Below are 72089 nucleotides of genomic sequence, written 5' to 3'. Positions count from 1 at the left end.
TGGTTGGAGGGTTTTGGGCGACATCGGCTGCAAGGTTTGGAGTAGGTTGGCGACTGAAACTTGAGCTAGTTGACCTCGACGTTCGTTTGCATGGGCATGTAGGCTTACAGAATAAAATAGTGAAAATGACTTGTTTGTGTTATGTACAAAGTCAAGGGTTGGCAGGCTTTAGGATTCGGACGAGTGATGTCAGTGGAAAACGACATGATGTTTTGTCATTTAGTGGGGAGGTGGTAAGCAGTTTTTATTGCACCGATTATGGGGAAAGGGTGGTATTTAGCCTTGGGCCAGTGATTCCATAGAGCGGTTGACGCATGGCAAGGGAACTGTACATGAAATCGCTTTGTGATTGCTCGCTAACGTGAGGTCACAAAGGGCCATGCGATATACATAATAGCCGTCGGATCTCGGGGGCTTTATCGGATGACTGTTGGGAGATACGAAGTGATGGAGGTTTAGTGGAGGCAGGCCCTGATATAATTAAAGATTATATAATCATATCGGGAGTAGAGGGATTAGCTGACGAGGTTATTAATTAACCATGAGGGTTAATTAATCATGTTTAATGTATCAGAGGGTCAAGGTTCTTAATGGGTTACTAATTAACTTATTAATCCCATTTTAAAGCAGATTATGATTATATTTTAACAAGGGGCAGGATATATAATATTTCAGGATTATTACATAATTACAATAATATGGGAGAGGGTAAACTTTATAAGGGATTTATAAATTAATACAAGTTAATAGTTAATATGTCATAATGGACGAAAAAGTGCTAAATATAAAAACATTTGATGCGTGTATTTAACTTAGGCTTAAAGTGAAAAAGGATTTTTATGGGAAATATTGTAATTTTCCTAAGTAAAATAGAATTTTACTTAGGAAAAACTCATTAGGAAATGAATGATTTTTATGAAGGGGTATGATGATTTAATGAATGGTTTTAAGTACTTAGGCTTTATAAATTATTGGGCCGAGGGTCCGGTCCCTCCAGAAGTCAGAGAAATTCTCTGAGCCCCTTTAATTTAATAAATACCTTGGTACTTAGGGGAAATTAGTGAAAATTTAGGGAAAATGAGTAGGGGAGTTAATTATTCTGACTTTGCTTACTTGATATGTCTTTCATGTACTGCATGCCTTTGCCTTATGATGAAAATCAAGATTTACACATTTACACATCATCATTCACCACATGTTATTCTGCTACCATCATCTACCTACCCTACCTACTTTAACCTAGCATTTTTACTTCTTTATTAGGGTGCACTTAGATTGGCAAACCCTTATCAAACTTTTTCTTTTCTTTTACATGGCAATGCCTATCTAAGTCTACACTTATTACATCCAAGGGCTCAGATTAAACTGTTGAGCTCCTTTTATTTACTCTACCTATCTACTTATCTGCCAAGATTACATTGTTTGGTCAGAGATTTATTCTCTATTTCTACAACATGAAATTGAAATATGAACTAGTCAAGTTTAAACTATTTGGCTATTCGTGAATTTTGGCATAAGTGACAAGCTGCGCACAATAGTTTATTACATAAAAGTGAAAAAGTAGTGGCATTTAGACTTGCACACTGTCTTGGTCTTTCTTTTTGTTGGGGTTCATTTTTATTCATTTTTTTTACCATCTTTTTATTCTTTTTACCCTTTGATTTTTATTTTAGGGTATACCCTCTTTACATTTTTTAAATTTTTTTGATTTTTGGAAAATATGGAAAACCTTTGCAACAATAAAAGGTATGAACATATTACATTGCTTATCAATTCTATCATGATATACGACACTTATTGGTATAGGGGCATAACAGAATGTGACAAACGAGAAAACATGAAGAAAGAATAAAATTTCTTTTTTGCAACAGTTATTACTACGTATGACTCCTCCAATGCATGAGCGATAGAATTGTGTGATTTCGGTGGAGGATGTGAAAATTGTACACTAGATTTATTTTCAATGTGAACAAGAGAGTGATGAGGAGCCCATGCAGATTGAACAGATTTTTTATTAGAAGAAGAACTTAACTCAAGGCCATGAGAACCATACATAACCATCAAATCAGGCTGAAGTGCCTCGACAGCTTGAGGGGTTTCCACTTCATCAGAAGATATATCATCAAAGGTCGATGGATTGGAAAGATCAACAACAGGTGAATTCGAAACGTGATCACATGAATGAGTGAAAAGATCATGAAAACCAAGATCAAAAACTTCAAGATGGACATCGACATCCTCATGATCTGATGAATCATACAGAGGGGTTGATGAAAAAGAAAAAAAATTGCCCTCATAATTTCTGGAAATGAAAGATAATAGATTGGGTAGATTCAATAAGAAATATTTGTCCTCTCCACAATCAAATGACGAACTGAAATACCACGTGTTTTGTGAATGATCGGAAGTAGAATCATCCGAGGATAAATTTTCACAAGAAAAAACAGAAATGGGAGAATCATGGAAGATGTCAAGATAAAGCAGACGAGGTGTGTACAAAAGGAGGTCATCCTTCACTGCAACTTCTTGTTTAGATTCCCACACATACTCATAAAAAATGATAGTGCAAGTTGGCTACCCAACACCATCTCCTTCCATAACTTGATCCTCGTGAACATCACATATGGAATCTAAAATGGATAAACCCAAGCCATAAAAATCCATAGGACCAAAGGAACCAGTGGACAAAGGTTGAGGGGATGAGACCACGTCACAACCATCAGGCTTGCAGTCCAATTCTGCACAGAAATCCAAAGAAGGTTGGGTGGGAGGAGGTGACAGTTCAATAGGTGGGTTCGCAACTCTCCCACCTTGCCCTATGGATCTAGAGTTATTTGATGAGAATGGGACAGAGGGTCACTTGGGACAACAACCTTTTCCATCTCAGATTTAGAAGATATAACACCGAGGTATGATGGGAGGGGTTCAAAAGATTCTAACTTATGTGGGTTTTCGATTTGTGAACAAGATACTGAAATCTTTCAGTCAGAAATTTCCAATCAACTTCATCTTCCGGAAATTCAAAACATTAATGACAGAAATTATCATAAAAGTGTGCAATCAATTTGTCAGGTGCTTTTCGTAATTTAAAAATTTTGCTATTAAGTTCTTTACGATCATAAAAGAAAAAATTTTGGCCTAACTTTTTGAACATGTGGTTCAAAGCGTGTATAGAGGTTGCAGGCAATGTGAGGCACCATTGCTTAACGCGCCATTTGAATGTGTAAGTGAACAACCCACATTCAATGTTATTCGAGGGGACTTCATTTGTGTCATAGAAAACCAGAAAGGAAATTATGTGAGTTAATAGGGATGTTTCATTTTCACCATCATATTTAAATCGTGACAAGTCATCTATAACATCCACCGACAAATCGAAATCATGAGCATGAGAAAAACATGCAGGGGTTGATATTGTGATGTAAGTAATGAATAATGTGCATAGATTCAAAACATACTTTGAGGGCTCAACTTCATATATCCCTCCTTCTAGCGCCAGAAATGTTGATGGTGTTGGACCCTCTAACATTCAACAGGATCTCCCCAGTAAGGAGTCCCAACTAGACCTCAAATTGTTTGGAGTAGGAATCCCAACAGTGGGAGGTAATGGAGTTCCTTGACCATGATAGCGTGCAAAGATAAGTATGATGACTTTTTTCGGAAGCAAGTGTGTGACCTTGCAGCGAGTCAAGTGATATGCATGGGGGGTTCTAACACACGGAGGGGAAAATGATGTGTGTCCCTTAGAATCATATAACAGTACGTAGCTTGAAAGGAACACACGAGTGGAACGACATCACAAGATGAAATGTGGAATAGTCCACAAAACAAAGTGACGGGTTAATCCAACAACATTCCTTCAACCATATTCATGCAATTGCATACAAAATAGTTCATAATAAAATGCATAAGTTAAGAAACATACATTGCTAAAGAAACCAGAATAGTCCAACTACAATAACAACATATGCATGAAAATGTGTTGGCTCAGTTATTATTATTATAAATGAAAATTCTAGCCATACAAACACCATTGACAACCACTAGCCCCAATAGTGGAACATTAGAGTCAAGAACACCTGATCCTCCAAAGAAGTATATTCTTCTCTATGAGAAGCCAAGGCTCATCACAATACTCCTAGGCCCTCTCCAAGCTTAAGCCTAGCCAAACGATTTGCTCCCAAAATCCCTATTCTATGAGATATGATGTTCTATTTATAAAAAAGGGTTGGGTGACCCTTGACATTCCCCTTTGTGACTCTTTGAATACCCTCATGACTCTTCAACTTCCTTTACAAATAACTCATTACATTACATAGTGACTGTTCACATTCCACTAATGACACTTAGAATTTCACATACAACATATGTACAAATAATATACATTTTCCACATGTACCCATGTGAGACAAAATAGGCTAGAGACAACCTAACAAGAAAAAACATTATGACTCAGAAGTTTGCGGAAAGACCAACTTGGCAACCTCCACTTGATGACTCTCGATGACATATGGATACCAAGATTGGTACTGTGCTATGGTGTCTCCATACTACTTGATAATTTCTTTCTGATAGAAGACTCTTGCCTCCATATCTTCTGGGTATATGGTCTTGGAACCCTTGTCTAACTAATCCTAAAGCATGCGCACCGTGGTCTTGACTATTGTAGGACCACCATTATACTTTTGCATGTTCTCTGCGCTTAGCTCCAAGTCATCGTTGGTGGTCTCTTGACTTAGCTTCTCCATGTACCTGTCAATCTCTAGCCAGAATTGATTCTTCTCCTTTGCTTTGGTGAGGGAACCGATTGATGGAATCATGTGCACTCTCACCTTGACATCCAAACTCTTATACAATCATGCATATGAAGCCTGTATGCTACTAACCAACGGGGTGAGTTGCTCATAGTTTTGGATCAATATCTGATTATTTTCTTTGTCTAGCTCTTCCTATAGCTTCACCATCTAGGGCAAGTGAAGTGGGGATCCCTTGTACCTCATTGTTTAATCTTGCACATGGGTGATAGCAGCATGTATGTCCCTAAGAGTTTGGACAATATTTTGGCTCCACCACTAGAAACCATATAGATGGGAAACCGCCTTATGCATGGTGAAAAATTCCTCATAGATTTTTTGCATGGTGGCCTCAAGGGTTGATACTTTAGCAAGTATCACTTTCCTCATCTGTTTCATTACAGCTCTTATGGATTATTCTGCCTTCTGTCTGGCCGCTTGTAAGTTATTTTCCATCTATTCATTCTATTGCTAACAAGAACTTGACATTTGAGCTCATGACTCTTGCATAATCCATAGTGGCATCGACCATGGTGATTGGATCCTTTCTGATATTTGACACTATCACCCTTTCCTTCATAAATGTAGGTGACACATGATCATCTGGTTATTTATCCATTCCTATACAATCTACTGCAACAACTCATCAAATGATAGATTTTACACATCCATCACTGGATCATCATCAAGGAGAACAACCTCTCCTTTCTTGCTCGGGACTGGTTCCGATACTGGAGGTGGTGGAGACTAAGGGGTGACCTCGGATACTCTCAGCATGAGGTTGGCATCTTAGTCCTGTGGATCTTGTCCCAATTCCATGTTTGTTTCTTCAACCATTTTCTCAATCTACTAATCAAGCTCCCGATCCTACATCTGCTCACCCTCTTCTTCATTTGCTGGATGTTCTGACTCCTCAACCTGTATGGGCACAAGTTTGTCTATAATCACACCTTTCCATTCTTCTTCTTCCTATTTTTTATTCTCTTCCCTCTCTCTTCTTCTAATCTCTTATTCTTCCATCAACTCCTCTCTTTCTTGCAACTTCCTCTCTTCTTCCTCCAACCTTTTCTTTTCCCTCTTCCTTTGCTCTGCTCTCTTTATATTACGTTGTATCTTTGCCTTCACTTCCAAAGCTTCTTTCTTAATGAGAGGATCTTCTTTGAACTTCTGATTTTCTCAACCTATGGGTTCTCAGAAATATTCCTCTTACCATTGTCCTACCCAGGTTTTCTGCTCATTACTGATGTTGTTTTTTCTTCCTTTGGTCATGTATCTTGCAAAGAAACTTTCCATGTTGTGGCTATACTTACCAGTTCATTGAGCTTGGAGTAAGTGTAACAATACCTCCAAGGGTCCTCCTCTGCCCAATGACATGTCTCGTGGATCCATGGATGGTACACCTTCATAGATTTGTTCTTGCAGATAACATGGGGATCATACAAATTGAAGTCTTTGGTGCCAAACTCAAAATTCACTATCTCCTTAGCTTTGGCATCTACATATTTCAAGCTCTTAATCTCGTACAATCTGATTTTCAAAGGAAGAGCAAGCCATGGTAACTTCTTCCTCTTATGCATCCCTGCTAATAACCCTATGGAGATGTGATATGAGACCTCTTGCATGACCAACTTGTCTGTGGCATACCTTGGTAGAACATGAAGAGGCTTCTCTTCACCAAAAATCCTGATGAAGGTGCCACCATGTGAAGTATACCAATCTTCAATGTTAAGTATTGCCTCCATTGCTTCTTGGGACATGCAAGGTGGATCCTGCTCAAAGATCAACTTGTACACCGGGATTATGAAATGGTCAGCTAGCCTCGCAATAAATCCTCTGTAGCTGCACTTGAAAAGAAATTTTTAATAAATGTTGACAAAATTCTCTTGGGGTATCCATGTCCATCCCATGCTAGGAATCTGATGTTGGGCATAGATTGCATCAAGTAAATACATGGAGATGTATAATCTCACGTTCTCATCCTTCAGTGGATTTTGGGCATTAGTCACATGGAATTTCAACTGAAGAGCCAACATATCTGACCAATTGAATGAACTTCTGTCATTCACCAATTGGTCCAACACAACCACCCAATTCTCCAGAAGGGTATACGTGTTCTCTTGACCATACAATCGACATGGAAAGATGATCAAGAGCTGGTAGGCCTTTCTGAGTGACTTGAACTTCAATGACTCTTTCACCTAATGCTTTATGATATCTCTAGTTTTTACAAAGTTTTCGGTGGCATAGAAAATTGTATCCATGTAGTTCACCGGCTGAGGTAAGTGGTACATTTGATGATAGTTCTTCATCCTAAAGGTGGCAAGATGTGTCCCATTGGAACTGATCAATTTCATAGTCTCTGTATTTATGTGAGAGACAATCTAGTGGATGATGTACGCATAAGAGATGGCAGGGTACCTGCATGCAACCTTATGTAAGCTTGACCGGTGGATAGTGACATACACCTGCCAATCCTTTAGATCTTCCTTGAAGTCCCCTGCAAAGATATCCTTGATTTCCTGCCATGTTATATTCATGCCCTTCTTAGTGAACAACAAAGTTTCTGCATAAACTCGAAAATTCACTGACACTTGCTCAACTGCTTCCCAAGTGCTACTTTTAACAGTATCCATTGATGCATCTCTCTTGGAAGACATGTTACCTATAACTATTGGATAGTTTCTCAACAACTGTTGTACCTGGAGACATAGAGGACACTCATGTCATGCAAAAGTTAGTTTGAAACCAAAATCACTTCAAGAACAGACCAAACAAAAAATTGGGCAATTGCTAGGAAGAATTCTGCAATCCTGACTCACAGAGGTGACAGAATGCTAGATGGTTCTGCGCATTTCACAGTCCTAGCTGCCAGTGGAGAGGGATTGTTGACTAGAACTGCACAATGCATAGTTCAGTCAGGCTTAGGCCAGGTGAGACTGTGCATTACGCAATTCCAGTGGCCAAGGCTTAGGAGTGGCTCCTGGAACTATGTAGTGCGCAATTGGATCCAAGCCTTGGTAGCCTCTATGCAATTCCTGGAGCCAAGGCATAGCCTTGAGATCCAGAAATATGCAGTGCATGCCAGGGAGGAGAAAGATTCAAGCCGAGGAAACCCAGATCTGCCCAATGGGGCTATGAAAATGAGCATATCTAAAGGTGGAAGTGATGGTGGGTGAAGATATGAGTGAATGGTGATGCATGAAAATAAAATGAGTGCAAGAATCATTCAAAGTGAAGAACAATGAAGCATGTGGAGATAGTCACCACAACGAGATGTTATTGCAAAAAATGGGCAATGCATGCGACATTTGGGAAAGACAATGAAAAACTTAAAATAACACTTCCACAAGCTAAAACAAATCAAAATTCCAGTGGTCATTCAATAAAATGGGTAAAAAAACACTCTCACAATCCAAACAAACAAAAGCAATAGAAGAATCAGAAAAAGACTAAAAAAGAAAGATTTACTCGGAAAAGTTGTGATGACTGTGCTGAAGGTTCCTAAATCTCCTCGAGAATGCTAGAGCTCCAAGATCAAAATATGAAAATGAGCTCTGGTGGCACCCATTAAATAGGTTTTGTTGATTTAGGATTTATGATGCAAAGGCCAAAAATATAGGAAAAAGCAACACTTGGCGGAAGTTTCTAAAAATAACTCAAGTGCCACTCTAGGCTGCTAAAAATAGATCCCTATTTTTTATGGATGCCTTTTCCCTTTTGTATTTTTGGGGAAAATATGCAATGTATTTCCCGAACAAATTATAGAGTTCTAGGGAGAACTAGGTAACTCACTAGTTGATGCACTGAGCAGCTGCTAAGGGAAAGCTTCTGCGCAATTTCTGGGTTGAGTGACCCTGGATGCCTCTCATGCTCTTTGCAATTTCCTAGCTGAAGGTAGGCTATCAGCTGGATCTGTGCAATTTTGGAACTGAAGGCTCACCGTTGGATTGGACTCTATAATTCTCAAGAGTAAGGTTGGTTGCCCTCAAGGATTGCACAGTTCATTAAGGCAAACCTGGAACCGGGTTGAAACCAAGTAAAGAGATCGACTTGTGGGTTAGAAAGTAAACCAAGTAAGAAAACAAAATCCTAAAATGCAAGATATAAAACTCAATCAAAGTACATGTACATGGGTCAGCGTGAAATAAGTTGTTGTGATTTAGGAGGGAGGCTCCAAAAAGAAGCATAGGAAAAATTTTGGAGGGCTTTTGTAGCCACTACAATAGATGCCTACATCTGATATCTTGGCTCTGCAATGCCATGATTCCATGGAAGAATCTGTTTGGAGTGAGCATAAACACTTCTTTCCTGATCCTTATCCTCCAATATTCAATCATGCCTTGATTTTTAGCTGTAAACTTCGACAATAAACGTGTTATACTTTTTCTATTGATTGCAGGTAAACCAATAGTGTTCTCCCGAGAATGAAAAGGCTTGAAATTATCAAGAAGCTTCTTCAGGTTTATCTCAGTCTTTCCAATCTTTATTGAAAATTATGTTCATTTAACAATGCATTGCGATCGGTCTATTAGGATTAATATAACTTTCAACATTGGTACTGAAACTTATTCTATATTAGGGTTATTCGATTTTGTTTATATGCTCTGCATTTCATAGTAATATTTGTAATATGCATAATTTTTGGCATTTTTTTATTTGTTCTATATTTCTAAACCTTTCAAAAAAATTTGAAAATCCTAGACCTTTACAAATCTCCCCCGTCCATAATGTTTTCGAGCTTGGAAACCATAGCTGCAAATTTTGGGAGGATGAACATTATATTGTACAACAATTTGAAACCCCTTTACATGAATATTTTTATGACCTGTTCCATCCTGTTTATATCCAAGATATGAATAACAGGGGTTAAAGAGAAACAATCAAAGTAGAACGGGTCATAAAAATCAGAGGAGAAAAAAATCAAAGTAGAACAATTTGTTTCTTATTCTCTAACATCTTCTAGAAAGCCATTCGAAAATCAAGAATTTAAATGCTTCCAAACCTTGTCAATTGACCCATATCAGTCCATCTCAGTTTTTAGATCGAGGGAGAATACTTGGGCGCTCAATCATTTTTGGCACATCTTATTTTGAGAGGCTAATAGGTAGTAGACTTCTAAATGGCTTCCATTTGATCCATTCATTTAGTAGATAGAATTAAGAGTTATCTTTGTTTGGTTCTCCTTCGAAAATAAAATTGTCGTGAATCTTCTTCACAGTGCTAGTTTCGAGGAGGCTATCCACTCATAGTAGGACAATATCCTCTACATACATAGATTCAACACCATTCTTGACATTAAAAGTGATATTAAGGCTCACAATTATTTTTCTATTTTTTCTAAATCTCTTCCCAAAGCTTGTGCCATAGTTTAGGATATTATGTAGACTTGGGATAAAGGAAAAAATTCATTCAAGACTACTTAGGCTTCAAAGGATGAAGGATTCCATTTACTAAATTGCAATCCAGAAGAAGGAAATAAATTCTCAAGCCTAACCAATCTATACCTGATTGATGGTGAAATTTGTTGGAGTAATAAACTTGAATAAATAAATGTTAGTAATAAACTCCAGTTTAAATGTTGTTTGGAATAGTCTTGTGCATTCATAAATAAGTCTGTATATTTGTATAGAAAATAATGTATGGATCCACACAACAATGTTTTTCATTCGTTGTATAGTTTGTACAGTAGGGTGGTATAACAATAACTCTTGTTTTTGTCTTTTTTCAGTTGTACCTCTCAAGTAGCCTGTAAAAGCTCAAGTTTGGGGTGATTTTGGTAACTGTGTAGTGTTGTTTTTTGGGTAGCATGTGGAGGTTTCCTTGTAATTTTTTTGAAGGAATCATAAAGCTGATTTGAAGGAGTAATTACTATGTGTGTGAGAAGAAGCTTGGCTAGTTGCAAGGGATGCCATTTTTGTTTATTATCGCTTTCTTGATTTTAACCTCATTGAGAGATTCAATAGCCAAGTTGGCTTGGTGTTTAATATCCTTGTCAACAACCTTGCAAATCCAAATTTTATGGCTTGGAATTTGGGAAAATATGGTATTTAAATCTATGCATGCTTCCACTACAAGAAATATGGAAAAATTTATGTCTAAGCTTCTTTGTTCCTAGAAACATTTCATAGTAAATCCAAGAAAAGTGCTTCTCTCTTGGCATTTTCACTGTTCAAGAAGGTTGTGGGAAGAAGCTAATGTTTGGGAGGAACAATGGACAAAACAAAATCTATGTTGTTAACATCCTTGAAATTTGAACTTGAAAAATAAAAATCAGGGAAAAAATCCTAAACAATAGTCAAACCACCTGCCCCCCCTATTAAAAAAGAAAATGAAAAAGAATAGAAAAACCCTAAAGACAATGGATATTTATTATTCAACTCTAAATACTTAATGATAGAAAAGAAAGATGGAAAAAAGAGTGTAGAAGTACCTTTGATGGTCAAAAAACTTTGTAACAGTCCTCTGTAACTGGTATGAAGTCTGCTAAGTTAAAAACCATACTCTTTTGATGTCGAAGTTTACCTAGATGTATTAGTGGATGCCTAATAAGTGTTGTTGGGGGACCTAGATGTAATAATGTGAGCTCCTTTCATCTATTTCACACAAGAAAGTTGGCCAACATAGGAGAAATCATAAAGGTGCCTAACAGAGGTATAAATAACCAAAATTATGTTGGATGAGGGTTTTAATAGGTTTTTCAGATGAAGGTTAACAAAATCAAGATGAGTTGGACTTTGTCAAGAAAGTCATGCATGTAGTTTTGGGTCAAACTTATGTTGATCAAGTTAAACATAGTCAAATTGGTCAGTTTGATTTGTATGACCTGGAGAAAACCATTTCACTGACCACTCATTTCAAACTCAAAAGCATTTTGGTTTTAAGTAACGATCCTAGTAAACTTGGCATCTACTAATAACAATATTAAGTAAATCCGGAAGTAAAAAAATTGCATTCAATTAGCTAATTCAAAACAAAAGATAACTATGAAGTATTCTACATAAATATGGAGTTTGTAAATTCAGGATGCCAAGCACAATCTCCAATAGAATGTCACATCACTCTATTATTAAAGGAAATACAACAACAACTAATCAGTGTTATCGTAACTAGACTGGAATTGGTGGAGCATGCTGGTTTGACTGCTTTGATGCCTAAAACTGTTCAGTTGGTGGCACAAAACTGGAAAAGGTTGGTTTGGTACCAAACTAGGTTTTTGTCACCGAAGTTGAATGCAACCAAGGACCCTCCAAATGCAAATAAAAAATAAAATTATGAGTGGGGCAGCCTGATAATTTTTTACTTAAGTTTTTAATTGTTTTAGGATGTTTGAAGGTGGTTCCAATCTCATTGAATGTAATTTATTAAAACTTTCAGTGACTTGTCCAATGTCCACATACCTTACATTGTCCACAAGCTTATTAATCGCTTCACATCTATCTTCTAGAAACTCATACATAAGGGTCCATCGATCATTTCTATTAGCAATGTTGAGGTCCCCACATTTAATGAACTCACATCATTCATTGAGCTTATTGATTGATGTAAAGTTGGTGATCTTTCATCAATAGATAAGGAATTTCCAACGTGACTTGAGAAAGAGACAACAAAAACATAATCAGGTTCTTGAGTACATGTTGTAAAGGAAATGGAGGAGGTACACATTGGGCTAGAGGTAGTAGATGCAACACTGGAAGCTACAATAGTTCCTATTAAAGTTTGAGATAACAAAGATTATTGTGAGGAATTTTTGCATCGAATGTACACTCATTGTTTCTAGAGATGTCGAGAGTTTTTCAAAGGGTTGTCCCAATAATGAAAACAAAAGAGGATTTACTCTTTGTGGGCTAGTTTATATTTTAAGCATATAATCTTTTTGAAGAATATTTTTAAGCATATAAGAATATAAGCTTTCACATTAATGAAGCATACCTGAAATTTAGCTTTTCATTTTTATTTTTTAATTTGAATTTCCCATGTAACTTTGGATTCGATATTGAAAATTTCACCAACTCCTTAAGACAATTGGGATGAGATGGTTATAAATAGCTATTGACTCCAAAATTGATAAATGATACTTGCCATATTTGGTTGGACTAGGTATAGGTTCAAGTTCAGACTTGGTTCAGGTCTGGATCCCAAACCTTTTTAGCCAGTTGAATATCTGAAACTTTCTTAAAAAAAACTCAGGGAAAAAACCTAAATAACTTGATTTAAAGGCGAAGCAAGACTAGTTTAGATGTCCTAGATGTTCTATCCTACTTTAACCCCACTTTATGCTCTATCCTCTAAACTTGAAAAATGTCAATGTTATTGGGATTTATGTATATATCCTCTTTGAATTGGCAATTTTTGTGTATTTTTCTATGATTACTTGAGTTTCTGAGTATGTTTATAATGTTAAGAATAATTTTATAACTTTCATATTTCCAAACCCTACACTTGATCTTCGGATATTTATTTCAAATCCTGGTATATTTGGAGTCAATTTAAAGTTCTATTACTGCCCATTGGATGCCTATGGGGTAAACCATTAGTACCTAAGTTCCAAACCACCTAAATTCCGAGGGGATCAATAGAGTTGAACCTGTGATATCCCCAACTTGGGGAAAGATCTTGTGTTTGGCTTGTGACCATTTGAGCTACCCTTTGGGGCTCAACAAATCCTTATTTACTTACATGCCCTTTTAGTTTGCCATTTCTTGATGCCTATTTGTCATTTTAGAGTTCTATTATTGCTCGATGGATGCCTATTAGTCTATAGTATATCTGCACTGGCTATAAGACCCATGGCATTGGAATGCTCTTCTATTTTTTGAATATAGAGAACAGGTTGATCAACTTATATACTTCAGCAAACAAGAGCTTGAATCACATGAGGCCATTACATTTCATTTTTTATGCTTGTTCAACCTTAGAAAGCCCAAGAGACCTCTCTAGAATGCTGACATTAATATTATCTTTTCTGAACCTAGTTGATTTATATGGTGCTCACATTTTTACCTTGGCAATTTAGAGACTATGTTTTGATTCATGTTTATTCTTTATAGAACAACTTATATAAGCTTTTGTATTAAAAAATTAAAAATGATGAGATAGTGATTTGGGGAATGGAGATTAACATTTCAATCAATTTTAAAGGAGATTACATTTGAATCAATGTTTTTAGCAAATCCATATGTAATTACAAGGATTTTGTTTTGCAGCTTCTTGATGAATTACAGAGGGATCAATGGCCAATAGGAGCTAATAGTAGAGCTATGCATTGTAATTTCATGGCTTTGAGTGTTGCAGTAGGTTTACTATTGCTTGTGTGTCGAGAATTGGAGCTCAGATTCTAGCTCTTGTTGGTGGTCCATGTATGGAGGGTCCAGGGATGCTAAGATAATTGCACATAATATTTTATCTAACATGTTGTGCAACTTATATGTGGCACCATACCTTGTGTTCTCTTTATTGTCGTGTAAACAAGTGTTTTAATCTTTTATCAAGCATGTCTACTTTGGTACTTTAGTAATGTATTATTTTCAGTCTCTTGTGAACAACATAGGTGATTTCAAGAGTTTCTTATATTCATTGAATTTTTGTCAAGATATATAATGTTTTTAAACTGACAAAACAACTAAGAACATTGTCTTTATTGAATCTAGCCATTGAAGTTCTCCCCCCCCCCCCCCCCCCCACCCCCCCAAGGAAATTCTAGCAGGGAAACCTAAGGAATGCTTCCCCACATATGTGGATTGTATCCCTAGTAAATCTGACTATGTAGATTGGTGTGCCTAACCCAGGGGATTTGAACTGGGCATCTGTTGGCATGCAACTAGTCAAATTCCCAACAACATTAGTGACAATCAGTTGAGCTAACCCCATAGGCTAGCCAATGAAATTATTTATCAAAGAACTAGCAAATATTAAAGTGTACAAGGCAGCTGAAATTTTGTTGGGAACATCTAAGATGTTGCAAGGCATGGAGAAGTCTGTAAGAAAAAATCTCAAAGATATTAACATGAATCATGAATCTGTGTTACAATGGATTGAGGTGGATATTTCAGTCTTAGACTTGATTATGAGAAGGAATAAGGGGATAGAGAAACTGGCCACCATAAAGGAGTTGCCATAAACAACATATGTAATACTTTGGGTCTTCATTTGACATTGTGTGTGTGTGTGTGTGTCTATCACTGTGATCATGTGGTGTGTGCATGTTCCTTTTCACTGTTTCTAGAAATTTGAAAGTGCCATTTTCAAAATCTGTATTGTTGTCAATTTTGTTGTATATAGACAAGTAGAAATAATATATATATCTTGAATGTCAAAGAATGCAATAAAGTTTCTCCATATCAGTTTGATTGTGTTTCTGACTTTTTGTGGCCTATTGTTTTCTCTGTTATGGAAAGATATTTCTAATACATGCAATTGGTTGCAGATTGTGTCCAAAGATCTATCTGAGCCTATATGTTCCCACAAAGACCTAGACAAGGATGCAACTCCACATTATCACAAAGCTATCAAATTTTATGACAACCTTGCAAAACAACTTGTCAGACAGGGTCATGCCCTGGATCTTTTTTCTTGTGCGTTGACCAGGTTCGTAGTGTCACATTTTGTAAGTTCCTTTACACTTCATTTCAATTCAAGATGAAGCTTGTTCATGATTATGATCTGGTTTTATGTATGTTTTTTTCCTCTATTTGATTGTAATTTTGAACATGATTTTAAACATTGAAACCTTTTTTGTTTTTATAGTATTGAAATATACCATGGTTCATGAATTGAAGTTTCATGTGAATAAATGACATATTGTTACAATCATAGTTTAATTTTTTTAGAACCTTTCAGTGAGGAGAATAACTCTATATGGGCTTTGAAGGTTGAAGGTTTTGGCTCAAAGTTAAATGCCCATAAACCTTGATAAGAATGGGACTTCAGCAGGGTTTTATGCAAGTTAATGAAGGCAGAGGAACCTCAATAATAGGCTCTGGAGGGTTCAAGAAATCAATTCATGAAAGTTTGAGCTTCTGGCCCTGTACGTTGAGGATTGTTTGGTAAAAACCTCCTCAAAGTTGGTGAGAAAGATAAGGATCTATAGTGTATTCGCAGAATGCAACTAATTATGACCATTTATTTTTCAATTTCACAAAATATTATAAGGCCCACATAACTACTTTTATATGATAGTTTTTTGATTCATCACTTGCGCTTCAACCTTAAAAAACCTAAAATACCTACAAAGCTACTTTCCTCAAAAAACTTCCAAGGTATGCACACCTATTTTGGTATGATAACATTTATTTTATTTTATTCTTTGGAACCAATTTGTAATATTCTGTCACTATTCAATGGATTCAGATGGAATATGATTCAATCGTCTCCAAGAGCTAGATTCCAACTTTGCAACAACTTTAAGACATTTCATTCTAACAAATTGAACTAACCCCCCAAAGAAAACTAATCCTAACTTTGTTTCTAACTGAGTGAACTAAACCCCAAATTTGTTGCTTTTTGTGTATAAAAGAATGATACTATGAGTGAAGATCATAAAACAAGTCCAAGGAAATAAGCATATTCTTGAGTAATAAATTTGAAGTAGATGCCAAGGATTTTATAAAAGAAGTAATCTTCATGCAATGGAAACTCATAAAATAAAGTAGTACATCATATTTCATAGTGAATAACAGAGAACTGGTAAATAAGAATTTACTCAAGGCGCAGACATATCTTACCAGGAGCAATATAACCATATGAGCCAACAACAATAATCATTGACTTGGGATATGGAAGGTTGATCAGCTTGGCTAGTCCAAAATATCCCACATGAGCTTCAAAATTTTCATCAAGTAGAATATTATTGGATGTTATATCTCGGTGAATAATTCATGGTATGTGATCATGATGTAAGTATGATAGCCCCTCTGCTGCTCCTAGGGAAATTTTGTAATGAGAATCCCAATCTAATATAAATGAACTTCTATGAAGCAACTCACCTAAGCTTCTATTTGGTATATACTCATAGAAAAGAATCTTTGATCCATTGTCATAGCAGAAACCATAGAGCTTCATGATATTACAATGCCTGATTTCACCAAGAGTGGATATCTCATAATTGAAGCTCTTTCATTTCCTTCTAGTTGAGAAACCATCTTTTTGACAACAATAAGTTCTCTTGAATGTAGGGTGGCCTTATAAATTGTTCCACATGCTCCTCTTCCAATGACAGTTGTCTCAGAGAAATTATTTGTGGCTTCTACTATGTCTTGGAAAGTGAAGCTTTGTATTGGGAAAAAATAAACCACTGACTTGACATATTGTTGGTCTTCAGGAGGAATGAGCATACATCCTGGCTACCTCAAAAAATAGGTAATGGCCACCATTATAATCAATGAAGACCCCCCAAACACTCCAGCAATTATGGCCACAATCTTCAATGTTTTGGGTCTCCACCTCCTGCCAAAATTGGGAAAGGTGAATTGCCCTGCACTTAAGGGTTGGCATGCATCTAACATTGGTCATCCATAGAGCCCCTGATTTTCAATGAAACAACCAACATGCATGTTGCAAAAATTCTTTATGTTAGGAAGATGCCTAGTAAGGTTATTGTATGAAACATTACACACCATCAAACTCTAAAGATTTGCAAATGAAGGAGGAAGTTGGCCAATAAATTGATAATTTGAGATAGATGGATTCTAACAAACTCAAGTTGCCCAGTTAAGCTAGTAATAACCTTGAAAGCCTATTCCAACTTAGATTTAGAGTAATCTACAAGCCTTTAAGTTGACCAAGTTCTGATGGGATAGGTCCTAAAAAGTTGTTCCCACCTAGTTGCAGTTTTGTCAAATGGGAAAGCCTTCCAAGAATACCAGGTATTTTTCCTGACAGTTTGTTATCAGAATGCTTCATTGATTCTAAAAAGAAATATTTCCTAGCTCATTTGGGACACTGCCAATAAAATCATTCATGCTCATGTCAAGTCGTGCAAGGTTTAACAAATTGGAAAGCTGTAGAGGAATGTTTCCTATAAGATTATTTGATGAGATATTTAAACTTATCATTTCCAAAATATTTCCAAGTTTATGGGGGTGGTAACCCAACAAATAATTATCGAAAAAGGGATGCTTCTCCATACTTTCCAAGTTCCCTACTTCTGGTGGAATCAATCCACTAAAATTTTTCTGTTCTAATTCAAGAGTAGTCAAACTAACAAGTTATAGACAATGCACTGGTAAGATAATTGTTATAGACAAAAATCTCCTCGAGAGATGAGAGATTACCAAGTTCTTGTGGCAGATTTCCAACAATGTGATTATTAGACAATTCAAGTTTTCTCAAGGACGAAAACTTGCATAACTATAGAGGGATTTGACCTTGCAGACTATTGCTACTCACATTAAGAATCTCTAGCTGCAATTAGTCCCCAAGCTCGGGCGGTATTTTACCTGATAGGATGTTGCTTGAAACATTAAGAACTCTTAGAGAAGTCAAATTTGAAATTGTGGGAGACAAGCTTCCTATCAAATGCATGCCACTGAGATCAAGTGACCATACTTTAGGATCACCAGTATTGTTTATACACTTTACACCCTCCCAATTACAAGGATTCTCATCGGTGGACATCCAACTTTTCAATTTACCAAACTGATCATGAAGATTTCTCTTAAACTCAAGAAGACATTGCCCTTCTTCATTAAGCACATCAAGTTGAACCACCAAAAGGGTAACCACAAGTACCCTCAATGAAAAACTCTATGATTTTTCAGGTACCCTCATGTTGTGTGACCAATGGTTGTATTGAAGGTAGCCTCTATGTGTGTCAGAATGTTCAGGAAGAGTTATACATACTTTCAAAATGGCCATAATTTTATGGAGTGAAAAGCCATGTGGGTAAATCCCATGAAAATAGTACAACCACCCAAAAATGCAAATAAATCATAAAGTGGGCATACACCCAAATTAGGCCATTTGGATTTGTTATGCAAACTTTGGCTAGGGTGGTTTTTACCATTGCAGCTCTAGCTATCTATTCGCTATTGTTGTGTTGCTGGCTATGCTATGTATTTATTTATGTCTATTTGAGGCATTAGTTTATTATTGTTGAAGTTTTACATGAGATCAAAGCCAACATGAGCTTAATCTCTTTCTCAATGGACATTCGTGGATTGCATTTGCAGGTCATGCTTGTGCCCATGGAAATCACCATCAAGAAGGTCATCGTTCTAGCTTTGTGATAGCATGAGAGAGATAGTAGGTGAATGGAGAATATTTGTTTGTCCCTATAATTGTGTTCAAGCATAGACATGGTGAGCAGAGTGCGGTGTAAAAATAAATAAATAATTTTGGGGCTTTGTTGGGTTGGTGTCTATGCATTCTAATTTGTTAGTGGCAAGAAAAATGCTTGTATGGTGATTTCAAAGTAGCATATAATGCATGTAAACAATTGTTGATAGGGAAATTTTGACTCTTTTTGAGTTGTTGTAAGGTTACAACATGGTACATAGTGCATGGTTTGTGTTTCTAGTTGCAAGAACAACACAAAGTGGAGATCATGGTTGTTGTTGGTTGTTGGTTGCAATTTACTCCTTTCTAACTCCTGAGTTTTTTTTCCCGTTATTGTGTGTGTATGATCTATACTTTATTGGTATATCTGAATGTTCAAAATATTTACATCTTAATATTTTCTTTCTCTAATTTTAATGCACACACTTGCACACAATCTAAATGGGCTTAACGATTAAGAACATGTTCTCTTTGGAGGTCACAGGTTCGAATCTAGATGAGGGTAGGGTGTGTAGTGTGTACACCTCCATAGAATAAATAGTCAAATTACTTTAGAGGGGGTTCCTTGTCCCACAAACAAGGGGATCTTATATGTCAATTTGGTGTCGGGTTGTGGACTTAGATTATTATTATACAATATTATATTCTCATTGATTATTACTATACAATATTATTTTCTCTTTGTCCTATTTTTGGGGGTCTACGTGTCAGTGGTGGACACTCTAATCCTCATGTCCCAGTTTCAGGTGACTCCAAAATTACCTTCTTCACCATGAGGACCACTGTATCCAAATGCATGAGAGAAATTTCTTGCCCTGCCATTAGTCCCTTCAGATTGTGGATCAAAACCTCTCTCTTTACCTTATTTTGCATTGTTCTTTAGAAATTAAATCAAAATGTCACTAGATATGAAAACCAAGTTCATGCACAGAACCATGCCAAGCCATCCCACATGAAATTTAGTAGAATATATACAGTACATAATTGTAATCAACAATGCTAAATGTTCATGATTCATAGAAAAAGCAATACATGTTGCTATAGTCTATAAGATAGTCATATGAAAGCTACCATGTATACATAGAACCACCATCCCAATAACAATTGTTGTCAAAATTGAATCTATGTAGCCAAAAACAAATGCCATTGTGAAAACTACACCCTAAATCAATAAATCCCAAGCTCAGAAAAACATTGAAAATGTCTGCCATTGCGGTGAAGCTAAGAAAGTTTCACCAAATAACCAAAAAAGAGGATGATGTTCCCAAACGAAGAAATGAGTCCATGCCTATGAGACATCAGTCCAACCAGAATATGAAAAGTAGCAGGAATAACCTCCCCAAATGCAATATCCATGTGAAAAATATGGCCCATTTATGTCAAATCCTATGAACAATAGAGTTACTTTCCTGTAAAATAGTTGCAATGAATGTCGTTAATATAGGATTCTACTATTGGATCCACTCTTAAGCTTATGTAAACATAGTATATGCATGTGAAAATTTACTCATTCTCGTTCCTTTCTAGTTGTTGGAAAATGAAATGCATCCCATTCTCAGTATTGGTGGCTCGAGTAGGGAAATGTATGTCTTTGTTGCAAATTTCAGAATTCATCAAACTTTCCTCATACTCCTTTCCCTCATTGACATTATTTCCATCACCATCTCCAACAACTATTTTCCCTCCATTTTCTTTGGATGTACTCTTCTTTTTACTTAGAAGAATTTAGTTTTGTACTTAGTTGTTGTCTGGATAGGGAAGTCCTACCCTTACAAATGTTGGGTTTTGTAGGTGTTGCGCCTTGTTTACCATCTCCTAAACCTCTAGACCTCTGTGATTTGGTCCTATAAACATTTCTCTGATTGTCTGGGCAATCAATATTCTGAGCATTCTCACCATTGTTTCAAGATCCCTTGTGTATGACTGAAGTTGCAAACCTTGAACCCATTTTTCTTGAGGGCATACCAATTGACTTTGAAGAGGAAACATTGTCCACTAATCCATTCTTTTCAAACCCGTTACCACGAAATTTACCCTTTCTAGCCATGAAACCAAAATCTACAGGCCTTGTGATCAGTCTTATGCTAACTGTTGGAAATAATACTGAGAGGGGGGGGTGAATCAGTATTATCAAGTTCTTTTAATAAATCTTCCTTATTTATACTTCGAATTATTTTTGCATGTCAGTACCATAAAAATAATGAGCATGAACAAGAAAAACAGATAGTCACACCAAAGAACACCAGATATAAGGTGGAAACCCAATGTGGGTGAAAACCACCTGCTGCAATATGTCTCTATCTTCTTTCAAATTAGAAACTCCTTTTACAATGGTTTTGTACTGGTGCAGTCCTTTACCAGTACGCAGGCTGCAACCTGCAGAGAGCTACAACTCTCTCTCGTTTTCCAGTCTCTCCTGGAAGGGAGCTACAACCCCCCTACTTCTTTTCTTTCAAGGACCACTTTTCATAAATTTTCAAACTGGATCCATAAACATCAAGAGATCATCAAGTACAAGTAAATCACCCAGTCAACTACAGTAACCAGATCAATAGTAACAGTAAACTAAACCCAGAACACCTTATCAACAGAAAAATTCAGCCAACAAAAGGTCTTAAGACAGATCCGCAGTTTTTCTTTATCTGGCCTGCGTGGCTCCGCACTTCACCTTCTGCTCCCCTGCGTATGCCCGCAGAGAGCCTTCTGCTGCACTGTGTACCGATGCACTGTTTCTTCAATCACGCCACGTACTGTTACTGTAGGCACGCACCCACATATGCTATCGCGCCACGTACTATTACTGTAGCCACACACCCACAGATGCTAACGCGCTGCGTACCTACGCACCTGCGGCTTCTGAAGCGCCGCGTACTTTCACTGAGCCTACGCACCTGAACCTCTGTCGCGTTGTGTATCCACGCACTGTGCCTTGTTCTGCTCTGCGTACCCATGCAGTGCGCCTTCTTCTGCTCTGCGTACCCATGCACTTGCACTGTTAATCACCTGCGTACCTCTGGTAGGGCCGAATTGGCAGTCCCCCAGTGTGCCACAGATAGTCAGATGCCCAGATCTGATCATGCGCCCAAGAGATCACCCTTCATAGATTCACCTTCAACTTCACTTTTATATAGATCGAGCTTTTAAACCGATAATCCAATATTTCAGATCTTAAGATATTCAATTTGCAAAAGATGCATTAGCCAAGTGATCTCCTTCCCTATTTATAATTAAGCCCTTATTCACACCATGGGACAAAACCATCAATAACAAATACAAGGGATCCAAACCGGGGCTAAAATAGATCCTATACCACGGGCCAAAACCATAGAATCAAGAACGGCGGGCTAAATACCACGGGCCAAACATAAGAAACCCCACGTGAGCGCGCTTCTCTACCTTGAAGTGAGTGAACTGGGGTACGCACCTCATGAATGAGTAACTTGCGGGTATGAACGCACTTCCTGGCCAGCGTACCTGCGGGTACGCACCTTTTGAACTATTCTCCTGCGTACCTCTTGATTTCCAACATTTTGAGAGCCTCATCAGAGCATTGCCACCTGTATGAGTTGCCATCAAGTACAACACACAAATCATAGAGCCATACCAGAAACATAATGCCAATAATCTCCCCCTTTGGACTTGATGGCAACCTCAAAATCTTCAACGTCATTCTCCCCCTTTGACATCAAGGGCAAAGGGTTATGCTCCCCCTAAGAACATGATCCCCCTGAATATAAACCAGATCTGCAAAGAAGAACCATAATCCACCAAACATCATAAATGACCATGAAAGAGATAGAGAAATATTGCAGCAATATTCAGACCAGCATCCATGATGTACTTCCTCCATAATGCCAACAATGCATTATATGCTCCCCCTGAACCTGTGCCATTCGATCTTCGACCAATCCGCAACCCAACAAGTGTACGCATATACCCCAAATGAACCTTGCGTACAACCGTCAATCAAAAGAGATTCAACAACATGATGATGCATCAACAACCGCCAGCTTTTGCCTGAGGTATTCAAAGGTCTCCCTGGGCAATGGTTTGGTAAGTATATCAGCAACTTGTTCCTTAGAAGGAACATACTCCAACTTGACCTTTTGTTCAAGTACTTGTTCCCGGAGAAAATGATACTTGATTGGTATGTGCTTGGTCTTTGAATGCATGACTGGGTTCTTTGAAATGCTGATTGCACTTGTATTATCACATAAGATGGAGATGGGTGGTATACAAGTGATTTGAAAATCCTGCAAGGTCTGCATCATCCAAAGGAGTTGAGTGCAGCAAGATGCAGCAGCAACATATTCCGCTTCAGCTGTAGACAAGGCAATCGAACTTTGTTTCTTGCTGAACCAAGATACTAATCTGGAACCCATAAAGAATGCACCACCACTTGTGCTCTTCCTGTCATCCACGCTTCCGGCCCAATCTGCATCTGTGTAAGCATGAAGTGTGAGATCTGTATCTCTAGGATACCATAAGCCATAGTTTTGAGTTCCTTGAAGATATTTGAAGATTCTCTTTACTGCCTGAAGATGAGTTTCCTTTGGATTTGCCTGAAATCTTCCAACTATTCCTACTGCATGCATTATGTCTGGTCGGGTACCTGTCAAATAAAGTAGACTTCCAATCATAGATCTGTAGGTTGGTTGATGCACTGCTGCTGATTCATCATTTGCACTGAGGCTACATCCTGTGACCATGGGTGTACATACTGGTTTTGCATCTTCCATGCCATATTTCTTCAAAATCTGCTTGAGATACTTGGTTTGAGACAAAAAGATCCCTCCTTCTTTTTGTTGGATTTGCAAACCAAGAAAATATGTTAGTTCTCCCAGCAAGGACATTTCGAATTCTTTCTGCATTACCAAGGCAAAGCTTTGACTCATAGCTTCTTCATTGCTCCCAAAGATAATGTCATCTACATACACAACAAGTATTAGCAATTTGTCGTTTTCAACTTTTATATAAAGATTGCTATCTGCTGATCCTTTTGAAAAACCTTGTTGGTGAAGATATTTGTCCAAGCGATAGTACCAAGCCCTTGGGGCTTGTTTGAGACCATAGAGAGCCTTTTTCAATCTGCATACAAGATTTGGATCATTTCCAAGAATGAAACCATCTGGATGCTCAATGTATACTTCTTCATCCAAGTCTCCATTCAGAAAGGCTGATTTCACGTCCATTTGAAATACTTTGAAGTTTTGAAAGCTTGATAGAGCAAGGAACATTCGGATAACCTCAAGTCTTGCAACAGGAGCAAAGGTTTCTTCAAAATCTATTCCTTCTTGCTGCGCATACCCTTTACAAACAAGTCTGGCCTTGTTTCTAATTACTTCTCCATTTTCATTCAATTTATTTTTGAAGACCCATTTTGTCCCTATAACATTCTTATCCTTTGTTCTAGGAACCAGCTCCCAAGTGTTGTTCTTTTCGATCTGCTCAAGTTCTTCATCCATTTCTTTGACCCAACATTCATCTTTGCATGCCTCTTTCACATTTTGTGGTTCAGTGGAAGAGAGTAATGCCAAATAGCCTGAAGCTTCTGCAACTGTTCTTCTTGTTTGTACACCTGCTTCTTTCTGCCCCAAAATCTGAGATTCTGGATGATTCTTCTGAACATATCTGGATGGAGTCTTCTCTTCTATCCTTATCTTCTCCTCTAGTTCTTCTTGAGGTTCTTCTTCTTCATCATTCTGTCTTTGAGGGTAGTCTTCATCTTCTTCGATATCTTCATGATTTACTTGCCTAGGAATGTATCCCTTCTCATCAACCACTACATCAATGCTGTCAACAATTCTTCCAAGTCTTTTATTGTAGCACTTGTATGCTTTGCTGTGTGGAGAATAACCAAGAAGAATGCCTTCATCTGCTCTAGGTTCAAGTTTGCCAAGTTGCTCATCAGTATTCTTAATATAGCATTTGCTCCCAAAGATTTTGAAGTGCTTTACCGAAGGAGTCTCACCACACCAGAGCTCATGAGGAGTTTGAGTGTTGTTCACCCGGACATTTGTTTTGTTCAGAATAACAACCGCAGCATATGCAGCTTCACCCCAGAAAGTTGCGGGAGTTCTAGACTCATCAAGCATAGCACGAGCCATTTGTTGGACTGTTCTGTTCATTCTTTCCACTACTCCATTTTGCTGAGGAGTTCTAGCTGTAGAGAATTCTCTTCTTATCCCATGTTCTTCACAGAAATCGAAAAATTCATTTGAGGTAAACTCCCCACCTCTGTCGGATCTGAGGCACTTAGTTTTGTAGTATGATTCATTTTCAACCAAGGCTTTAAAGGATTTGAATTTTTCGAATGCTTCATCTTTGTGCTTCATAAGTCCTAACCAGACAAACCTGGAGAAATCGTCAATGAATAATATCAAGTATTCTTCTCCTCGAGGTGTCCTTTTCCTGAATGGTCCACATACATCTGTATGTACAAGCTCAAGAGGCATGCTAGCTGATCCTTCCTTCTCTGGAAAGTTAGTTCTGGTTTGCTTTCCAAACTGACATGATTTGCATATGGTGTTGTCTGGAATTTTGATATCTGGAAGACCGCAAACTGCCTGATATTTGCATGCTTTCCTTATTTGTGAAAAGCTTAGATGCCCCAACCTCCGGTGCCATAACCAGTGTTCATCATCCTTGCTTAGATAGCATTGTTGTTGTCCTTCTTCAAATATGTATAGATTATTTGGAGTTCTTTTACCTTTGATCACCATTTTACCTGTATCAAGATCACGAAAAAGACATCCATTTGATCTAAATGTCACCTCGGTTCCTTGATCACACATCTGGCTGACACTCAGAAGATTATGCTTCAATCCATCAACATACAAAACATTTCCAGCTTTGACCTTTTCTTTTAACTGAGCAGTGCCTTTTCCTTTTATAGCTGCAGGAGTATCATTTCCAAAAGAAACTTTCTTTCCCTTTTCTAAAGCAGAATATGATTCAAGTTTTTCTTTATCACCTGTCATATGCTTCGAACATCCACTGTCAATATACCATAGATTTTCCTATCCCTCTGCATAAAATGCTATCCCACATATTTCTGTTTGTGGTTCCTTTATTCTCCATGTTTTGGTGCTTGAGGCTTGTTCCTTTGTCTGCTGAAACCTGCTCCTGCATTCAGAATCTTCATGACCAAAGTTATTGCAAATAGAACATTCAACTTCATTTTCAAGAGCCGAAAATTTGTTATAGGTCCTTTTTGTAATCCCGGTCATACTTCTTTGTTTTTGAGCTTCTCTAGTCATGATTGTTTTATATGCAACACATTGAGCTGCTTTGTGACCAAAGTTATGGCAAGAGAAACATTGCCCATTGAAGAAACTTCTGCGATTATCAAATCTACTGGCCAAATGATTGTAATTTCTATTGTCATCCATTCTTGAAGCAAATTGAGAAGATTTTACCTGTGGCTGGTTGTAGTTTTTATTCATCCTTAAGACAGATTTCCCCTGGTTTACCTGATAGTATTTGTTCGTTCTTGATGTAATTCGTCCCTGCTTTACCTGGTGATCTCCATTGTGCTTTTGCTCATTCCTTCTTGCTGCATCAAGATAACTCTTTGAGGTGGATGCTTGCGATGTTTCTCCATTATACCCCAGACCTATCTTGTTTAGTAGAGAACGCTGTACATTGATGATCTCATCCAGAGTTTCAGATCCTTTGACAAACTTAAGATTAATAGCCTTTGTTTTCTCAATCTCTTTTCTAAGACCAACAATTTCAACTTCTAACTTTTCAAGATATTTTTCTTTTTCATCGATTTGAAATTGTAGAGTATCAATGATTATATTCTTTTCTTCTATACATGTCTTGAGTCTAGTAATTTCTTCATGAAAGCTATCCACATCTATAGCATCCATGTAATCATCATCTTCAAATGCCATTAAAAGTTTATAGTCATTACCTCGTTCATCATCACTATTTGATAGAACATCACTATCTTCATGAGTGTAGTAGCTTTTCTTATTTGCATTCTGTTTCTTGCTCCATCTAGCAGGTTCCTTTCCTTTGTCAATCTTATCCTTATGAGGAAATTTCGCAGCATAATGACCTACTCTTCCACAAGCAAAACATTTAAAAGGTAACTTACCTCTAAACCTTCCAGTACCCCGTTGAAAATTTCTGACAAAATTTGATTCTTCTTCTTCTTCTGGCACGTGACTTGCTTCATAGTAGTCTCCTTTGCCTGAAGCCTTGAAAGTAGCTTCTCTCCTGTCTGATGGACCTCCCTTTCTCATTTCATAAGCAATTAGAATTCTGTGTAGCTGAGACATAGTAAGAATTCGTACATTTTCCTTTTCTTCTATTGCAGACACTTTAGATTCAAACTTGGGGGACAATGATCTTAAAACTTTTTCAACCACAATAGCCTCTTTTATTTCTTCACCCAAGTTTTTCATGCAATTAACAATCTCGTCTACCCAAAGAAAATAGTTAGCCACACTTTCATCATTATACATTCTGAGATTCTCATACTGAATCCTGAGGGTTTGAAGTTTAGCACGCTTTACCTGTTCATCTCCTTCGTAGCTCAAGACAATCTTGTCCCATATTTCCTTTGCGGATTTATATTGCATAACTTTTACGAATTCTGTTTGAGATAAGCATCCTAGCAGAGTATTGACTGCTTTAGCATTTGTTTCATATTTCTTCTTCTCGGTCGAATCTGTAGGAGTAGCTGAAGGAAAAGTGTAGCCTGTATCTATGATATCCCAAACTTCTATACCAAGAGATTGAAGATAGGCAGTAACTCTTACCTTCCAATCATTGAAGTTTGTCCCATCAAAGATTGGTGGCTTGATTGATGCTTCCCTCTCGTAGTTGCTCATGATGAATGATCTTCCTTCAAGCGATCAAGCTTCTCTGAAGGACCTGCTCTAATACCAATTGTTGGAAATAATACTGAGAGGGGGGGGTGAATCAGTATTATCAAGTTCTTTTAATAAATCTTCCTTATTTATACTTCGAATTATTTTTGCATGTCAGTACCATAAAAATAATGAGCATGAACAAGAAAAACAGATAGTCACACCAAAGAACACCAGATATAAGGTGGAAACCCAATGTGGGTGAAAACCACCTGCTGCAATATGTCTCTATCTTCTTTCAAATTAGAAACTCCTTTTACAATGGTTTTGTATTGGTGGAGTCCTTTACCAGTACGCAGGCTGCAACCTGCAGAGAGCTACAACTCTCTCTCGTTTTCCAGTCTCCCCTGGAAGGGAGCTACAACCCCCCTACTTCTTTTCTTTCAAGGACCACTTTTCATAAATTTTCAAACTGGATCCATAAACATCAAGAGATCATCAAGTACAAGTAAATCACCCAGTCAACTGCAGTAACCAGATCAATAATAACAGTAAACTAAACCCAGAACACCTTATCAACAGAAAAATTCAGCCAACAAAAGGTCTTAAGACAGATTCGCAATTTTTCTTTATCTGGCCTGCGTGGCTCCGCACTTCACCTTCTGCTCCCTTGCGTATGCCCGCAGAGAGCCTTCTGCTGCACCGCGTACCCACGCAGTGTTTCTTCAATCACGTCGCGTACTGTTACTGTAGGCACACACCCACATATGCTATCGCTCCGCGTACTGCTACTGTAGCCACGCACCCACAGATGCTAACACGCTGCGTACCTACGCACCTGCGGCTTCTGAAGCGCCGCGTACTTTCACTGAGCCTACGCACCTGAACCTCTGTCGCGCTGCGTACCCACGCACTGCGCCTTCTTCTACTCTGCGTACCCACGCAGTGTGCCTTCTTCTGCTCTGCGTACCCACGCACTTGCACTGTTAATCACCTGCGTACCTCTGGTTAGGGCCGAATTGGTAGTCCCCCAGTGTGCCACAGATAGTCAGATGCCCAGATCTGATCATGCGCCCGAGAGATCACCCTTCATAGATTCACCTTCAACTTCACTTTTATATAGATCAAGCTTTTAAACCGATAATCCAATATTTCAGATCTTAAGATATTCAATTTGCAAAAGATGCATTAGCCAGTTGATCTCCTTCCCTATTTATAGTTAAGCCCTTATTCACACCATGGGACAAAACCATCAATAACAAATACAAGGGATCCAAACCGGGGCTAAAATAGATCCTATACCACGGGCCAAAACCATAGAATCAAGAATGGCGGGCTAAATACCACGGGCCAAACATAAGAAACCCCACGTGAGCGCGCTTCTCTGCCTTGAAGTGAGTGAACTGGGGGTACGCACGTCATGAACAGGTAACCTGCGGGTATGAACGCACTTCCTGGCCGGCGTACCTGCGGGTACACACCTTTTGAACTATTCTCCTGTGTACCTCTTAATTTCCAACATTTTGAGATCCTGATCAGAGCATTGCCACCTGTATGAGTTGCCATCAAGTACAACACATGAATCATAGAGCCATACCAGAAACATAATGCCAACACTAACTCCAATATGAATGATTCACCACCATAGGTTTCCATAAAGGAAAGAACTACATATTAATGTTTAATATTTTCCTTGGTACAATGGAATTAGAGTATCAACATGGGGAGAGTTAAATGGATTTTAAACCTTGTTGGAATTTTTTTTGCCACTACCTTCTTCTGCCAAGACTAGCTGGAGAAAAAAACAGAGTCAAATGTATTCAATAAGTCGTTCGACATCCAAAGGAACCACTTAAAAATGACACCAACTAGGCATCAAATATGTCAATCGTCAATCAGTAAATGAACCTTAGTCTACATTGGAGATGTTGCAGTTTGTGACTTTTTGGTTCAGTTAATGCTTGTCTACTACTCAAAAATAAGAACATTTTGGAAAAGCATGAAACTCTGAGTGCTTGTGAGCTGAAGGGTCCGTCGCTGCTATTGAGTACATGAATTTGGGTACTTAAAATCGAATAATATCATTAAAGACACAAAAAATTGGACTTCAAATATTATGTTCCAGTGCCATGGATTTCTAAAAAGGATGGTTGTAGACCTTGTTAGGCCCAAAGAAATATGCTATGCATGTCACTAGCCATGGTAATTTCTTTTTGTTACTTGAAGATGTTAAATATTGTTCGAGTTTCTACTATTGAATCTCTAGCTGAAACCTTATCACAGGGATAGTATAATATGATATATTCTCCACAAGGATGTAATTATCATGTAGTCTACCCTAATCATTACAAGGCCTTAACAAACACTAGTGGCTAAAACTTTCTAGTGGGTTGACACATATAACACTAAGTGACATGCCTGTAGATACTTGGGGAATTCAATCATTGTCCTAGATTCAAGGTTTCTTTGGATATACCTTATCCATATCACCAGATACTTTTCATCTTCAAATGAAAGTATAACATAAAGAATTCATCATTACCATGCTCAAGATTCATGGGCATTTCTGATTTGAAACTATCAACCTACTTGGGCTAAGAGAGCCCTTTTCCAAAAATAGTGTGCAACTTAACAATGTTGATCTCATGTTTCCTCTAGATTCTAGTAGCATTTAAGACACTAAACTGACCCCTACTCAATATATTTCTAAGTCAGGATTACTTCATCTGAAACACTTCTATACTGCAAATGTTATTACTATGTTTCTTGTCGAAGTAGTAGTTATGGAGTACAAACATTTTGCATCTTCCTATCAAACTGTCCTGAGGAAGTGGCTGCATCATAAATGGTTGGTTATCCTTCCCTTTTGAAACAAGAGCGTCAACATTGAATCTTCTAAGCTTAGACATTCTTCACTCTTTTACTATGGGTGACGTATTCCAAGTCATCCAAGGGTTTTGTGTACTCTCCTTCCATTGCATATAGAACATCAAATAGGTCTACTACTCTTCCTGTAGTGTAAGGAAGAAGCTTCAACAAAATTTACAACCATTGACGTTGTTAATTCTTATTCTATCAAGATTGGCTGAGTCCAGAAGAGAATTCAAAATGATTAATATGTTTGCATCCCAGAACCTCTGTATTGGGTAGTCAGGGATCGACCTACCTATGCACGTATAACTTTTGATAAGTATCATTCTTACAATCATCAAGATGAATCACATATTCAAAGTGACAATGAGTATCATTCTTACTAAAAATATCACAAGGGTTAATTTAGGATCGTCACTCTTGTTGACAAATTTTACTTCTATTTCTTGCAAGTCATGGTTCTAGTTACCTGAGAGCATATAGAACATATCGATTGAATTCACAATTTGAAAGGTATCCCATGTTGTGAGTGGTTGGAACATTAAACCGTTCAACTTACAAGAAACGATAGACCCTTCAGCTTATAAGCACTTAGAGTTTCATGTTTTCCAAAATGTCACTAATGTTTGTCTACTACTCAGAAATAATAAACTTCAGTAATGACAGGTTAGTTTAATCATTGTTCAGTTTGATTAGTAAGCAAAACCCTGGGTCAACCTTTATACAATTACACGAAAGACGTAAAGTATCAGTTGCTATAATAAAATTATTAGGCAATTTCTCTAGGTTATTCGAGTTGACTGAGGGTGGAGATTCTCCATCTCTAGATTCACTCATTGGATAAAAGGGTGAGGCCTCATGCTTCCATAGATTAGTTTCCTGTTCATTTCCTTCTTAAGTTCTTATATTTGGAATACTTTATATTCCCAGCATTGGGTTGACTTGCTGAGAAACCTTAGCATGGAGGCAAATCTCTGGAGCCCCTAAGATGAGGGTGGATATTTTTATCTCTGGAATCCCATACTAGTTGATGGGTGGAGATTTTTATTTCTGGAATCCCTTACTGATTGAGGGGTGGAGTTTTTTTTTATCTCTAGAGTCCCTTGTTGGCTGATGGGTGGAGAAAAAACTACCTCTGGAAACCCTTTATAAGCCTTCAATTAAACAACAATATGTAGGGTGGGGTTGGGACAGACCTCTGGAATCCCTGGTCTAATCATTGGGATAGGTTTTACAAGATAGGGGGTGGCAGCTACATGGTTGGAAGTTTTCAATGGTTAGGAGAAAAATCATGAAGCCGATCCATATGTCCATTTGGAGGTATCCTACTAACTATGATGCTCAGAATTTGTCTAGATAGTTCATCACATATCATGGTTACAAAATTGCAAGTACTTCTTAAAATTCATGATATTTTGTAGTTACTTTGAAGCCATATATAGGCATGGAAAATTTGTAGTCATGGAAAATGTTGTCCATTTAGGTACTATGGTTGATTTTGTAGTCATGGATATTGTTGTACAATTAGTCACCATGGCTCCCCCATATGATAAATGTATTGCCCCAAGAAAGATATTTTACATGATCTCTGGGTCGATATTGTTCTTAGGGAACATTAAACCTAAGGTAGCATCTGGAAAGGTCTTAAGTATCATTAATATTGGGCACTTTAACAAACCTTATGATATTAGGGTAGAATATTCCTTATTGCCTCGATTGCAATTCGTGAGGTTCATAGGAAAATAGCCCAGTGTTCTAAGGACACCTTGAGTGAAATTACTTATTTTATGCACAAAATTGGGCATATTAATGGTGATTTTCTATAACTTCGTTCTAGACGTAGCATTGATTAAAGGTGACCTATGATAACTCTATCCCTATTAGTTCCTTGTATAAGATCATTTTTTATTACTATTTCTCCTAGCATTCATTTTTAGGTGACCTCTCTAATAACTACACAACTACTATTCTTCTCATACATCTGTATAAAATCGAGAAGAGGAACTCGTACTGTATGAGTTGCTATAAATTTACTAAACTTCATAGACAAAAAAGAAACTTGGGGCTATATGCAATTGTTGTAGCTTTCTAATTATGTAGCCATTGAGTGAAATTGTTATGCATTACTCTATTACAAGCATTGCTACAGACATATCATAGATAAAATAGGCTCTCCTTGTGTAATCATGGTTGGGCATGATGTCAAAGTGATGCCATGGTGTATTTATCATTGGCTATGATGTCATAAGTAATCAAAACATATTGTTTCTAGAGGTGGTGTCCTTCATGGTTAAGCATGATTTTATTATTTACATTATTATAGGGTATAAAGTGATGTTACCAAAACTATGTAGTCATGTTTTATTACTGGGGAAAATGTCTTGCTATAGCAGCAGGGAAATGGTCATCGTTGAACTGCGCATCTAGTGGATCAACACTATTATTGTCACCAACGTGTTTCCCATTGATAACCAAACTAGTGGACTATCCAAACTTTGGTATGTTCATGTTAATCCACTAAAATTAGATGTGCATTATGTTTACAAATTTTGAAAAATTCAGTTGAGTCATGGAATCTTTTAACTGTAATAGTAGCTTAAGACTAATTTGAATATTTTGTGTAATTTCATATGCATAGGTTGATATTTGTATGAGAGATATCCATCACTTGAGTGTGTAACCATGCTAAGCACCAGTACATAGACAATCAATTCTTGATATGGTATATGTAGCATTAGGAACTTAGAATGTTAACTAATGGTTCAATTTCAATAATGCATATGGATTGTAACATAGAACAATATAGGTATAGATTACATCTTTCTTTTCACAGGCCAAGTGGTACAACCATAGTTAATATGTATTCTATGTATATTGATTTGAACTAGGTGTATCACATCATATATGTTAGGCCCCTATACTACTAGTGTAACCCCTTATTGTTATTAGTACAACCCTTTTATTATATTGTTGTACCCATGTAGTCCCCATATTGTTACTATTGTGCCCCATAGAAGCCCACTATTGTTATTATTGTGCCCTAACATTATTATTGTTATGTCGACTCTGATTATATTATGACTCCTTAGACTCATATATATAGAAAGGACGTTTTTTCATTTGTATCATCGAAGAATTGTTCATTTATGTAATTTAAAGGAGGTTTCCTCCTTGAAGAGGCTTAATTCTAAGGCATTGATCTATCTTTTCTATCTTTCTGTGAGCCGGTTTCATAACATTTAGTATTAGAGCTTTGAATTCTAGGGTTTCGCTGCTCCAAACAGTTCATCATGGCATTTGCGCTATAAATTTTTTTCTGCGATGTTTCAGATGCTAATAAAAAACCCATTTGGGCTGAAATCGGTCTGAAGCTTGGGTCCAAATTTCAGAGCTTTTGGTGCTATATTTGTGGAGATATGATCTGAGGAAGTTGGCTTTTTTGCAGACTCCAAAATTACATTCCAAACAGGTGACCTAGGGAAAATAGTCATAAATTTTGTTTTGAGCATCATATTGAAATTTCGTAAGAAGTTACAGAATGAAGACAGACTGTAGTTTCTTGTATACATTTTTTAGATCCAAAGGTCGAAATAGTGACACGTGGAACATTGCACAAGTTTTCTCTATTGAACTAGTCTATAATCAGGTCACCGTGGGAGATTTGGTATAACTCTTCCTTGGAGAATCCAATTTGGATCAGACTAGTGGCATTGGAAAGAGGACACAGAGGGCTACTGCAGGCCACAATTTTAGAACCGGAAGAACCAAAATTACAGAGTTATAGTCGTTTCAAGATCGAGCTCCTAAAATCAAGAAAAGGCGATATGAGGAAGTTTGATGGCAAGGATCTGGTAAATTGGATACTTCAGATGGAGAAATATTTTGATATACATGGTGTACCACTATTACAAAAAGTATGTATCACATCTTCATATTTAGAACCGGATCCGTTTTTATGGTATAAAGGGATTTTTTCTCGTAAACAACTTGTTACGTGGTCAATTTTCATAGAGGAAATGATAGCACATTATGAGGATACAAAGAGCAACACCTTCTTTAGAGAAACACCACAACAATTGGAAAGAGTAAAAGAGCTTTGTTACATAGTGGAACGTAAAATTATGGCAACAAGGAAATCTACCCCTCACAACTATAATAATGGAAGTGTTGTTTCTCCTAGCATTCCACAACCTACAAGGGTTACAGCACAAGAATTGGAAGAGAAAAGAGAAAAAGGGCTTTGTTACAATTGTGATAGCAAATGCACTAAAGGTCATAAGTGTGCTGAGAAGAAATTATTTTACATAGATTATGAAGAGGAGGAAGAAAAGGATCAATAAACATCAAAAGAAGAGTATATACACCAGGAACCAACCCCAGAGAAAGAAGAAATGAATCTGACCATATCTTGTAAAGCATTGGAAAGAATTACCACTCCTCAAACTCTCGAGATAGAAGGACATATCAAGAAGGAAAAAGTTCAAGAAGTGAAAGATCACATCGAGAAAGAAGAAATGAATCCAACCATGTCTTGTAATGCATTCGCCGGAATTACCACTCCTCAAATTATCAAGATAGAAGGACATATCAAGAAGAAAAATGTTGAAGAAGTGAAAGATCACATCGAGCATCAAGAAATGAATCTGACCATATCTTATAAAGCATTGGAAGAAATTAGCACTCCTCAAACTCTCAAGATAGAAGGACATATCAAGAAAAAAAAGGTTCAAGCAGTGAAAGATCACATCGAGCATCAACAACAAGTTCTCCAACTTTTAAAGGATAACACCACTTTGGTGCAAAATCGAATGAAACAACAGGTAGATCAACATTGTAGTGAAAAATGTTTTGGTGTAGGTGATTGGGTATTTTTACTGCTACATCTCAAGCAATCTATTTATGAGAAGGAAATGTTGGAAATACTACATGCACTTAAGAAATGGCGACCTTAACAAATGGGAAGACACTTCAAGGTAAAAATGGATCATGATAGTCTTAAATACTTTTTAGAACAAATATTATCTATAAAAGAACAGAAAAATGGGTCACAAATATATTGGGTTATGAGTTTGACATCATCTATAGAAAAGGGAAGAAAAATTTTGTTGTAGATGCACTCTCAAGAAAGGATGAGGATATGGAAGCATTGTTTTGTGCTATTTCTATTATCCAAACAGATTGTATAAATGAAGCAAGGGATGAATGGAAGAAGGACGAAGAAGTGTGGCAACTCATTCAAAAGTTGCAGAAGATCCCAATTCAAACATTTTTCCAAAACTTGAAGAGGAAGGAAAAATCATATTGGAACCTGGAGCAGTCATAGAAACAAGAACCTGACAGCTACGAAATCGATCAATTTCAGAGTATCTCATCAAGTGGAAGAACTTACCCACTGAAGATTCCACATGGGAGGACAAGAATATTCCACATAAGGATCAAGAACTACTCAAGCGTTGAGGACAACACTTTTTGAAGGAGAAGGGCATGTTAGGCCCCTATACTACTAGTGTAACCCCTTATTGTTATTAGTACAACCCCCTTATTATATTTTTGTACCCATGTAGTCCCCATATTGTTACTATTGTGCCCCATAGAAGCCCACTATTGTTATTATTGTGCCCTTACATTATTATTGTTATGTCAGCTCTAATTATATTATGACTCCTTAGACTCCTATATATATAAAGGAGGTCTTGTCAATTGTATCATCGAAGAATTGTTCATTTATGTAATTTAAAGGAGGTTTCCCCCTCGAAGAGGTTGAATTCTAAGGCGTTGATCTATCTTTTCTATCTTTTTGTGAGCTGGTTTAATAACAATATCCTTAATGATCATCTCAAGTTCCTTAGAGATTGATTTCTAAAGGTTACTATGACGGTTTTTTACCTTAAAGGATTTGTTTATAACACCTGCATAGCATCATGGTCTATCACTTCAAGTTTATATTAGGGTGAAAATTTCCCTAGTTGCTTTAAGTGCTAGCATGTGGAGCTCTGGAATATGGAAAGTACCTCTAACTATTTCTTAAATATGCAAACAAAACTCAGGTTTTCATCGCAAGCACCATTATTGATTTCCATGTATTCATATATGTGAAGAGAATTTATTCATCAATATACCTTATTATTAATAGGCTTAATATCATGAATTGTGCATTTGGAAATCTGATGGATTAGACATAAATCTATATACATATAGACATAATTGTTCCCTGATTAAAATTAATTATTCTAACCAACCCATGAGTCTACAAGTTAAAACCATTCTACAGTTAGCACATGTACAACCAACATATAGGTTGAAATTGCAAGGTTTATTTAGGCCTGTAGCAGCCATTGCATCAATGTTATAGTTTCTCCTTATGCCATATGAGTTGTAAAAATAGGAGGCCCATGACATGAATCCACGAAGGGGTTGCACCCTTAATAAAACTAGGTTACTAACATTTGTAATGGAAATAAAAGCACACTTGAAATATCAATATGGCTATATAAAATATGTTCACACCAAAAACAAATTAAAATTCATGTAGGTTATAGAGTACAATTCATGAAATCATATGGATTACATTGTAAGCTTTGAGAACCTCTCTATTACAAATGCATATGAGGGTTGTTAGTATGCAATACACCCTCTATGTATTTAACGTAGTCATCACCATATGACTTATAAAATTAGTAGTTATGGGGAAGGGAGTCATATCCATAATTTACACATCTAGTCCTTCAAGGAATGGCGTTACAAAATGAGTAACACAAGCCTAAAAGAAAACCTACTTGAATTAGAACTATGCCATGACCATGATATAGCCTCACCAATGTTGAACTTAGACCAATAATAATATTAATAATAATAATTTAGGAGGGGGTGTTACTGGTACGGTACAAGATATTCAATAATTGTTTTTGTTGTAATCTTCTGATATCTCTGTGATGGAGCTATGATAATATTCACAAACCATTTTTAAATATCTTTGTACTCTACAATTATGATATACCCTTTCATATGTGGCATGGTCTAAGATTTAGCATGTTTAACTCTTTAATATAGGGTTTTCCTATTGCGTTGTTGGTGACCTACATTTCCATGGACATATTTTCTTGAATATCCTACAACTTCTCTAGGTTGAGATTGTTGTATCGTGTAATCTAGCTTCTCTAGGCTGACATTGTTGTATCATGTAATCTATTGTATCGTGTAAGCTAGTTGAGACCGATGATAACTTGAATTAGTTACCAATTTATTGTAGAAGTTGAGGTTGATTGTTTTCCTTTCAAATTATGAATGGGATGATTGTTTTCATCTTGATTCTTAACCCAGTAATGATAACCTGAAGCATGGTGGTGAATTCTTGTTGTGAGTCCATTATGCAAAATGTTCACAATTTGTGATTAAGAAGATTATGCACTTCTAAATTACAATTGTAATTTGAAATAAAGCTTCTAGTAACTTTTAATTTACCAATGGTGCATGTACATCATAAGAAACATTCACAATAGAATATGAAGAACAATTGGGTACCTACTTCATATGCATTAAAAATTTCTTCTACTACTTAATGTGAATTACAAGCATAATCTTAGCTAGATCTCCAATATATCTTAAACCAAATTTTCATTTTATTTTTTAGTACTATTATATGTTATTGTATCCTATCTCATTTTATGGTTAACATTGTAACCAAAATATGTATTTTTCTATGGAATTAATACTAACATGTAATATTAATTTTGTTTTTCAAGAATGCCATCCAGAGATGATGATCTAGACTATGCTAAACATACATTAGATATAGGAGACGATATTTATGAGGATGCTGATACCATTGGTGATGGTAATGATGGTTATAGCATTGGTGATTATGATGTGGATGAAACTGATAATGATGGTCAGGATGATGATCAAGTTAATGATCATGAGGATGATCTTGGTGGTGCCAGCTAGTGATATCTTGACGATCTTGGAAATTCCAATTTTTAGATGGATGCCATGAATTTACCTTAGAATAATGGTATCTATGAAAAATTTCGATTTGGTTATCACACATTGAATTTTAGTTGATTTAATTAAAGATGATGATTATATTATCATTATTGTCTTGTTACTTTATGTGTATATTGAAAATTATCAACATTATTTTGATGGAGAATTATTATGTATGATGATATTGCTATATTTGGATGGATGTTGTGAATTTACCTTATAATAATGATATTCATGAAATATTTTGATCTGGTAATCACACATTTGAATTTTAGTTGATTTGATTAATATGATGATGATATTATTAGTATTATCTTGTTACTTTATATATGTGTTGAAAATTGTCAATGTTTTCTGATGGAGAATCATTATGTATGATGATATTAATATTTTGGGTGAATGTTGTGAATTTACCTTGGAATAATGATATTTGTGATAGGTATTGATTTGGTAGTCATATATGTATATTGAAAATTGTTAATGATTTTTTGATGTAGAATTATTATATATGATGATATTGATATTTTTTGGATGGATGTTGTCAGTTTCACTTAAATTTCTTTACAAACACTATGCTATCAATTTGAATTTTCATATTTTCTTTAACGATATTTATAAACTATAATATATTTCACTATGTAATTGAAATTAGTAAAATGAACCCATAAGGGGGGTCATAAATGGAAAGAAAAGTACACTCTAAACAAGAAGCCAAATGTGGATGTAAATGTGGTGTAACCATGGATGCAAAATTGGGAGTAGAATTGGATGTTAAACTAGGCATCAAAACAAGATGCAAACAAGGAAAAGAAAAGGGTTTTAAACTAGAAGTACAAAAGGGTGTAAAACTAGACACAAACAAGGGAACCAAACGTGGCATACAAAATGATACCAAATTGGGTGCAAACAAGGACACAACAATGGACACCAAACTAGATACAAAAAAGGGAAAACAACTAGACATAAAATTGAAAGCAAAAGTGGATTCCAAGTTGGGTGCTAGAAATAAGGAAAAAAGGATGCAAATTTAGATGCCAAATGAGTATGCAATGAATGGTGTAAAATTTGGATGAAAATTTAGGTGCAAAAATGGATGTAAGAAAATATACAAAAAAGGATGCAAAATGGGGATAAGAAAAGGGTGAAAACATGACACCATATTGGATGCCAAAAATAATGCATATATAGATGCAAATTTATACTCAAACCTAGGCACAAAATGATATTCTAATGTGGACACAAAATGAGGCAGAAAAAGGGATGCAAATTTGGATGCCGAAAAGGATGCAAAATTAGACAGCAAAAATGATGCAAAAATGGATGTAAAAAATGGTGCAAAATTGGACACATAAGTAGACATAGAAAATGGTGCAAAAATGGGCATAAAATGGCTCAAAAACTGATGCAAAACTTGGTGCAAAAACAAATGCAAAAGTAGACGTAAAAATGGCTCAAAATTGAACGTGACATTAGACACAAAATGGGATGGAAAGGTGGACACAACAGATGGTTAAACATATGATGAAACTCTATATGAAAATTTGGATGCTCAAAAGGATGAAAAATTGGATGTGATAATGGTGTTAAACATGATGCAAAATTAGATGCAACAAATGATGCAAAATATGGTGCAAATAAGGGAGACAAATCAAATGAAAAACTGGATGTAAAAAGTGGTGCAAAACAAGATGCAAAAATGGGCACAAAAATGGATGAAAATTTTGGTTCTAAATCATATTCAATATATGGTGTAAAATTGGATGGAAAAATTAGTGTTAAAAAAGGTACAAAATTAGAAGAAAAAATTGGTGTAAGACTAGATGCAAAAACTAGCACAAACTAGATGCAAACAATGGTGCTAAATCAAATGCAAAAGATGGTGTAAAACTCGATGAAAATGATTGCGCAAAAATATAAGCAAAGAATGGCAAAAAATTGGAAGTAAAAATGACGCAAAAACATATGTAAAAATTGGCACAAAACTAGAAGCAAAACCTATTGTAAAACTAGATGTAAATCTTGGTGCAAAATTGGAAGCGCAAGTTGTCATAAAACAAGGTGCAAAACTAGATGCAGAAAGTGGTGAAAAATTAGACGCAAAATCTTATGCAAAAAAGGATGAAAATTTGGTGTAAAAAAGGATGCAAAATATGGCACAAAAAGGGAGGCTTTAAAAATTGTACAATAGAGTCAAATTTAGGGCCAGGATGCTCATCCCAATTGGAAAAAAAAGGCACTAAAATCTGGCGCAAATTGCTTGTTTTGTTGTAGTGAGTTTAACTGAGTTAAAGTTAGTTAAACTAGTTCCAACTAATGGAGGAACTAGTAGGAGGTCATATAATGGGGTGTTGCTTCATGTGTTCAACTAGTTAACTAATGATTCACTCATAAATAACTCATGGATGTCAGATCTGAGAGTTACCCAATTGAGATTGGAGTTCAGGGACAATATACTATCAATTTTATAATCATCTGAATTGTATAGGTGGTGCATGCAGTCAAAGGAATTCTTATGAGGATTGTGCAATTCATATTGAGGAATTTCCCTAATTATTAGGGGGATAATTCCCAAGGAAACAACGCAAGGAAATAGGGACTTGGGTAACCCGAAATTTTGTTAAGTATTGTCCTGGGCTTGTTTAGGACGTTGTAAGATAGATAGAGATAATGTAGAGGTTGCTCAGGCTTGAGCAAAGCATTGTAATCTTCTCATATTTTTATACTAATGCAATATACAGATAGCAAGGATTTTTAGTCGTGGCTTTCCCTAGGAAATCATTGTCTAATGTGTTAATAGAATTGTTTGTCTTGTATTCTTCATGATTTCACAATCGTTTAATTGTTTTTGTTGATGAGTAGAGTAGCTTCAAGTCTATTGTTTTAGTAAATTACAATTAGAAGTTTGAATCTACAAGGCATTTATACATGTGGTGACTGAAGACCAACTCATTAGAGGTCAACAAATCTTTTTATTTTCTATGTAATAACATCCCCTCCTTGTATCTGGGATGATGTGGCTTTAATTACTTAGAAATTCAATACTTGTGATGAACATTTTAAAATAGTATTCAATTATCATTTCCAGCTATTGGCACATCTCCATAATGGACAATCGATAAATATACTCTATTATCTACTGAAGTATTTACATCAAATGGTAGAGGCGATGTGTGTGGCAAATAATCCAAAGGCTTTCTTAACCAACCATGTCCTCATTAAGATGATCATAATGCATTAATTGCAACAACATGGAAGCACATGGACTGGTTTACTAGTAGGGTCACATGTACTAGCCCCTGAAAGAGAGGGAAGTGAAGGTGAAGAGGAGGAAAGTGCTAAAACAATAATGGAAAATAGATAAGCCATGCCTCCTAGATCAGACAGAGTAGTTCCATCTCCCAGACAAAGTAGAACAACTATACTTCCTAAAACCCATCGTAAAAACCCTAAAAGATGGAGTTGTATAAGAACATTTGTTGGTACATATGTTGAAGGAAAAAGGGCATGCATTGAAGAACCTATGAATATATCCAATGGACAATCTAAGAGTAATAAATATGTATGTACTATTGAGGAAGAAAGGCTTGAGGCATAGATTGTTGAAACAGGGGCACCTAGAACAATGTCAGTTGAAGCAAGGGTTCATGAAATAGAAATTCCCAGGAAATCCAAGGAAGCATCTGAAAAATATACTCCTTTGTAAACATGGGTGGAAAAGAGGCAATTTAATAAGTTGTTTGGTGGAAATAATCCCAAGAAGAGAGGTCAGATAACTATTACACCATCAGCTACACTAATATATAAAGAGTGCACTGATACAGTAGAAGAAAGGAGTCAGAGGGATGGAAAGATAAAGAAAAAGAAGAAAAAATTGTAAAAGAACATACCCCAACACGTGAGGTCCATGTTGTTTCACCTGAACCAAAGGAACCTAAGGAACATCAGAAAAAGTAAGAGCTCACAAAGGAATAAAAATATGTCTCTTTACTGGGTAAGCTTGAAATTGACCTCCTTATCCAACAAATTAATAAATTGAAGGAGGAAAATGAAAAGTTAAGAAAACAACATGCCATGGTTGAGGGGAAACTTGAGTTTAGAAAACAAAATGGAGTAGAAACCCTAGAAAAAGTGGCAAAACTAATGTCACTTGATGATACAACAATTAGATTATATGATGGGTGCAAGCAAGTGTTAGAGGAAGAAAATTGTGAAAGGCTAACCACTGTTTTAGTTGGAATCCAAGTTGGAGAGGAAGATGAAGAATTTCAAACCTCTATTCCACAAGAACCTGCTGAAGATGTTGTTGTTACACAAGAACCAATAGCTGAGATAGTGCAGCGGGAGGGTAAAGGGAATGAAGAGATTTTTCAGGAAGCTATTGAAATTGTTATTGTAATAGCAACAAAAATAACTCAATTGAAACATGCAGATCCATTGAAGTAAATAATTTTGATTGAGGCTGAATTCGGAAAATGGAACAAATTATAAATCAGATTGAAGGATGAATGTATTCCTTTGAAGCAACATAAGGAAAATAATGATGATCTAAAGAAGAAATGTGATAAAAAATTGAAATTTCAAGGTTTGGTGAGGATTCAAAAAGAAAGGAAGAAGGTGCTATTACAAGTAGAAATTTTCAAGGGTATGTACAACTGTTACAATAGGAAAAGGAGACTATGTATGAAATTTTTCATAGTATTCGAAGTTGCAGACCTCCTTCTCCATCCTATCACCTAATTATGCAAGAAAAGTGCTTCCTTTTTCAAGTAAAAACCCTTAAGGAGAAATGATTGTATGAGGCAAGGGAGGCTCAAGACTTTTTTGAAACTCTCTAGAAGGCAACCTTTCCAAAGTAGCATTTACTGTGTGAATTGTATTTGCATGAATTTTTCTATTTTGGTAAAAGGACCCTTAACCTTACACCATACATCGTTCAAATGAGCGTTTTTGTGATTTTATGCAAAATCAAGTTAGTTAGAAGATTTCCCATGATATTGTAAAGATAATGAAGGAAAGGTAAAATTTCTTATCCGAAATGAACCTGGGCATGTTGAAAAAGTATTTATGCTGTATAACAAGATATGGTGATATCCAAACACTAAGAAGATTCTAATGCAATTTAGTAACATGGTTTTGGAGCACTGTCTTAGATGTATAAGAGGGATGAAACATGATGCATTAGATGGGAGTAGACTTAGATCATATGCTTGTAAGAAGGAGTTAAGATATGAGGACCCTTATTATTTTCTAAATTTTATGCATGCACTTTCTAAAAAATTTTAAAATGTGGAATGCATTAGTAGAAGTGGGACTAGTTGGCTTGGACTTAGGTTTAGATTTCCTCTTATTTGGCTCCCTACCTATAAGTATGAACATCCATATCATCTTACTAATAAATTATGGGTAATGGAATTAGTATTTTCCTAAAGCTACAAAGAAGATTTAGAGGATATTGCAAGAACCTACAATTTTTTGAAATTCCACTCTCATCACATCAAAAACCGATTACAAGGCTATGCATGAGGACATGCAGATGCTTAAGTTCGGGAGGGAGGATGTTGGGTAGTGGAATTAGCATCTTTTTGCACTCATTTTCCTACCTTTTCTTTACCTGTTTTGACTCTCAACACCATATACTATCACTATAAAAACCCTTATCAACCCAAGTATGTCCCTTTTTTATATGTCATCCCCATGATCTAACTCTACTTGTAATTGGGCATGAAAGCTACTTATTTATGCTATTCCTATCATAAAACTAATGATTGGGTTGTTACAGGGTTTGTGATCTAATGAGATGTTGTTGTAGGATTACACTTTCTAGTTTTTCCTTGCCAAGGACAGGACAAGGACAAATCAAAAGCTACAACAATAGGTCATATAGGCCATTCCCACCAATATTCAAGCCCGTTATAGAATTTTACAAATGTCACAATGAAGGACATATGTCTCATGATTACAGGATCACTTTGAGATAGTAAAATGGATAATAAATCTCTATTAAATCAACAATGAAAACTGAGGAATGGATAATGAAATAGGAAGAGCCGAGTTTAGATTTGAACATTAATATCTAATCATTTGTTGATATATTCCTTAAGAATATAGATGCTTTTAATAAAACTTGAAGAAGAAATATTATGCAAGAAGAGGGATAAATTGAGTAGACTATGGAAGTTATGCAGGAGGAGTACAACTGTTGGGTAGCAAATCCCCCCATACCATGTTTTTGGGGCTTAAAGCTCAAGTTTTGGTCAAGGTAATGTAAAGACCCCGCGAAATGCGGACGCAGAGCTTGAGAGTCTAGGGTTGTCTGCCCTAAAATAATGTAATTTAATGTAAAGCATGTCAGCCTACCCATGGTCCGCGGACCATGGGATTGTATAAATAGAGCAAGGCTCTAAGTGTAAAGATAGTTATGAGTTTTTTGGAGAGATAAAATAGACAGATGCGAAGATATGGTTAGAAGATAGAAGTGAATATGAAGCATATTGGGTTGTAGTGGTAGGTAGAGGCTCTGCTATTGAGTGCACAGAGGCCTAGTAGAGTCCGCAGCTGAGTGCGCAGGGTGGAGTTGGGTCCATAACTGAACCTGAGTATTAATAAAGATAAGATAGATTCAGAATATTGTGCGCCTATTTGTAGATTTGTATTTCTATGTTTTGGTTATCTTTATGCATCTATATTGTTTTCGAGTACGCGCACTTATCTGAAAGTTGAATAAGTAATAAGAATATTGGGCCCGCAAAAACTAAGTTAAGCACTAATATAATAGCAAAATGAAGATCGGATCAGAATAATATTGTATTTACAAAGGTACATGGTGAGAAGGATAGAAAGTTGCACGGAGCAGCGCAGTGCATAGGTTAGGATCGCTAACCTCCAGAACCTTCATCAAGACATCCCTAGGGTGCGGAAACTTGGTTCCACCACCCTCCCATACTACTTTGGGTAACACCTCAGTCTGCGCTCCGCGGATTGTTGCCGAAAGGGCCAATAGTACTGGGATTTGCTTGGCTAAACTCACTGTTGAACCTGGGTCAGGCCCCATGTAGCCAACAAATAGTTCTGTTGCCAGGACCGGGATCTGCCTAAGGGATGTATGATGTTGTGCCACTGGAACCCAACAAAGAAGGAAATTGAAGAGTGGTTGGACAGGAATATTTACGAGTTTGTGACACAAGAAAATAGAACTCCGCAGGTATCTGAGAAAAGGTGGCTAGAGCGTTATGTGTATACAGAAATCCATGAGATTTTCTTTGCATCCTTTCCCTCTAAACTGTATCAGTGGATTGCAAGATTAACCAACAGCCAGGGAAGGTGTAAGCTCGACCAACTGATAGTGTGGACACCGGAATTAGTGCGCAGAATAGAAGCATCAGAAGACAATATCGTGCGAGCTGTGGACCATTGGCTCGACCGGATAATAAGGGGATTTATCACTGAGTTTGCGGCGGACACGACCATGAGCTACGGCGAGGTAAAATGATGTTTCCTCAAGGGACCGTGAGGTAAGTATATTAAATCTTTAAATACCTGGATTAATATGTTGTTATGTGAAAAACGGGTTATGTGAATACATTAATGTTTGGGATGACGCGGAGCGGAAAGATCTACAAAGGTAGCGGGGAATTAGCAAATAGTCTGTTAATTTCACCTTTGCAAGAGAGCGTGGAAGAGCTTGCTCAGGTCTCTCCGAGAAGTGCGGTCAGCTTGATAAGGCAGTGCATTCCACATTTATCACCTCCACCCATGCCACCACCTGCTTCACCTCCCTCACCTCCATCTCCACCCACTCCGCCTCCACCAACCCTATAGTTCAGCATGGCGAGCATGATCAAGCTACCCGTATTCAAAGGAGTAGGGAATGAGGATCCGAACCAGTTCTAGTTCGTGGTAAGAGCAGTGTGGGAAGTGAAAGGGGTCACAGATGACAACATTAAGAAGGCTACATTGGTGAGCACGCTGCAGGATCACGCGTTGACATGGTATATCAAGCACTCTAATGACCACCCAAATGCAGGGATAGTAGAGATCTAGAATGCGTTGAATAGAGAATTTAGCTAAACGAAATCAGAAAAATAGTCAATCATTGGGTTTAAAGAGATCATGATGCTTCCAGACGAGACCCCCTGGGATCTAGATCAGCGGCTGAAGGGTACAATCCACAAGGCTAATATGACGCTTACAGATGCGCAGCACCATGCATGGCTTGTGGCATCTCTGACACCGCACCTGAGGACAGCGCTGTCACAAGAGAAGATTTCAACCTAGGCCGAAGCATTGGAAATGGCGATGAGGTTGCATGAGACCCCAATACAAGATCCTAGGTTAGGGGTTCAACGAATCCACGTGCAACTACATAATCTCTGCCTGGAAATGCAGAGCTTGAGGCAGGATAGGGCACTGCGGCCAGATGCGCACGAGGAAGTATGGTGCATAAAATGGAAGGGTTAGGGCCATGACAAGGACCATTGTCCAGTATTCGTGAACTACTTGGAAGTTGGGGGCCCAATTCCGTTGAGACCAGAGGCACAGGTAGGGTCAAGTGCAACACTCGTGTTATGGTGCGCGATTTGTCAGATAGGAGGAAAACACATGACGAATAATTGTCATTTGTTGCAAAAGTATACACCGGCACCCCAACAACTGTTTTGTAATTTTTGTAGGTTAGTAGGCCACGACGAGCGTACTTTTCACAGCTACGAGTTAATGATGGATCAGACCCCATCCTACCGGATGCAGATAGAAATGCGAGCCCTCGACCCAGCTGTGGGGATGGCGCGCACTAGATTTCAGGGGCAAGGTCGAGGATGAGGAGGAATGGGACCAAGAAGGGACCACATACAATTGATTTGTTACAATTGCGGAGGACCAGGGCACTACGCCCGCGATTGCACCAACCAGATGAGGATATCCTGTTCGTAATGTGCTCAGTTTGATCATGAAATAGTAGATTGTCGTACATTGATCACACAGATGCGTGAAAAAGGGGTACTCCAGCCTCCTTCGACTCAAAATATCCAAATGATGAGGTCTGAACCACGTGAAGAAGACCCAAATGTGAACATGATGCTCAGAAGTGGTGCAACCACAGGGGAAATTAAGGGGAAGTAGCCTGAGGAATATACATGGGTTCGTAGGGCTCCCGCAAAGGAACCTGAGTTTGACTTAGAATGCGTAAAGGAGAAATTCATGGATGCTAAGAAGAGCTTTGCAGAGGCCCCCACTTCAGGTAGTAAGGATCAACTAGAGACAAGAATGGATCCTTCCATGCTCACTACCTTTTTTGAGCCATGTATGAAACTGTTGCATGACAATAAGGCAGTTAAGGGACTACAAGAGTTGATCACCAGGTGTGCAGGGTCAGGGGAACCACACGTAGTCCAGAAACTGGGAAAGCATGCATTGTGCACCAGGAGGGAAATGAGATTGACGGCGCAGATTAGCGAGTACGAAATGGATCAGGTCATCCTAGATCTAGGATCAGACATGAATGTGTTACCGAAGCAAACATGGGAACGCATGGGCAGGTCCGTGTTGCAGTAGTCCCTTATTCAACTATGAATGGCGAACCAACAGAAGATTTTTCCCATGGGGAGCTTGCAAGGGGTAACAGTGGATATCAAAGGCGTGAGCAAATAGAAGGACTTTGAAGTAATAGAGATTATCGATGACAACAATCCCTATCCCGCGTTGCTAGGAATAGACTGGGCCACTGATATGAATGGAGTCATCAACCTGAAGAAGTGGAAGATGATATTCGAGAAAAAGTCCCTACGCGTAGTAGTTCCGCTAGACCTAGCCGAAGGAGCGCGCTACACTGAACCAATGTGCAACAATGGAAGCGACGATGAGCTGGATTGTATTTACAAGATAACTGCGTGAGATTAGGATTGGGTGAATCTGACTGCAGATGGAAGGATCTCGTGGGAGCGCGCAAGTTCCTGCACCTCGAATTCAGACAAAGAAGTCGAGCGCTGGCACAATCGATTGAATGAAGTGACAACGCTGAATTGCAACATGATGATTAGATCACTGCATTGCGTAACAACATAGGCCTGAGATCTACCAACATATGATGGACTGACAGCGATGGATGAATTATTGAGCAAGTTTGAAAGCGCAGTACTGAAACAAAAATGGTTCGATGCGTTGAAGTGGGCGATGCGCACAACACCTACGCGCTGGTGGGAAACACATCAAGGAAATTTTGACAACTGGCACAGATGTAGAAGAATGATGTGCCTACAATTTGGGAAACCGCAACTACGGACAGAAGATAAATATGATGGACGAGATGACCTGCGCATGCATCTTGTGAAATGGACCAAGGCCTATGGGGAAGAACTATAGCCTGAACGAGAACATTTATTCTACCATACCTTGGATGTCATACCCATGAATTGGTATACTGAGACAGAACTCCGACATGGTACAGGAAAATGGGATGTCTTGCACGAGGGATTTTTGTCAACATTCACATTTAAGACCGATGGTCAGATACTATCGATGACGTGCTACAAGCAGTAAAAGCCTCCATCTTCGAAATACCAAAGGAACAACTGGAAGTACTTCAACTAGCATGGGCAACCTAGTTAAGCAGTGCCCTACAATTCTATAACGTGCAAGTAGAGGAGGATGATGATGACCCTCAAAATATTAATATTCCAAAAACTAAAGGCTATTACGAGGTTCGAGGCCCATCAATTGAGGATCCCGACATTACTATGCCGCTAAGAACAAAGTAGGTAAACATTGGCATAGACACGGAGCCTAAGTACGTGATGCTTGGGGACTACTGGGATGATGCTATGGTAGACAAGGTCACAAAGTTACTCCGCGAATATCAATATTTGTTCCGGACCAAAATCACGGACTTAAAGGGGATCATTGGTGACTTAGGGATGATGAAGATCACCCTGAAACTGGACACGAAGCCAGTTAAGCAACGACCTTACCGTTTGAATCCAAAGTATAAAGAAAAGGTCCGCAACGAATTAGACAGAATGTTCGCAGCTAGAATTATTGAACCAGTGGAAGAATCTGACTGGGTGAGTCCTATGGTAGTACAGGAGAAAAAACAGAAGGGTGAAATTAGAATATGAGTGGACCTCAGGAAGCTTAACGATGCCTATTTTCACTATCCATTCTCGACACTGTTCACAGATGACGTATTAGAGAATGTTGGCAGTCAAGAAGCTTACTCATTCACAGATGGCTTCTCAGGGTACCAGATCAAGATCACGCCAAAAGATAGGAGCAAGGTAACCTTCACAACCGAATGGGGCTGCTTTCAATACACCATTATTCCCTTTGGACTGAAGAATGCGCCAGCGATATTTTAGCGCATAGTGGTGTCCGCGTTCAGGGAATACATCCACAAGTTCTTGGAGGTCTATCTCGATGATTGGACTATATTTGGGTTAGTTAAACACCATATAACGAGCTTATGTTTGATGTTGGATACTTGCCGACGACACCAGATTGCGTTGAATCTTAAAAAGTGCACCTTCCTCGTTCCCTTTGGAAACCTGCTCGGCCATGTCATCTACAAACAAGGCTTGATGGTGGACCCTGTGAAGATTTTTGTTATCCTCAATCTGGAAGCACCATGAAGTGTCAAACAATTATGCGCTACTTTGGGGCATACTGGTTACTATAGAAAGTTTATCAAGAGCTATGCACAAATAATAGCACCAATGGGAAAACTATTAAAAAATGATGCTACATATTGTTGGAATGATGACTGTATGAAAAGTTTGGATGTTCTCAAGGAGAAATTGGAATCCACTCGCATCTTGGTCTTCCCAAAATGGGACGCATAATTTCATGTACATGTTGATGCATCGTGTATTGCGCTAGGAGCTGTACTTATGTAGGAAAGCGTGGAAGGCGTGGATCACCTGATCGCGTTCGCGAGTCGGCGGCTATCCAAATCCAAAAATAACTACTCTATTACTGAGCACGAAGGGTTGGCAATGGTGTACGCGCTCCAAAAATACTGACACTATTTACTTAGCAAAGCACTTCAAGATGTATACCGATCATTTTGCGTTGAAATACCTAGTGAACAAGCCTATGTTGGGGGGGGCATATATGTAGATGGCTATTACTGTTTCAAGAATATGACTTTGAGGTCAGCATAAAGCCGGGACACCTAAATGCAGGACCAGATCACTTATCAAGAATTGAGATAGGCGAGGAGCCAAAAAATTTGGAGGAGGGACTACTGGATGCACAGCTCTTTGCAGTACGTGTCGCGGATAGCCACTTCGAAGATATAATTCATGTTTTAACCACAGGGACTATGCTGAAGGAATATTCAGTCCAGCAGAAGAAGGAATTAGTGGTGCACACAGCAGACATTTCTGTCATCGCGGGGCACCTCTACAAAATGGGAAACGATGAGATATTGCAAATATATGTACTTGAATTTGAATGAGGAAAGATCCTCATGGAAGCACATGGGGGGGCTATAGGAGGACACTATGCAGGATGCACAACTGCACAGAAGATTCTTCACACTAGGCTATGGTGGCTAACCCTGCATCAAGATTCAAAAGCACACTGTTGGGCCTACAACATATGTCAAAGGACTGGAAAACCTTCACGAAGGGATGAGATGCCACTCAATCCATAGATGACACTGCAGCCATTCGAAAAATGGGCAATCAAATTTATGGGACTGATCAAACCTCAGGGAAAGACAGGTGCGTGCTACATCATCACCGTGACAGAGTACCTGACTCAATGGGTGGAAGCATAGCCGGTTAAGGACTGCATGGTCGCTACAGCTACGAAATTTTTGTTCGACAAAGTGTTGACATGGTTTGGTTTCCTGAAAATCTTAATGAGTGACCGTGAAACACACTTCCTGAATGAATCCATTAGTGCACTCACCAAGGAGTTCCAGGTGTATCATCAACAAAGTATATTGTACCATCCACAAGCTAATGGGATAGCAGAAGCATTCAACAAAATTCTGGAGACTTCGCTGACCAAAGCATGTAATGCACAGCAAAATGACTGGGACCTCCACATACCTATCATATTATGGGCATACAGAACCACGTGCAAATAATTGACGGGTCAAACACCTTTCAAGTTAGTCTATGGCATGGAAGCTGCCAAGCCAATGGAATATACCATCCCCAGTTTGCGAATCACAGCACTTACAGGCATGTCAAACCAAGAAGCCTTGGAAAAGAGGCTCACGCACTTAGAAGAACTTGAGGAAGAACAGTTTTTGGTGGGCTTCCATCAGTAGGTACAAAAACAACAGGAGAAAGCTTGGCATGACCGCCATATCAGGTTGTGCACCTTCAAGGTAAATGATTTAGTGTTGTTGTATGACAACAAGTTCGAAAAATTTCTCGGAAAATTCAGAATGCACTGGTTGGGACCATATGTGGTAAAAGTGGTCGCAGATGGAGGCACGGTCCAGCTAGTCAAACTTAATGGAGAACCCTTCCTAGGAAACGTAAATGGTAGTTGCCTGAAACCCTACACGAGTGTTATAGACATTTTTGGGCACTGCAACCCCAAGCATAAAATGTCCATAAACCAAGGGCTCCTAAGTCCCTAAAAGTGTTTTTCTAACCCCTAAAGGAACAAGGTCAACTGATTACAGCTTCTCCCAGAAGTTCTCCATGAAAAACTGCTCAGAACTGGTCAAAACAGGATCATTTCAGCTGCTCCATAGGCAAAGTGCGTTGCATCTCACCTAAATACACTGTGTGGGTGCGTTGCATTTCAAAAAGCCCTTCTATGGGGTGCGATGGGTGAGAAGTGACAAATGGCAGTGTCATTTCGCAAGGTGGAGAGGCATGGAACCTTCCAGAAACTTCTCCTGTGACACTTGCCTCTCTGAATTCAACCAAGGATGAGTAAGAGATCATCAATCTCCAAGTGGAAGCAAGAACTATCAGAGGGAAGACACTAATCAAATCACAAGCTGACTCATCTCCCTTACAGATATCTATATATGGATCCCTCATCCCAGAGATCCAGAGGCTGGAATTTTGCATATTGTAAGGAATTGTTGTTGGTTTCTTGAGACAACATCATAGTGTTGGGTGATCTAAGCTTTGTATGAGGTGAAGAAGGACTTACTTGCTGAGAGGATGATGCTGGGTCAGAACAACTGGTTGTAACTCCATTGGCTCTTTCTTGTTTATCAATAAAAGCTATTCAAGTTTTCCTCCATACTCTTGTGTCATTTATGTTTTATGCATTTGTATGGTCAATTTACATCTGATCCTAGATTGTTTATGATTATAGATCCATGTTCTTGTATAGTTTTATGCTACTGTGATCCTACAGGTATTCTGTGAAGCTGGGCGTACAAGGAAGCAAGTAGCGAAAGACTATCAAGAGAGAGAGGAATCAAACTAGGAGATTAGCACAAGACAGAGGTTGGTCTTCTTTGTTCTTCTCTCATCTATATTTCATAAAGGAAAAATGAAAGTAGCTTTAATTTGTTTGTTTCTAAGGTAGCTACCACACCTTAGTGGGATAAGCAGTTCTATTTAGACACTTTTCCTTGTAACAAATTGGCGACTCAACTGGGGACGAATTAGTTTGTTTGTTTATCTTCCTTGTTGTTTATTTTATAAACTTACAGATGGAGCCTAAAGTCGAGCCAGGTAGCTTTCGAACTGCATTTGCTATGCAAATGCAAAGTAGATAAATGTCGCTGCAGTCAATCTCCAGGATTTGTTTATGACTTAAACAACTGATTCACAAACTCTCTGATTGCCCTCGTGGTAGCTCTTAGAATCTCCTTAGATATACCATGATTGTTGCATTACTTATTACCATTTGCTCGGCCAAAACCCATGAACTGAACTGCAAACTATGACCCGGAACCCAAGCAAAGTCTCGTCTCTGGCCCAGCGCAAGTACTGTTCTGTGAATCTGAAATTCAGCGCACTTCCCGAGTGTAGTAGGTGCGCTGCATTTCAAATTCCCTGTGTTACAGGTGCGTTGATCAGACTAGGCATTGTTCAGTTTTGGTTTCTGTGATTCATTCTTTTTAGTTCTATTCATGAATTTTGCTACCTGTAATCAGTATATCTCTGTTTGAAATCCCTTTTCTTTGTTGTTATTCCACCTCCTTTGTGCAAAAGAACTGTAAATGTTTTTGTGTATTTGTTGAGTCATTTTCAGTTCTCCTTTGCAAAAAGTAATGTAATCGTACTATCGTCCTTTGATTTGAAAGTGTTGCAAGTATCGTTTTCAGTCATAGGAAAGAGTTTGGTTGCTATTGATAGTCGATTATCCTGTTACTATTGTATTTGGTCTGAATTTGTATTTTTTCTAGTGTCAAAAGCAAGTATTCATTTCCAAATCGTAAAATGTTGTGATTGTCTCCATTTTTTATTTTGAAAAGAAACTTGTTAATAATTGTCGCTTGAAAAGTAATTCATATTTGTGCATTAGCTTTCTTTTTACCATTCACATACTAAGAAAGCCGAAAACAAATACATGCATGTGCATTTGCATTTAGACTGTTTGATTGGTTTGATTTAGGACAGTGCATTTAGAGTGTGCTCTTTGCTCTTTGTGAAAGAATATTCTCTCTTTCCTTAGTAGCTAGGATTTTCATTGCACAAAGAAGATAAAAGACTGTTTATCATCTTAGATTGCATTTTAGGAATTATACATCTACATCTCACAATGAACCTGAAAGGCAAATTTCTTAAGCAAGATCAACTATAAAATAAATTTAATGAATCTAACAACGCTTTGGAACCTAACGCACAACATCTAGAAGTCTAGGCTAGAGACGTATTCCGGCGTCGTAAAGCCTGGTAACTATTGTTCTCACTGATGGTTGGGTGATTCCTCCACTTTGAGACGATAAGTGCCAGTATGGACTTGTGCTCCCATGTACCGTCGAGTATATTTTGGGAGACCCCAATAGGCTTAATCCTTTATGCATAGGAAGCCGTGTCTGCCACCCTATCAATCGCAATGCACTGAACACAACATTCGGGAAGATTTATTGCCGTACCGTAAAAAGTATTCTACAGTTTTGCGATTGGTTTGGTAATCCCTCTACCTAGATTTCCAGAGCAGTCCCTTTCGTTCCTTTTCAGACTCCTTAACGAAAAAGGTCCATCTGAGCACTTGTCACTTCAGGCTCATTAAAAATCGAAGGCAACTAGAGTCATCTTTTGTTTTTTCTTGACTCTTAAAAATTAAAAAAACAAGTTGTGTCAAAGCGTCTAAAATTTATTTTAAACGGAATAATCATCACCCTTTCCTACGTTGATCTTAGGTTGAGAAAATGGAACCCACCAACCAAGGAATTCCCCTTGGAGGAAATCCTAGTCCCTTCTCCTCTTGGGGAGATGTTGGTGCACCCCATATGGCCACATTGTCGCTTCCAGGATTGACAATTGGCTTGCCCGTATGGCTCTTCTCAACCTCTGTCGTTCAGAACACCGCAATTCCTGAGCAATTGAGTCATCAACTAGATGAATCCAGGGTTACCCACCAACCTTCTACTTCCTCCAATTCTTCCTCTCCTCCTTCTTCTTCGCTTGATGAGGTTGGTAAAGCCAAAAATCAAGTACCTGAGAAGAAGAAGGAAAATAAGAAGAAATAGAAGAAGAAGAAGGAGCCAAAAGCGAAAGGGGGCAACCAAGCGTCGTCTAACGAAAGTCCACACACTACACTGACCAGGCCTTAATCGCCATGTGTCATTTGCAAAGGAGACCACTATCATAGAGATTTTCCTTGCATCCCTCGGATCTTAAGGGACTGGTCTCCTCGTTTGCACAACCCGGTGTCGTCAACCTCTGATGATCATGTTGAAAACACACCGTCGACTAGTGAAAGTGAAGCCCCAGGACAAAAAGGAAAATATAGATTTCCTTGTAAACTGTGCGAAGGCGATCATGCCATCCACCGTTGTCCCTTCTTAGACGAGGCTAAAAGAGTTTTGGATGATCGTCCGGTTTCACCGTTACGACTTCCTCCTGGATATAAAAAACTCTTGCCGAGTCCGTCACTAGTTGAAAATCCGGCTGACCCGCCCAGGTGGTCAGCCGAAGCATCTATCATTGAAGACAAACCATCTGAACCCATACCAGACGAAAGTCAAAAGGTCGAGGTGGCAGTTGACCTGGTCTTGCCTTCAGAGGTTCCATCTTCAGATGATACAGTCACAGAAGAGAATAAGGATGACACCGTCCAAATTATTTTTGTAAGCACAGACTCCGATGAACATGGGGGCAATTTACCCATTCTTTACCGCAGGAAGGAAGTTCATTAGAGTTGTACCTGGCCGTCTATTCGGTCCCACCTCCAAGCAACCTAGTTGTTTCTTTTGACTGGAATCAACTAGGCAGACCCTATTTACCGGTTAGTGTACCATTCCGAATTATTGCTCAAATATATAGAATGGTTATGGCTGGTACCATCATAGATGAAGGGGCTTCTGTGAGTATCCTTCCTTGACTACTTCGAAAGCACTTGGTTTGCCATCGCTTTTGCCTGAGATGAGAAATCTAACAGGCTTTGACAAAGGAACCAGTCGACCGTTAGGGATCCTTCCCAATGTGCCCATAACATTGAGAGGGAAAACCGTTCACATGAACGTAATGGCAGTTCAAGGACCCCTGGATTATAATATACTCCTTGGACGAGACTATATTTATTGCATGGGAGCCATTGTCTCATCACTCTTTAGAGTAATGTGTTTTCCGCACGAAGGAAGAGTGGTCAAGCTCGTAGACCAGCTTTCATTTCCCGAATCACGCATAGCAAATAGTCATATACCATCCCTGAATGGTCTTTTCACACAAGGAATGTCTCATCAATCCCCAGTCTATCCACCTAATGAGCGCGAGTGATTCAGGGGACATGACTAAAACCCAGGGGGCATGCACCCTGGTCTGCTTCAGTAGGAAAACTCCGAGTATAGGGTAGGTTTCCACGAGAGATATATGACTGTACTGTATTCCCGTCCGTGATTGTAAGAGGGGGTTAAACTGGAATAAGATTCCCTCATCAAAGTTATGTGATTGGAGTCGTCTCCACCACTCGCCTTTGTCTATTTAGGTAGACATCGCCGAAGAAATGTTTTGTTTGTGCTGTGAATAGAACAATCTTTGGTAACTTGAAAGAGGTAGACCTTTCCTAATAAAACAAATGTTTTGTCGGTAGAACAAAAGGTAACCTTGAAAATTTATTTTATACCTGGGGGCATGCAAACCTTTTGGCATGCAAGCAAAGAGCGACTATTTATTTTTTAAATTTGTAGGTCCTCTAACCCTTTAAACTCGTAGGATTGGTCGTTTCCTAACTTTTATAAAGAAAGGATGTGGGGAAAAACTCTAAAAATTGCCGGTTTTAAATGGGACATTCTTATTATACGACTGGATTAATCGAGTAGTTTTAGCACATAATTCAAGCTCGTTAAAAAATAAACATAAGTCATGAGCAAATGTTTCTCCCTGCATTTAAGCTCATTAAAAAATGAACTATTTCCCGGTAAATAACCATCGTGAATGTAGTACTTCAGCCTTTAAAGCCTTGGTCGTGTTCTCATCATCACCTCCACTCTGTATTGGCCGATCATTCACCTCCATTTGATTGTTTACCCCTTTTGAGGAACAGCTGCGAAGAGTGATCCCACTAGCCATCCTTGTAACACTGTCGTGATTGGAAAATTCCAAACCTTACCTGGAATCAGCTGCTACCCAATTTTATCACTCGTTCCTCAAAAGACGAGTCTCCTTTAAGCTCTTTTCAACTGACTCGTAAAATATGAAAATATTGCCGAGTCATTGGCCTCTCCAGCTCGTTAAAGTGACTGGAAGTGCTATCCCTCCTTTAGATTTTAATCTTTTTGGACCTAAGGGATTATTACACAAAAATATCGAGCGCTTGTTTTGTTCAGGTCATTAAAAGGATCGAAAATTCATCTCTTCTGTATTGTTTTATACTTTTTCGGACTTAAGGTATTAGATGACAAAAAAGGAATTTTGGAGTTTCCTTTATGTTCCTTTTTAGACTCTCTAAAATTGAAAAGGACCGAGTTATCTTTGTCGTTAAACTCGTTAAAACTTAATAGCGACGAACTTGTCCATAGCAGACAAGAACAAGTTTCACTATCGGTAGGCTCGTTAAAACATAGCAATGGGTTTGCCCGAAGGGAAAATTATAGAACAAGCATATGTTATCCTCCTCAAGCTTGACAAAAATAAAGAGGTACTGGTCAGCAATGACTGGGGAAAATTGGGAAGAAAACTTGAAGAAACTTTGTTGGTAGCAAGTCGCTCTTGAACATGACACTTTCACTCCGCATCCAAGTCAGGTTGGGTTGTTTCATTCGCCAGTCACATCACCATGGTCCCATCACACCATCCACATTTGGGGTTAATGCTATCGATCCATCACGTCAGTGTCGCCGATATGTTCAAGAGAAGTCATTCAGAGAATTCACCTGTGCCTCACCTGCTACAATACATTTACACTCCATTCTTTCATGACCGACACCCTGAACCTTATGTCATCAGATCGTTTTCACCTCCATTAAAATCATTTGCTCCGTTCCGTGTCATTGATGTGGGATCCATTAAGGCCCTCCTGTGACGGATTGCTTCTTGTTGACATCAGCTCATTATCCAAGAAGTCAGTCTAGGAACACCCCGTTCAGTACTTTGAAGCTTGCATGCCTCAATGGCAAGTTTCTCACTTCCGGCGAGAGGTTTACATCAATGGCCTTCGACTAAAAGATTTTGCGTGGTGTTCGACGCCAAGTCCTTTATTCAAACCACGTGAATTTTACTGCACTACCTTGAGGGTCATTATCATTATCGATGATTCCTCTTGTGCCTGTTAACAACTTACATCATTGGCTGGTAATCAGGCGATGTCTTTCCATGTTCAACTCCAGAACATCTCTCACATGGATCGACTTGTACTTCAAGTGCAGATCGAATGAGATTGAAGACCCCGGATCTAGTTTCATCCATCCGGGCTGCGATATATATTCAGGGAAATAAAGACATCAAATGTACATCATTGTTGCACAGATAATCATCCAATCAAAGGGATGATGACTCTACCAGAATCATCAGTCTACACTCAGACGATTGTCTGTCCTATGTACATGAAAATGAATTTATAAAGTTGAGCATGGGAATGCCCGCCTCAGCTAGATCTTGAAAATATTATGAAGATAACGTATTATATTGTATCTTATTACAGGTCTCCTCCCAGCTTGAAAGAACTTCGGATCCTCATAATAAAGCATTTCACTCGACATCAAAAGATTAACAACCTCATGCTTTAGGGGGCAACTGTTATGGAAATTTTTGGGCACTACAACCCCAAGCATAAAATGTCCATAAACCAAGGGCTCCTAAGTCCCTAAAAGTGTTGTTCTAACCCCTGAAGGAACAAGGTCAACTGATTACAGCTTCTCCCAGAAGTTCTCCATGAAAAACTGCTCAGAACTGGTCAAAACAGGATCATTTCAGCTGCTCCATAGGCAAAGTGCATTGAATCTCACCTAAATACACTGTGTGGGTGCGTTGCATTTCAAAAAGCCCTTCTATTGGGTGCGATGGGCGAGAAGTGACAAATGGCAGTGTCATTCCGCAAGGTGGAGAGGCATGGAATCTTCCAGAAACTTCTCCTATGACACTTGCCTCTCTGAATTCGACCAAGGATGAGTAAGAGATCATCAATCTCCAAGTGGAAGCAAGAACTATCAGAGGGAAGACACTAATCAAATCACAAGCTGACTCATCTCCCTTACAGATATCTATATATGGATCCCTCATCCCAGAGATCCAGAGGCTGGAATTTTGCATATTGTAAGGAATTGCTGTTGGTTTCTTGAGACAACATCATAGTGTTCGGTGATCTAAGCTTTGTATGAGGTGAAGAAGGGCTTACCTGCTGAGAGGATGATGCTGGGTCAGAACAACTAGTTGTAACTCCGTTGGCTCTTTCTTGTTTATCAATAAAAGCTATTCAAGTTTTCCTCCATACTCTTGTGTCATTTATGTTTTATGCATTTGTATGGTCAATTTACATCTGATCCTAGATTGTTTATGATTATAGATCCATGTTCTTGTATAGTTTTATGCTACTGTGATCCTATAGGTACTCTGTGAAGTTGGGCGTACAAGGAAGCAAGTAGCGAAAGACTATCAAGAGAGAGAGGAATCGAACTAGGAGATTAGCGCAAGACAGAGGTTGGTCTTCTTTGTTCTTCTCTCATATATATTTCATAAAGGAAAAATGAAAGTAGCTTTACTTTGTTTGTTTCTAAGGTAGCTACCACACCTTAGTGGAATAAGCAGTTCTGTGTAGACACTTTTCCCTGTAACAATGAGTGGGTTGGTTGTCTGAGTAACCGACCAACGCACAGTCTTCGTGACTCGAGACGCTGGATAAGGGTGCGGGACTATAAACACAAGTACTAGAAGCCAGCACCCAAGAAGAGAATCAAGTCAGACGCAAATGATTTAGAAGCAGAAATGCAATAGATCTAGCCAATAGCAAAAACGGGGTGTTGCAGACCTTCATGCCGCACAGGCGCAGGTGGAGGGACTTCGCGCAAAGATCACTGCACCAGCAAAGTGACTCGGGATGAGTCACAATGATTGTGTTGGGGGCCTGTTGGGCAGGGGACCCCCCCATAACATGTTTTTGGGGCTTAAAGCCTGAGTTTTGGTCAAGGTAATGTAAAGACCCCGCGAAATGCGAGTGTGGAGCACAAGAGCCTAGGGTTTTCCTCCCTAAAATAATGTAATTTAATGTAAAGTGTGTCGGCCTACCCATGTGTGCGGACCATGGGATTGTATAAATAGAGTGAGGCTCTAAGTGTAAAGATAGTTATGAGTTTTTTGGAGAGATAAAATAGACAGATGCGAAGATATGGTTAGAAGATAGAAGTGAATCTGAAGCGTATTGGGTCATAGTGGTAGGTAGAGGCTCTGCAGCTGAGTGCGCAGAGGCCTAGTAGAGTCTGCAACTGAGTACGTAGACCCCTGCAGCTAAGTGTGCAGAGCGGAGTCGGGTCTGTAACTGAACTTGAGTATTAATAAAGATAAGATTGATTCAAAATATTGTGTGCCGTTTTGTAGATCTGTATTTCTATGTTCTGGTTATCTTTATGCATCTATATTATTTTCAAGTACACGCGCTTATCTGAAGGTTGAATAAGTAATAAGAATATTGGGCCCGCACAAACTAAGTTAAGAACTAATATAATAGCACAGTAAAGATCGGATCAGAATAATATTGTATTTACAAAGGTACACAGGGGTGTGAAGGATAAAAAGTTGCGCGAAGCAATGCAACGTGCAGGTTAGGTTCGCAAACCTCCAGAACCTTCATCAAGACATCCCTAGGGTGCGGAAACCTGGTTCCAGCACCCTCCCATACTACTTCGGGTGAGACCTCAGTCTGCGCTTCGTGGACTGTTTCCGAAAGGGCTAGTAGTGATTTGCTTAGCTAAACTCACTGTTGAACCTGGTTCAGGCCCCACATAGCCAACAATAACCATCTGACTAGAAGCAGTAATCAAAAGGAGAAATTAAGTAGTCCAGTGAAGTTGGGTAGCTCATTTTGGGGCAGCTATAGTATACCAAGACAACTGTGTATATTACTTATGGAAGTGATGTCTCAGATTTAAAATATAGGGATGATTTCAAGAAGCATATGGAAACAAGCACTTATAAAGGATTTTTTCTATAGGCCTACATAGGAGGAATATGTACATAGAAAAAAAAATCACTATAAGGGAGTTTATTAACAAGGGGAGATTCACATGACATAAATCATATTCTTAGGTAGATAATTCACTCACAAGTAAATATGTCCATAGCTAAATACAAGAATACTTATGAAGCATTGATGAGAAACCATCATTAGTAGCACCCTTTTCCATTGATGCCAAAAGGGAGAGAGAAAGTAGAAATTGGGAAAAGAACATAGAAAAGAAAATATAGAAAGGGAGAAAGCAGTCACTGGGAGAAAATGTATAGAAACTAGAGTTTCAACGCAAAACAAATTGATATGGGGAGTTACAGTTATTACCATAAATGACCCTTAATCACTAATGGTATTTCCATCAAGGGAAAAGGGGGAGGTTGTTCAACATAATGTTTCCATTGATGACAATTGGTGTCATTGATGTCAAAGGGAAGGTTAAAGGAAGGAGCTTGTTGAGTATAATATTGGTTCGATGCCTTGGAAGATCACATCAATATTGACAAAGTGAAATGAATTATATTGAGCTTTTGTTGAAGTTATGATGTTGAAATTAAGCTGTGGATGATATGGTTGGATATTACTCTCCAAGAACTTTCCAAGAGTATATAACACTTGGTAAAACTCCTCTCGAATGAGAAGATATTCTAGTTTGAAGTTGACAATGGTAAAGAAGGTAAAAACACCAAATTTATTGAAAACACCAAATGTGTTAAATGTAGAGAATCTTCAGGTCAAATCCATGTCATTGTGGTGAAATCTATAATACATGGCACATGGACTTGCACATTATTTAAAAGTGTTAAAGTTTGTGCATCTCAAGGAATACATGAGTATGGGAAATTTCATTAATGATGGGATGAGTGATAACTTGTGTGTGTGTTAATGATATAAATGTTCCCTCAACATCACTGACCTCTGCCACATTGTTCTAATCATCTCATGACACATGGTAGGTATAGATGGATGACAAGTGGCCCCCCTCAGCATCGATGTTAGGTGACATGGTAGTCAGACATAGAAGCACATATGGTAAGACTAGATTGGATGAGTGGAAACTAATGACACATGAAAACAAGAGATTAGGCATACAATGATGTGATAACTGCCATGTGGCATGACAGCAAGGTGATTTTTGTTGGCTAGTTGAACAAAATCTAAGTGGCACATGGCCCACTCAGAGCATGCCATGTGTTACGGGTGATGTCATGATGACATCAACATTGGTTTGCCAATGGACCCTAGGACCAAGTTAGATTGTGAGGTCATATTAAGTTTCTAAAAAAATTGTGTTGGCCCATGTTCCAAATTCATGTTAGTCCTAATCAAACTCAAGCCCACCCACAAGTACAAATATGTGTGTGTGAGTGTGTGGCCAATGCAATTATGAGTGTTCTCGTTCATTGACATATTATTTTAGTTTAGAGACCCAAAGGTGTTGGCTTGTAAGCTTTGTGTTGCATGGTCAAAAATATTTTTTAGCATGTAAGAATTATGGTACCTAATCATGGTTCAAATCTTGAAGGTGTTGGTTCATAAGTCCTATCATGGTTGTGTATTGCCTTGAAGGCATTGACTCATAAGCTCAGTTATGGTTGTGTGTTGGCTAAAAAGAATTAGATCATAAGCTCTATTAGGGTTGTGCATTGGCTCGAAAGCACTATATCGTAAGCTATGTTATGGTTGTGTATTGTGTTGAAGGCATTGCATGGTATCTATAAGCTAAAAGTTGTTGTCTCATAGCCCTATGCCTGGAGGTGTTGATTCATAAATTTATGGTTTATAGGCATTGGAAATATTCTTTTATATTTGGTATAGGGTCATGCTCATGGATGACCAACATTGTATTGAACCCAAAGGCATCAATATTTGGTATATGGTCATGGGTGACCGACACTATATGGAAGCTTAAAGATGTCAACATTTGGTATATGGTCATGGGTGACTAACACTATATTTTATCCCGAAAGCATCGAATTTTGGTTGTGGGTGATTAGGACTGTAATGAAAATTGAAGGCTTTGATTGTGAGTGAATAGAACTATATTGTATCCTAAAGGCATCAACTTTTGGTCATGGGTTACTGGAACTATATTGAAGCTCAAAGGCATCAACATTTGCTATATGGTTTTTGGTGACTGGAATTCTATTGAAGCCTAAAGGCATCGACATTTGACGTTAGATGGTCAAGTTTGAATTCTATCTGATATATACTATGTATGGTACTTAAGCTCGAAGGCTTATCCTTTAAATACTCAAAATCAATAATTGATTATTGAGTATGATTCTAATGGGTAACATGAACTTCTAACACAATAGTCGAATTAGTTTTGATGGTGTTTGGTTCCAGAAAGTTTACAAGTTGTAATTCAATGGATTTTGACAAAATTTGTTTTTTCTCACCAAAGTACATTTTGTTGAACACTTATATATACCATAGAAGTGCATTCTATAGAATTCATACTATAAAAAGTGAATTTTGTAGGAAACTAACCAAAAGGTGAAATTTGTAAAATAATTAATTTACATAAATTTTTTGTGGGTAATTTGAGGGCATTTTGACTCTTAAAAAAGGGGAAATGGATTATATTGTCCTTTTATCTATTTAAGGGATGTGAGAAGCCATGAGGACAGTTTTTAAGGGACAGGAAGTTGTTTCAAAGTGTTTGGAGCCATAATAGTAGGTTCAAAACTGATGCAAGATATGAAGGATAAGCTAATTTTAGGAGAACAAGTTGATGCTATGATCATATTTGGAAGATGTGTTTTGTGAAGATCCTCAAGGTGAGGGTTCATTTATTGACCCTTGATGTGGAGGATATATATTTCTTGGCATGGTTATTGAGACATTAGGGAAAATTTTAAGGGCTAATATTTGTAGGCGGGCTAATTTTCTATGCTTTTTACAATAAAAAAATATTTGTCAATTTATATATTTTTATAAGCATGATTCACCCAGATTTTATATAATAAAATTATTTTCTGTTAAAAAACACCAAAATTTTACAAAGACTTTATAAAATCATTAGAAATTTGAATATTTTTATAAAAATATCGTCAAATAGTTTATAGTTCACATGTTAGGGATTGATAAGATTCACCAAGGCTTCTAAACTTTAAGATAAATTTCCATAAAAAAAATTCCATTCAAGGCATCATGCTAGGTCCATTTGGTAGGTGGTGAGGGTAAAGAGGATTCTGTCGATGAGTTTGTGGTCAAGTATTTCTAGCAAGGTGCAAATAAGACTAGCAATAAACACTTGATGTAAATAGTTAATTATTTGATCCCATGCACCATCCATTTACTATCACTCATGGTAGTGGGGAGTATTTTCCTCCACATAGCCTCAAGAGACCACATCCAATAGGTGGTGGTGTTTTTAAACTTGATATCATTTTATTGGAGTGCAATGACGGTTGTGAACATGAGAGATTAGCTAACAAGGAGCAAGATAGGGCATGGAAAGAAGTTTTGTTATGGATCAGTCTTAGTGTCTTTTTTCTTACAAAGATTATAGGTTATGAGGCCTTAAGTCACAACTTCATTCATAGAATCAAGTGAGCCATGTATGCAACACTCGATGGATCTTATGTCTAAACTAGGAGGGGATTCACTCTAGGCTTTCGAAATATACCTTTATGATTGGCATAAAGTGTTTATCATCATGATTGAGGATTATGCTTATCTAGTACTAATTTCCATAATAATTTGAAGTTATCACTTCTTGAGGGAGAGGAATAGGGAGAGCCTAGTAAAACAAAAACTTGATGGTTTTTTCTAGTTCTTTTCTTAATATATCATGTTTTCGGCAATGTACATATAATAATATTATGTATTTCGTCATCAAATTTGTCACAACAGTCAGGTCAACAACTGTGGCCCCTTGGAATAAAAAATCACACTATGAAAGTGTGAAGAAGGAAAATGACAGAGGTAAAACATGAGCTAAGAGACGTGCATTCGAAATTGGAGCTTTTAATGTTGGGGTGATCCTAATGCGTATAAATGGCATTCTAGTGCATCTTCAACGCCATATTGTTGGGGTGTCTACCTAGTTTAGGTTGCTACTTAAATGTGTTGCATGGAATATAGTGTGTTACCATTAGTATTAGGTAGGGGGGTGTCACTAGGGGAGCAATACCGTACCATATGCCTTCATATTGGGGGATATATATTCAGCGAAAATTGACATAATATATTGAGCATATAATAGGGGTAAATTAAGGTTTTTATATTGGCAAGTATAAAAAATGGAGCTCAAAGTTAATGAAAAAATATAAAGGGGTATACAAAATGTTAACAAAAAAATGTATACCTAAAATATCTAGTGAAAGTAGGGGTTTTTCAAATTGTGAAGGTGTATTGGGTTTGTATTGGCAGGGGGTTAAAGAATGTGAGTTTTAAACATATTTTCCAATATGTAGTAAAATTAAGGGTAGTTTTTAGTATGCCACAAAAGCACATGATATGTCAAAGGTTCACTCAATCCATATGGGCCACAATTCCCAAAGTTTTTGTAGTTACCATCAATTCTGGACATGTATTTGGATATAAATATATTTACATATATGGACATTTTTTTAGATTTTACTCATGTTTGTTGACATTTGTGACTTTGAATAGATAGTTTTCACAACCAAATGTCAATCTAAAACATAATTAGTTAATGTGTATGCTAATGTTTTAGATTCTCATGGAACTTGTTCATGAATAATAAACTCAAAAGAGCATTGAAAACATCATACTTTGAGATATTTGAAATATATGATAACATTATGGATTGATTCAATTTTATTTGAAAGTAGAGTAGCCCATGCTCAGTGTGCTCTATCCCTATCACTCTTGGCTACTCTACTCACCTATGGAACAAAATCCACTTGAAAAGAATCAAACCCGTTTTCCTCCTAGTGACCCAATTATAATACAACTTGATATCATACTAGTGGTTAGGTTTGACTACCTAAAATCTTAAATAGAGTTAAAATATGGAATGTTCAAAAGTATTCTTCACCATGATCACATGGCTAGTCCCTTTTCCATGAGTAATGGAGGATAATGTGGCATCCTCTTGAGTTATGGTGGTGAAAATAGGAAGGTAAAATTTCGAGTGGCATGACTTTTATGTAAGAATTCTGATCGAGGAAATTCTTGTACCATTGGAAAGGTATCTATGTGCATAATATGAAAAAGGGTGCAACACTATATCGATTAAGTTTCACCCTAAAAAAACATCATTTGATTCCTCAAAATTCTTTATGAGGGTTTCATACCCCATTTTACCAAATTGGGTCTCGATGGTAAAACCAATACTGTGAGTTGATTCCTCCACTTTTTCCACTCTAAAAGAATCAAGATGGATGATAAACAAGACAATGCTCTAATCCAAATAAAACCTCCCCATTTTTGGAGGTTTTTGGTCCCTAAAACATTCTACTAAATGAAATGAGAAAATTTTTCCTCCACCTTCTCTTAGGTGTACCATTTTCCTTTACTTGGAAGTTCTACTTTCAACCTAATCTACCAAAGGTCATGTTGCCCTTGTATCATAATTATGGACCTCTTCTATAGAATTGTATCTTATGTCAGCTCTTCCTCCCATCTAGTTCCAAATCCTATATAAAAGGTAGGACATATTCCCCTTCTTGATCTAGCACAGAAGGCTCATATAGCTTCAGATTATCCACATTCACAAGTGAGTAAATGTGCATGTATGGAGGTAGAATGAATTTGTAGGAATTATCTCTAACCTTTTCCAATATCGCAAACAGACTATATCTTAGAGCCTAGATTTTCTTACAAAAACCCTATAGCCTCTCCCTGTTCAAATGTAACCATAATTTGTCCCCCACCTTGAAAGACTTCTCTATTCTATGTTGATCATGCATGACCTTGTATTTTTCTTTTGGATTTTGTAGCATCTCTTGCACCTATATATGGATTTGAATTATCTTATCAACAATTTTTTCATCCCTCAATACATCCCCTACAAGATCCTTCCTTATTCCTTCTTGTTGCCCATATGCAATATCCAAAAGTGAAAGCGGCATATATCCAAAACAAGTTTCAAATGGGGACTTGTCAATAGAAGTGTGGATTTATCTATTATAGGAGTGTTGTATTTCATAGTGTATTTATATGTTATTTATTTTAATTGATGTTCTGAGATACACAGTGCATTTATTTGTCAGAACAATGTTGTAAGCTTGCGAGGAACTTCATATAGTTTACAGAAGAAATACGTCCTTCACGTTCTCCTAAACGACCTAAGCTATTAAACAAAAAAAAAGAACTGTGAGACCATCGTTTTAGATGAGGAATTGTCCCAAGGATGGCCCACAACTCAGCTAAATAGTGTTTTACTCACCCAACTCTTGTTCTCAAATTCCTAGCTCTATATCACTGAATAAGTCTAAATCCTAAAAATCCTGCAACATAGTGATTCCATAATGGTAGCTACAATCATCACCCTAATAAAAACTCAACATAACATGGCCAAATGGAAATATTACTTGCTTACAAATTTAAATGGAATATTCTATAGCAAAATGAAATTGATCAAACGCATGGTAACTAAATTATGAAATGAAATACAATAAGCTACATAAAATTAGGAACAAAAAATAAAAACGAAATGAACAATATACCTATCATGAAAATATATAATATTGACAAACCAAACACAACGCCTTTACCTTGGAGTGGGCCCCCTCCAAGTGTTCAGCTTATGTGCTTGGCTATAAAATAAAACCATGCACTCTGTGGACAATCATACATAGCAAAAATAAATGATATTGTTGCTGAAAAAGATTACATTAACTCTGATAACCGAGAAATCATTTCCTTTTTAATATAACATGAGAGAGTATTTTTTATTACTAGAAAAGGAAATAGTAGCTCTTCCTATATTCTTGGGAGGATTTCTATTGGCTACAAGATGAAATTTGGAATGTTGTTTCTTAAAACCAAATTTCTACCAAAAAAAATACCAAATTTAACCAATTTTTTTTCTAAAACACGTGAGTAGATAAAGCTTCAATTATTTGAGCACAAGGACCTTCATCCTCCTATTTCTGCTACGTGAGGAATTTTATTCTCACGCAGGACCAATTAAATGAACTAGTTACAAGTCCTTACATTGTGGCATATTTGTTAATTATGTAGTTGTGAAAGCAGTTCAACAATGCAATATTATGTAGTTGTGAAAGCAGTTCAACAATGTGAATAAAGCCTGGGCATCACATGGTAAAACTTGAGCATGCTAATGCTAAATCATTTATGATGATCTGGAATATTCTTTTAACAGTTATGAAAAAATCATGCATCATAATTAGATATTTTTTAATTACTAAAATAGTGCATGAATGATGTTGGAAATTTTATACACATAGTTACCATAACTTTAGTTATTGTAGAAATTATTCCTTATGAGGATTGATAACTCAATCATCTCATTTAAGTGGTTTTAAGGTGCCCTAGATTCGATTTTGTAGCACTTTGTTTTGAACATGAAAACCCTATAGCTATAGAAACCATCAAAATGATGTAAATATGTGGCTAGTGATGTTCAATGACCATTTCTAAAGATTCCATAGCATGTGAACCTTTAATGAGACCCTTCAATATTTTTTTTACACATGATTCAATACTTCAAAAGTAAATACACAACATACTAATTCTTCCTAATGTTAATTGGAATTTCAATGAAATACTAAGGAATGAAAATGGAAAACATATCACACAGAAATCTTGAATGCATGGTTATGGTTGAATGAAATAGGGGTTAAAAGGAAGGAAAATAATGTGTCAAATGACGTATTTTTATGATTCATTAGTATATTTATCCTAGGCCTTCAGATGCTTCTGATTATAACCCCTCAAAAGTTGCACCAAATTCCTATTGACTACTATCAGCCCATCTATCTTAGTATGGAATGTTGCATACCTCTTTAAATTTATGTCCATCTTCTACCACAATGTAGTCCAAAATGCACTGAGAAATGTTGCATCCCTATCTGAAATAATGCTCCTAGGTATCCCAAAGTGCACCCAAACCTATCCAAAGAAAAAGTTTGCTACTTGTTTCGCAGTGATGGTACTTTTTTAGGGAATCATTACATGCCTCTTGTTGAACCTGTCAACTACCACAAACAATTAGTCATGCCCCTTCCTATATTTTGGTAAAACTCCCACAAATTCCATGGAAATGCTTTCCCAGGGATGAATGAGTACAGGTAAGGGATGATATAAACCTTATTTCATATAACTAGGATTATTTATATGATAAATCATGAATCATCTTATGAACCTAACTACCTATTCTTGCATCTTGGGCCAATACACATATTGATGAGCTCTAGTATTGTAGCGAGAATGTTGCAACTCCCAGGGCTACCATATTTAATTTATCAACTTGGGGTTCATACAAACTTAAGAGGTGGTAGTGTTTTATGCGTAGTATGCTAAGTTCTACTCAAGCTACTCTGAGGTAATGAACCAAACCAAGGTGTACAAGGATCATTCTATTGACTGAATCTAGATTTTGCAAGAATGAAGAGATATTGCATAAAGGGAAATTCTAATCTACTTGTAGGAATGGAAATACTAATATATATGTGGAAATGGAAATGTTATTCTACTTTGTAGGAATGTAAATGATAATCTATTTGCAGAAATGGAAATTCTATTCTACTTGTAGAAATGTAAAGGCCACTTATACTTGCAGAATGTAAATGTCGCATTAAAGGAAAACCTAGTGTATTTATAAGAAATAACAATGCTTGAAATGGAAACCCTGGCTTAGGAAAACAAAAAATATAGAAGGAAAAACTAATCTAGCTTGCATAAAGTAAAGAACATGAAATCAAATATTAATCACTTCATTCAAAATAGGTTATATCCTAGTAACAAGGTTCATTGAGCGCGTCATAATGTAATCATGTAAATCATCACTATACCATTCAATTTAGGAACTTGATTACTAACCCTAATTGCATAGATGAATTGCAATGGTGAAGAGACACGTCTTAAGTGGTCTCTAGTCTTCCTAAAACTTGGTTTCAAATCCTAGGAGGCATTATTAGGGGCTAGGAGGAAAAATTCAAGCTTTAAGGACAATTCTGGTTAAGGTTGGAGAGCTTCTACATAGTGCCACAAGATGTTACAGGATTGTTATAGGATTGCCCTATTTTGCTACAAGATTGAATCCATGAGCATTTTGAGGGCTTAAAAGGTGTTTTGAAGGTGAGGAAGGGTAGTGGAAGGTGGAGGAAGGTAGTTTGAGGTCCTTTCCAAGCTTAGTACCCCTGCGGATCCCATCTTGCATAAGGAGAAATTCTCACATTGACCTTTAACAAACCAAAAATGAACTCTCGGTGAACAATGTTTTTGAATAGCTTTTTGAGGAAGAAAGGAAGGAGATTATGGTGGATGAAAAGTGGGAATGATAGTGCTATACCCTACAATCCAATAGTAGGACCCGTACACCACAAAAATTACTCAATTTTGCAAAAACGTTTAAATCCATCTAACAATGTCAATTGGAGAAAATTAAACTAAAGAGAAAGTATGAGTTGAAGTTTATTCAAGATCTTCCTACTTCATAAAAAATGCAATCTATATTTTTATGCTTCCCAATAAAAGGATCACAACCACACTTCCCAAGAAGGATGATTAGTAACTCTGCACAAGCAATCTATTTCATATAAATAAAACTCGTAAAAGGAAAATATTCCTAATCCTAAGTACATAAAAAGGAAGATGCATAATAAATTGTAAAAATGAGAGAGGATAGACTGCCTAGGTTGGGCCCTAACCCAAGGGAGCTCATCCCTCTAAAACATGCTCAGATTTAAGGCAACAAAATACTTCTCATTGATATCAAAAGGTGCTCAAGTACATGGAGATGAAAATGACAAGTAAAATCTCTTAGACCTAGCAGTTACTATTCTCCTCTAAAATTTTAATTCGTATTGAACCCTTGGGATTTTTTATTTATAAAAAAATGGTTGAGGGGTAGTCTCTTTGGAGGAAGGGATGCTTCCCTCCAAAATCCCTAAAAATGTGGATGTAGCTCCCTGAGATCCTCGCAATCTTTGAGTGCATCAGTTGTTTAGTAGATCCTTGAACTGTAGGTGAGAAAATATAGAGAGCGAGTTGAGTTTTAGGTGAGTAAATGTAGGAGAAAAGCCTCCTACATCTCCTATAGCTTCATACAATGTACTTCTTCATAGTAAATGCACTCATTTCTTGCACATTAATCATGTTAGGCCATAAGATATGATAAACATTCTTTAATCGTCCTAGTAAACACATTATAATAAAAAAGGATGTTATCAAATGCAAGGAGAGAGGTAAATGTATATTGAATGATGGACAGATGGGCCTTGTTATATACCCATTAGTGAGTCCCATCATCACCCCCCTACTAAATATGTTTCTCACCCTCTTAGTAGCTAGCCACTTAAATGCATAGCCCTGGTGGCAACCCTAACATCCCAAGGTATCTCTAATAGAGTTCCCTCTTGAGGATGGAAACCTACATTTTTCTCTATCTCTTCCCACTCTTTTTTCTATTCTATGTTCTCTTTTCTTTCTTGTATCCCTAGCA

General features: G+C 37.6%; 3 pseudogenes; all 3 read right to left on the bottom strand.

Moving 5' to 3' along the window:
* Positions 1-16487: 16487 nt before the first annotated feature.
* Positions 16488-17989, bottom strand: LOC149175827 (putative leucine-rich repeat receptor-like protein kinase At5g63930; annotated as a pseudogene).
* LOC149175825 (receptor protein kinase-like protein At4g34220) lies at positions 17988-24301 on the bottom strand (annotated as a pseudogene).
* On the bottom strand, positions 19807-21111 carry LOC149175826 (uncharacterized; annotated as a pseudogene).
* Positions 24302-72089: the final 47788 nt, after the last annotated feature.

Source organism: Pinus tabuliformis, chromosome 4_1 (genome assembly GCF_031772625.1).
Source record: "Pinus tabuliformis cultivar Carrire ecotype Pingquan chromosome 4_1, CPIR1, whole genome shotgun sequence".
NCBI classification, from domain to species: domain Eukaryota; kingdom Viridiplantae; phylum Streptophyta; class Pinopsida; order Pinales; family Pinaceae; genus Pinus; species Pinus tabuliformis.
This window is presented reverse-complemented; position numbering and strand designations above follow the sequence as displayed.